The sequence below is a fragment of the Myotis davidii genome, unplaced genomic scaffold, assembly GCF_000327345.1.
Source record: "Myotis davidii unplaced genomic scaffold, ASM32734v1 scaffold815, whole genome shotgun sequence".
Taxonomy (NCBI): domain Eukaryota; kingdom Metazoa; phylum Chordata; class Mammalia; order Chiroptera; family Vespertilionidae; genus Myotis; species Myotis davidii.
The window spans coordinates 313,616-371,952 of NW_006288179.1; the positions used below are offsets into that span (position 1 = coordinate 313,616).

Below are 58,337 nucleotides of genomic sequence, written 5' to 3' on the forward strand. Positions count from 1 at the left end.
AGTGCCCTTTGGTGGTTGCAAAGGGTTACCCTAGGTCTGCTCTGAAGTGTGCTGGCTGAGGGTGGCCTTTGCTGAGGACACATGGCCCCTGGGAGCATAGCCGCACCAGGAGAACCGGACCCCATGGACTCCTCCCAGCTCCTCTGTGTGCTACAGGCTGGAGGCTTCTGGAAGCAGCTGACTGATTGGCCAGGATTCCTGGAACTTCAGGGTAGTTCAGATGGGGGAGGAGCCTGGCCCAGGATGCAGGAGAGTTGGGCTCTCAGGTCCCAGCTGAGTCCCTCCCAGGCTCTCTGGGATCTGTTTCTCTCTCTAACAAGAGAGAACGTGTGTGGGCTGGAGGTCTCTGGGACTCCCCTTGCTTCGAGCACCCTATGAGTCTCTGGTTTTTCTGAGATATCCCGACTCCGTCTCTTTCCCCTGCTTCTCCAGCCATGTCCTCTCCAGGCAGCTTCCCGCCTTCTCGTTAGAGGAGGGGGAGTGGAGTTGGATCCAGACCTGGGTGAGATGTGAGGAGGATTTGGGCAGCAGGAGCCTAGATGGCAGGTGGTCCAAGCCCAGGCCTTGAGGTTCCCATATGGGCCCTTCAGAAACCCAAGTTCTGTGTCAATCACCCCTTACCTCTGATTCAGGGTCACATAGGGTCAAGGGTCCAAGGGTTCTGCTCTGGGATGACCTATGTCTGTGTCCAGAAGTCCTTGGAGAAGCCTTTTCTATGCTGAGTGAACACATGTCATTATTTCTTCACAAGGATGCTGGCTCTTTTTTAAAAAAAAAAGTTTTAAAAATTTTTTATTGATTTTTAGAGAGGAAGAGAGAGGGAGAGAGAGAAACATCAATGTGAGAGAGTGAAACACTGGATAACTCCTGCACTCCCCCTACCAGGGACTGAGCCTGCAACCTGAGTATGTGCCCTGACCAGGAATCAAACAAGCAACATTTTGGTGCACAGGACGATGCCCAACCTACTAAGCCACACCAGCCAGGGCAGGATGCTGGCTCTTGGTATGCAGGGTCCCGAGTTTGAAATCTGGCCAGGGCACCTCCTCGTTTTGTGACCTTGGACATCTCACTTCACTTTTGGGTTTTCACTTAGTAACGGGGACCTCCACTTTGTGGCTAGATTTTCCTGAGAGCGTAGGATGTGGGCAAAGGCGAGGAGTGACTGCGGGAGAGGTTCCCAGCAAGGTGGTCGCCGTGAAGGAAGTTAAAATCATTTGCAAAGAAAACATCATAGCTTGTGAACAAGTAATGGAGGGTCAGCACAAGTTGGGGTCTAATTAAGAACTAACTCCTGTGACACAGGCATATGCTCTTTGGAACATTAGAGAGAGATGGGCTGGGAGCAACTGACAGTGTCCCAAGCCTTGGCCAGTCCCAGAGGGCATCGTGTTTTTCCCAAATGCCCCCTCAGGCCCTGTAGTTCACTTTATAATAAGCCCCTGAGAACGTGGTGCAGGCCATGGAGAATGGCTTCCTGGTTTCCTTATGCTCTTTAGGTGGGAGAGCCCATTGGTGCCTTCTGGAAGATTCCGGAACTTCTTAATAGCACAGTGGTTATTAAATGCTGGATAGTAGGATTTCTGAAGTTTCTAAACTGGAAGAAAGTTTTCCTTTCTGGAATGGCTCAAGTGTAGTTTTGTCTTGAGACCTTTCTCTACCCTTCCTAGTCCCGAGATTAGGTGAATTCACTCATTCATTCACTCATTCATTCATTCATTCATTCACACCTGTGAATTGTCCGCTATATGTCAGGTGCTGTGCTAGGGGTTAGGGAAATGAGAGGAAGTGAAACAGTCTTAGAGAGCGAAAATGCAAGTCTAGCAAAAGGCCTTCTGTGTCCTGCTGGAAAGAATGGATTTTCTGAAACTGGCTTGGGGCCCAGTCCTCTCCTGTTGGGCTTCTGGGATTCACACCAAGAGGAAATTCATCATATACTTAATTTCCAAGAAAAAGGAAATAGATCACCAAAGCAAAACAACACTGTGGACCTTATAAAGCAAACACAACAGGAAGACACTGGGGTTGGGCGGATGAAAGGCTCCTTCCAGGCTGCCCATCTGCTGGGGGACGGGGGATCTCTTCTTACAGGCGCCGAGTTTTGGGGCTTTTCCAAGGACCTTTAGGGATTTAGCTTCCTATTCAACTGGTTCAACCGTCTCCAGATGTTGGCCAGATGACCCCCGAGGTCTCCTTCTGCTTTAAAAGTCAGCAATTCAGGGATTTTCTGGATCTGAGCTCAAATTAGAGGATTGTATTAATGTTCAGCACAATTGGCAGAGGACAGTTTGTCCATAGTAGCAACCTGGAAGGGAAATGGGCTCCTACTTAGAGGAAAAGTGGCTCCCCGTTCCATGCATTGGTGCCAGCCTTGGACTGGCCCTCTTCGAGGCAGGGGAGAATTGGTCTTTGAATGACAGGTGGGTCTATTGGACCCATTGCCTGGTGTCCTCATAATCAGGCAGTTTCAGTGAAAAGGTAGCCCCCAACCTGGGCCTTAAACCCACTTTTCCCAAAGCATGGAGCAAGTTGTGTTAGCATAACCTCTGGCAACACACTTTACCAAATAGGCCTTAGTTTCCCCACCAGCCTTCTGTGACTGTGCTCAGTCAAGACCAGACTTCAGCTCCTGGAATATCAGGTTAGAGGTTTGGTTGTCAAGCCTTCTTAAGCGCTGGCATCACTTCAGTGCTTTAAGCAATTCAGACCACTGGGCTCTACTCCTTGATATTTGCCGGAGCTGGTCTGGGATGGGGGCAGGCATCTATATTTTTAATCACTTCCCTGTGGGATTTTGATGACTAGCTTGGATTGAGAGCCACCTGAGGCCTGTGTGGTCCCCTTGGCAGTGCCCTTACCTGGGGAGCTTAGTAAACATGAAGATTTCTGGGCCCCTCCCCAGATCTACTGAGTGAGAACCTACGTAGGTAATTGTGATACAGTCTGGGAGTGGAAAATGACTGCTAGGCCTTGTCTGTTTCCCTTGTCCTCCATGAGCCATGTGCTTGTGCAAAGAAATCCCTCCCCCAGAAAAGTTCATTGGTAGTTCACTAAGTGAGTTCCTCTTAAAGATGCAGGTTACACCTGCTTGATGTTGGCTGAGGTTGTCCTGGGGTGTAGGTCCAGAACAGGGAATAAAAGATGTTGGTTAAACCATTAACTCTTCCATCTCCTTTACCACCTGGTGCCCCACCCAATCACTATCATAAACTTGGGCCATGAGGTGGGAAGGTAAGACTGCAGGACAGGACCTAGTCATGGGGTAGAGGTGCAGAAAGAAGCCCATGAGTGCCCCAGCTTCCTCGTGGGCCCGGGGCACCCAGGTCACCATGTGAAGGTTTGCCATGAGTGTTGTCCTCATCGGCAGAAGCCAGCGGGCCCTCCTCCAGAGGTGTTCAGTTATGCAGTTGTCTTCAGGACAACTCCATGGAGTTCAGTCTTCTCAGTCACACAGTAGGTCCAGAAGCACTTACTTGCACCAGGTCCTGGCCGTGAATGAAGAAGTAGGGCGAGCTGTGCCAAGTCCAGCACGGTGGCTGGAATTACAGCCTGGAGCCAGAATGCTTACATTGACAACCTGCTCTGCCCGTCACTCCTGTGTGATGTTGGATAAGCCACTTAACCTTTAGAACCTCTATGTCCTTATGTTTGGCTACTCATATCCATTCAACCAACAGCTGTTTATTAAATTCTGATGCACAATGAGCTGGACTTGAGCACATGTCATTTCTGAGAGCTGGGTACAGAGTCCTGGATGGGCCATGTCAGGCATCCTGGGGACAAGGCAGAGTTCCTTGAAGGTGGAACAAAGGGACTGGTATCTACACAAGAGTGCACCACCAGGGCAGTGCTGGTGGCCTGTGGGTTGGCTGGCAGGCCCTTGAAGCCTGGACTGTGTGCCATGCTTCAGCAATGCCAAGTCCAGGGGCACTCGAGAAGCCACCAGTTCTCAATGGGGCCCTGATCAAGAGCTCTGATTGGACAGTGGGGGAGCTCATTGTAGTGTTGACCCCGCCATTCACTCACTGGGCATCCTTAGTCAAGCCACTTCATTTCTTTCTGCCTTGGTGCTGGGAGCCATAAACTTGTCCCTGCTCTGCTTGGAGGTCCAGTGCACAGCACAGCCTGGGCTCTGTGGCATCAGGACATCATTGTCACTCCATTATCCCCTGTGTGGGAACCTCAGGCTCACTCCCAGCTTACCCCACATTCTAGCTTGTTTCAGTCCTAGGAGAGAGGGCCACCATCTATAGAACTAGCTGATGTTACCCTGGTAACAGGCAGGTGTAGTCCTGGGAAGGGCTGGCCTGAAGGGTTAGAGTTCTCCTGTTAGGACGGTGGAGGGGAGGCAGGGCTAGGGACCCAGCCTTCTCTTGCTCTGGCGACAGGAACAAAGGTTCTGTTGCCTCTGCCGGGCTGTTTTATCCACCCTTGTTAAACCCTGCACATCAGGAGAGGGACAGAATCCACACGCGCCCTTTATCTGACCACACTGCAGTGCTGTTATGTAAGGGCTGCGTGCTGTCCAGGAGGCCTCCTGGGGCCCGGGGAAAATGAGATTTCTCACCCTGGTGCCGCTCCACTCTCCCTTCCCTTCCCACAGCCTCCCGATGGCACCATCAGCCCCACTGGGGGAAGAGGGCTTCCTGCTCTGAAAGGAAGCCGTGTGTGTGTGTGTGTGTGTGTGTGTGTGTGTGTGTGTGTGTGTGTAGGTAGGTAGGAGGGTGTGGACTTAAAAACTCCAAAAGTGATGAGTGGACAGAGGGCCCACTCATCATTACTTGCCCCAAGCTTCCTGCCCCACTCACCAGGCCCCTCCAGGGTGTGGCCTCCTGCAGAACGTGAGCTTCATACTGTGGTTCTTAGTCTAGCACGGCCAATGCTCGGCCTCTGGGGAAAGATGATGCCAGCTGAAGGCCAGGCCTAGTCACAACACACGTTCCCACAGAGCGTCATGCAGCTTTCTTACCTCCCAACAACCACTGTGAAGGCAGCTGGCCTGCCAGGCAAATGAGGAAAGCGAGGCCCAGGGCAGTGAGGGACTGGGCTGGACTGGCCCAGCGAATGGTGGGCTCTGTCTGGGCCTCCTGACTCCCGGTGGCCCACTGTGTCCTGCCTCGGAGGACTGGCCTGGTTGGTGCCTCCCGGAGAGTAGGTCACTGCGATGGTGTCTCTTGCCTTTGATGACCCAATCCCAGGTGATGCAGTGAACTGAGCGAGCAGTGTTGAGAGCTGGAGGGCTTGGTAAAACACTGTGACACCGAGGCTGGGGCCAAGCACCCCAACAGGCTCCACGGGCTCCATGACCGACTGCCAATCACCCCAGAGCAGACACGTGTGCGAACAGCCCTCTCTGGTTCTTGCCAGACTGGACCCTCTCCAGCACCCAAGGGGTGGGGGGGAATTGTCATCTGCATCAGGCCCTGGGGAAGCTCTGAGGCAGGCCTGCTCCTGCCGCCTCAGCCCCAGCCATCCAGCAGCTGCCTGCCTTCCCAGAGCAGATGGACAGTAGCTCCCACAAAGGGATATGGCCCCCGTGCTGCGGTTCCCATGGCAAACTCAAGCCCCTCGTGTTTCTAATTACTCCTGGTGTTCTTTTCTTCCCTGCGTGAGCAGGGTGAGCAGGCCAGGCAGGGCACTGTTGTCATCCTGGTCCCCCTGCCCCTCACCAAGGGGCCCCCTGAGGAGGCTTTCTCACATCAAGAAAACTGGGGCTCAGGCAGCTTACACACCAGGAAGTGGGCTTTCATTTCTTTTAAAATTATTTTATTTAATAAATAACTAAATTTCTCTGTACCTGCCATTGGGCCCCTGGCTTTTAAACAGCAAAACCATCACCCATCCTTCCTGTCCACTTTAAGTCCTTTCTAAAATCAACACACAAGAGGGAGGAAAGGACATTAGCTGGCTGGCTTCTCTGTGTCCAGAAGCTCTGTGAGGTAAGTGTTAGTATGCCCATTTTCTGGACAAGGAAACTGAGGTTCAGGGTGGCTAAGAAGCATGCCCAGGACAACACGGGTAGGATGTGGGAGAGGCCACAGCCCAGACCAGGCACTCCCGGCGTTGAACTTTGCTCCTGGTGAGAGAAGAGGTGGAGCAGAGGCACAGGGAGATAGTTTTTTTTTTCCTAGTTGGCAATCTCACCTCAGTATGCAGGTACTTGTACAGCCCAGCGGGCAGGCCTACCTTTTCACGTAGATGTCACTGGACATCTCTCCAGTGAGTGGGTTCACGTCATCCACAACAACATCCTCCGTGTTCCAGATGATGACTCTGAGCTCATAAGTGAGTGGTGTTTTTTGTTGGGGGGGGGGGGAGGGGGACGGAGAGGGAGGCGGCGTCTTCTGAAACTTCCCAGATGGGACCCCAGGGCTCACCTGTGCTCTGGAATATTAGACCAAAATTTGCAGGGTGTTGCAAAATTATGGCCTGTGACTTGGGAAGGAATTTCTTTGGGGGCCTCAGTTCAGTTCATTTGAAGTACATTCAGCGAACATCAGTTAAAGATTTTTTTATGTGGAGAGTGGGGAGGGTCTCAAAGATGCAAAAACCCAAACCAAGGCCCTGCCCTCGGGAGCGCCCAGGCCCCCGGGAGGAGGTGACAATGCACAAGATAAACCCTGGGTATGGCCACTGCAGTTTAGCCCCAAGTCAGCGCACGGACTGCCAACGGTTATTTTACATTGTGGACACATTTCTATGAAAGATCTTAAGGAGGTATAAATGCATCCCATTTAATTACATCTTTAGTAAACAGTCCTTAATGAAAAGAATAAAGTTTCATAAAACTGAGACTGGAAATTTGAGACTGAGTGCCATCCCTCCCTCCCTCCCCTCCAGCATTTATTGGAACCTGCTATGTGCTAGACTCACACTGAATAAGGAGCTTTCAGTGCGGTGAGGGAGGCAGACAAATAAAAGGCAATATCGAACCAAAAAGTGCTCTAAAAAAGAAGTCTATTTTTTAAGAGGCAGGCAGTATCAACAGTGCTCCAAAATGGCTGTGCATGGAGGTGTCACAGGAGCTCACAGGAGGGTTGCTCGCTCAGATCTGGGGCTAGGAAGCGATGTAGGAGCGGTGACTAGAAGGACAGAGGTATTTTGCCAGGGGGTTGAGGTGGGGAGTTGGGCGGAGGGTATTGAGTAGAGAGGAAAACATGTATGAAGGCTCTATGATCCAAATGTATGCCAGGTGAGGGGAGGGTGAAACTAATTTTGCTTTAGGCCAGATGGAAGGGGGATAGACAAAGGCTTTAGGGAGGGGCTGGCATTTGACTGGGGCATTGTGGGATGAGTAGGAGTTTAATAACGAAAAGTTGAGAGCACTCAGGGTCAAAGGAGTACCATGAGCCAATAAGTGCCTGGTACATTTAGGATGTTCAGGCCACCACCACATCTAGGGCAAAGAGGGTGGGCTGTGGCATGATCAGGCACCCGAGAGGAATATCTGGGGCGGAGGACTGCAGTAGGTGATGGTGGCTGCATGCGGGAGGCGGTGCAGGAATGGAGAGGTGGGATGTGGATCCCAGGGCCCACGTGGGGCTCACCTGCTCCTAGTAGGGGCTGGAGTAGGGCAGGCAGGCGGCGCCAAAGGACAGCAACTGCCTCTGCTCCCCAGGACTCATGGTCTGGGGGAGGTGGTGAAGGAAAAGAAAGGCTTTGGGGCTTCATTGTCCGCACTGAGAGCCCCCAGGTCCCCCCTCCCACCCTGTCCCCTGATTCTACCTTGGGATGAAAGCGAGCAGGTGGGAATGCTATGGTCCTGGCAAGTCCTTCAGTCAATCAAGTAAAAGAAAACCCTCTTTCCTCTTCTGGGGGAATCGAGTCCAGAGGTTTTTAAGCTTGTTGACCCCACTTTGACGAACATAGAACCCTCTCCTTCAAATGTAACTTGAAATTTTAAGAAAGCAAATCAATCTCATAGGTGAAGTGCTGGTCTCTGATTCTGAGACCCCCCTCCCCCCCCAAAAAAACAAACAAACAAACAAAAACAAAACGAACCCTGTCCATTTTACAGATGAAGGAATAGCCCAGAGAGGTTGAGTGACCTGTCTGAGGTCACACAGTGATCTGGACAACAGCACTGGTCCTCGTCTTTTCCTCCCGGCCCCGTCTCTTTCTACCAGGCCCCACGGAGCAAGGTTCCCCCTTTAGGCCACCTTTCAAGTTCTTGTCCCTGCCCAGGGCCCTCCCTGCTGATGGCAAAGGTACGGCCTCTCCAGAGGCAGCCACATGTTGCCAGCCACCCCGGGGAGCCAATGAGGTTTCCGAACCTAAAGGATGTGACTTCAGAACCACAGAGCACAGGCAGGAGGAGCTGAGGCAAAGGGTCTGTCTCAAGTTCCCTTCAAGAGAGGTTGCCTGTGAGTACTGGCTCTGAGCTTCTAATCTTCTAACCTTCCCCTTGGGGGCCTGGCCCACTGGGAAATTCCTGCCACCAGCCCCGCCCTCTGACCACCTCTCAAATGGAAGAGAGCAAGGTCCAAAGGGGAAGGTCACCCTGACCGTGAAATATCCCAACCCTTGGTCTTGAGTTCTCTCCATCAATGACCTGTACTGCTGGGCTAAAAGCTTTTTAAAAACAGCTCACTCTCCCTCCCACCTGCAAGGGGCAGGTGCATAGCCTTGGACCTCTGCCTCCCTCTCTTCCCCTGCCTCTGGGCCTCAGTTTCTGCATAAAGTAGGAGAGCTGGGCTGGAGGGGCTTCCCACTGCCTCTCAGCTCTGCCGTCTTTGATGTGGTGACCCCCAAGGAAAGGGAGAAGGGACCACAAAGGGAGCCTGAGTCACTGTGCGTGCACCTTTGGGAGGGGACGGGGTCTCAAGTGGCCAGTCCGGCGCTGTCCGGGCTGGAGGCCCAGAGCAGGGTGTCCCTGGGGCTGTCTCTCTTCCTCCCCCGTTGGCTTGGGTTGGGTGTGCAGAGGCATCGCCTGAAGGAGGCCCAAGGAACTTGCTCCAGGTTTTGCTGAGAAGCCAGTAAAAGTAACAGTGACTCGGACAACCACACCATCAAGGCCAGCACCAGCGGTGATAGTCATAGTGGCGCCGGTGTGGCGCTTGCATCCTGCCCCGGGGCCGGTCTTTCCTCAGTCCCCAGGCTTCTGAACCTGCTGCCTCAGGGCAATGCTGTGTGTGCTGCTGGTGCTGAGGCAGTGGGGGACCCTCAGCAGAGCTCAGAGCCCCTGCTGGGTTTGGGTTTCTGCAAACCTGTGGATTCCAAAGGTGACTTTTTTCCTTTTTAAAGGTGGGTGGGAGTCGGCCTGGTGACTTCTGAGGCCCCAACTCCCCGTCACTGGGAACCCATCCCGCATGCCCTGGCCTGGGTGCCCGTGAGTGGCCCCCACTAGATAACGGAAAAGAGGGGCCAGAAGGTGAGGCTGCCCTCCTGGGTCAGGTCCCGTCACACTCTCCTCCCAAAGTCTCAGCAAACCCCAAAGCCAGCTCCATGGGAGGGAAGGAAGGGAGGGGACGGAAGGAGACCTGCAAGGAAGGTGACCCCAGCTGGGCTTGGGTTTCTTTCCCTCAGAAATGAGTCCATTGTAGAAAATATCTTTGACCCTTAGGTTCCTCTGGCCACGTGTGAGAGTGGAGGTGTGAGTGTGGGGCAGCCTTGGGCTCTACAGTTTCCTGGGTCTCAGTCTCCCCATCTGTAAAATGGGACACTACTATCACCCTGTCCTCCCCTAAAGCGAGGAGGGACGCTGTTACTGCTAGCCCAGCTTGGGGACGAGCCAGGCACATCCTCTGTCATCCACACTGACGCCAACTTTCCACCAGACTTGTCTCTGAGGAGCCAGGCTCTCCCTCTTAGGTCCAAAGACAGGTCCAGCCCCAGGAAAAAGGGACCCGGGCCCAGGCAGTGCTGTGCTCTCTGCCCATCACTGGGCCCAGGCTACCCCTGGCCCAGTGCTCCTTGGGCTCCCAGCTGCATCAATGTTAGGCCCCTCTCAGGTTCCTCCTATTTCCAGAGAGGCTTCCTGGAGGAAAAGCATCCTTTAAGATTCCCAGGAACAAAACAAACACTGGTGGCAGGATTCCAGGGACCACCCATGAGAAGGTATTTTTGGAAAGATGCATTTCTCCCTGGCTCTCTGCCCCAGAACTCAGCGCCAGCACCTGTCATACCTGCGCGCCCGCCCCCCCTCCCGCCCCCATCTCCGCAGGCCTCGCAGGCAAGGTGCTCCTCAAGGCCCTGCCTGAGCTTCCAGAGGCGCTGGGAGAGAGCTGTGGCCGGGCAGGCAATCCTCAGCACCGCCTTACTCCGCAGAGCCAGGCGGCTTTGGGAGGATTGGTTTTTAAATGAGAGACTGCGAGGATTTCAAGCACAATTTTTGCAGCTGAGCAAGCAGCTGGGTCCCTGGTGGCACAGACCCCTCCTGGACCACTGTTTGCCCTTCTCCTGAGAAGGGCAGGCCCCATGGTGGCAGGGACCGTCAGGGCTGCAGCTGGGGAAGACAGGGGGCATGGCAGGAGGCCACCCTGGGCCGAGGCCGCCAGGGCCCCAGGGCCCCACTGCAGGCTCTGGCTTCAGACTGTCCTCAGAGCTCAGAGTCCCCGCGGAGTTTGGTTTCTGCAAACCTGTGGATTCCAGAGATGACATTTTTTAAAAGAATCCTTCCCCTTATATGTCATTTAATATTTGCAAATTAATTAACGATTACATTTATATGGTGTCAGTCTCTTGCTTTCCCATTGTTTATTTCACCTACCGCTGAAGGTAAAATTTCTCTCACCCCACGAATGCGGCAGGCTCTCTTGACACTTGCACGTCCTCCTCCATTTCCAGCTTTTCCAACCACCCTCCATCCATTGTCCACCTCCTTTGATGTCACCACAGCCCAGGCATGGCCCTGGTGTGACCTGTGACCTGTGACCTGTGACCTGTGACCACGGGGACAGAAAGCCTGAGGCTTCCTCCTGGTGAAGTGCAGAGCCTGAGGTGTCTCCATCTCCGGCCCCCAGATCTGGAACCTCATCCATGCCAGCGGTCCAGGCCAGCGTGGCCAGGTCATGGGACCCAGCTCGTGTCCTCCTTCCTTCCTCTCACCGAGCGAGGCAGGGTCCGGCCGAGGGCCCAGCCCAGGCAGGGACAGACAGTGGCTGCGGGAGACGGTCAGTTTTGGGGGCTGAAGACAGCATCCCATTTTCAAAATGTTAGAAACATAATTCTCCTACAAATATATAGTGAGCCTGAGTCAAATATTTATCTAAGTCATTAATGAGGGAACCAGCAGGATGTTAGTCAAGAGGAATTTCAAGATTATATATACACAGACACACTAATGGAGGAAAAAGAATGCTGAGCTAAGATTGCTACATTAGATTCAAAGCCAGTTAATGTGCAGCCGGTAATAAGGCCATACCCTTTGGTGTTATATTCTCCACTGGGCAAAAATCATTTGCGCCTTATCAATTTTCCAGGACAATGTCTAACTTTACAGAGACGGGGCTGTCCGTACCATAGTCAGGAGTAAGGCAGGCAGTCACGTTGCCCCGGAAAGCCAGATGGCTCTGCGGCAGGACTATCAGACGGTGCTCTAGTGTGGCTTTGAAAGGATGCCCAGGCTTCTTCGTGCCTTATGTCAAAGTTTTGGATTTTTCTCTTCACAGCAGCCAGAAGTAGTCAGGAGGTGAGACCGAGGGATTCCAGCCAGAGAGCCCAGGACCGATGGCACAGCAGGGTTTTAAGTCCAAGGCCACTGCCCACTCTGGGCCTGCCTTCACTTACTTGGTTGACCCCTCCCCCAAGCCAGAACCCCACTGTGGTTATTAGAACCACCTGGGCCGTTTATGATGGACATGAGTCCCAGAGGGTGGGGGTGCCCAAGACTCACCCGGGACTCCCTGCAGGCTGATGTGTGTGTGCATGTGTGTGGGATTCCGTTTCCTTTCCTCAGGGACTTTCCCTCAGGGCTCTGCCCAGAGCTGGGGCTCGAGAGCCTCTTCCTTCTTGAAACACCTGTGGCCCTATTTCCTATCCTCTCCCAAATCCACGGCTGTTTCCTTGCATTGTCCCCACCACACCACGCACATTATAACACCTCCATAAGCAAACCCACTCATGCAATGCTTCGTGAAGCAGCACGGCCACCGTGGAAAGGGGCCATCCTAACCTTCCACTCCTCACGTGGGACCAAAGCTAGCCCATTCCACACCTCTGCACGAATTAGAAAATGGCTCTGCTTACCCCTGGCAGACACAGCCAGAGCCAGGGCACACCCACAGTTGCTTCAGCCCCGGGGACATCTTTGTGCCCGGCACAGACAGCACATGCACAGGTAGGGACCCACTCCCTTCCGCTCTGAGATTCCCAGGGTGGCTTCCAGGGCTCTCTTCAACCTCTTGGTTGGCAAACCTTTTACAGTCCCAATGGGACGTAGTCCAACTGGCACTGGCATATGTTCTCCGGGGTCCTGCTCACCATGCTGGTGCCAGCTCTCATCTCTTGAGTTAGAGACTGCAGTTGCCAGGGCGATGTGATGTCAGGGGCCAGCAGAAGCCCCTTCTACCCCAGCAATTACAGGGTTGCTTCCTGGGCCTTAAATCAAATTGTACAGAAATGAGAGCTACATGGTGTCTTCTCTTGGGACGTGAAAGTGGGGGCACACCTTCCCAATTGGGTACAAATGACTATGACAGAGTGTCTTGGCTGGAGGCCCTGGACACGGGGAAGATACTGTGTGTGTGGGGGGTGGGGTTGGGGTGGGGGGGGGGTGTTCTGGAGCGGAAGGTGATGCACAGGGTGTTGAGGCTGAGACTGGAGCTTTCTGTTTTGGCTCTGCTGACCCTAGTGGGTAGAGAACTGCCCCTGGAGCCTCTAAACCCCCAGATTCAGCTCCTCTCTGCTGATGTGTGGAAGGAGAAACAAGCCTTGTTTAAAAATGCACAGAGAAAAATCTAAGTGCAAGCCCATGGCCCCTCATCTGAAGGTGTCAGCTCTCTCCCTCTGCAGTGTGAGCTGAGCACCCACCACCTCTTTCCAGAGCTCTCTGCCACTCATTCCCCACCCTCTTGATCCACTTTTGCAGTGTTGGCAGGGCCCGCTGGAGGTAATTAATTATTAAATCAGTGTTTTCCTTCTTGGAAGAGTGATTTTTATCCCCTCTGTAAGTGATAAGTATTTCAGCTGAGCCCGTGAGGTGTCTGGGCTGGAGGGCTTGCCTTGATAATACTTGCCAAGAAGACTGTAATATTGTCTCCATAAATGAGGGGGTGGGGCTAGATGACTCCTGGCAGTGTCTGCCAGCTCTGACATGGGCTTCTTGGACCCGTGTCCACAGGGGGAGCTGCCAGGTCATCAGGGCCTCCCTCTCAGTGGCTTTGCCTCATGGGGCCTTGGCAGCACATGCTTGACCCATCAGTTCAGCGGGAATGCTCTCATGGGTGAGAAGGAAGTGCTGCCAGGTACCCACAGTACCAGGGTCTCTCCTCCTTCTCCTGGCTGCCCCAGTGGCCACACTGGCGAGGCAGGTTGTGTGAAAGGCTTCCTCATCCATGTTCAAGGATCTGTAGGCTCTGACACCCCTGGGTCTCTTTACTCATCCTCGTTGTCATCATCATCACCATTGTCTCTGACATTTATACAATCTGATGGTTTACCAAGTGTACCATATGTATAGTCACCGTATTTGAGACACAAACTCCCGCTCTGATAGAGCTGGGGCAGGTATAACCATCATTGTTCGATAGGAAGCAGTGACTCAGAGGGATTAATATCAATCGTCTTCTAAGGTGAGTAAGTACTGAGTCCAGAACTGGAATTCAGGTCTGTTTCTATGGCATCTCATGTCTTGACCCTTAGATTCTTTTTTTAAAAAAATATATTTTTATTGATTTCAGAGAGGAAGGGAGAGGGAGAGGGAGATAGAAACATCAATGATGAGAAAGAATCATTGATCGGCTGCCTCCTGCACACCTCCTACTGGGAATCGAGTCTGCAACCCAGGCATGTGCCCTTGACTGGAATCAAACCTGGGACCCTTCAGTCTGCAGGCCAACACTCTATCCACTAAGCCAAACTAGCTAAGGTGACCCTTAGATTCTTCCTTCCTTCTTTCTTTCCTTCCTTCTTCTCGTCCTTCCATCCAACCAACCATCTTTTATTCTAACCAATAATTCATCCATCATCCATCCATCCATCCATCCCTCCAACAGACAATTACTGAGAATTCATTTCATGCCAAGCAAGTAGATAGGGGGTGAGTAGCAAACAAAAACGACCTGTTCCCTGCCCCCATTGCTGCCAGTTAAGTGGGGAGCAGATGGAAAGGGTGTGGATGGGAGCCTGGACACGGAGCTCTCAGAGGAACATGTAATTTCTCTTCCCACCTTTCCTCCCTTTCTGCCCCCAGAAGACTGGATTTAGGTCGTTTTGGGAGCCCTCCACCTTCTGATGAGTAGGATTTGGGTGGCAGAGGAGCAGCTGAATGCTAGCACATGAGAGGAAGGACACGGGTGTCTGGGGCGCTGCTGATGCTGGCGCTGACCAGCATGCTGCCACACTGCTCATCTAATTCATCCTCAACTTGCCGGAGGGGACAGGTGGTGAGGTGACCTGGGAGAGAAGGCAGGTCAGGGACATGGATTTCTGGCGGTCTCATGGCAGTGACATCTTGATATGCCGCGTGAGCACAGGGCCCTGGTCTGGCCAGTTCAACAGACAAGTTCCTTGATGACCTGTGATTCTCAGCTTCAGTATCCAGCCGAGGTCCCTGTGGAAAAAGACAGATAACCAGGCCCCACCTCTAGAAAGTCCCACAGAGGGTGGGGGTGGGGATCTGCATTAGAGCCAGCCCCTCCACCGAATCCCATGCAGTGCCTCAGGGCCCCCGGAAGTCAGGAGAGCAACTTGTTCTTGGGCAGTGGAGGCCTTGGGAGTGAATCCAGCATGAAAACGGCACTCAGCCCTGTCCACAGGGAGTTTGCACAGAACTCAGTATTCCAGGACTCGCAGGGGAGAGCCTATCCAAGTGCTGGTACCAACGTCCCCTTGAGGCTGGGCTTCCAATACCACCTGAGTGGAGGGCTGGAGGGTGGGGAGTGAGGAGGACATCACAAAATTGGAGGAGGTCCAGAGCAAGTAGGCCCACCAGGGAGAGGGTCTGGAGGGGCGGCCTAGGGCCTGAATGGGAACAGACAGAAACCCCTGGAACTGCCATTGTGGAGGCAAAGGCGGAGGGGAAGGGCTTCCAGTCTCCACCACCCAGGACTTCTGAAACCCCAGGGTCCAGTTGCCCCAAAGCGGACTCTGGAAACAGAAGGTGATTTCAGAGACAGCCAATGTAGGCTGTGCAGGCTGCCAGCCCAGCTCCTGGGACACAATTTGGAGAACTTGAAAGTATCTATTAGCAGCTCTTGCCCAGCTGGGCTCTGGAGTCAGACAGATCTGGGTTCAAAACCTGTCTCTGCCCTTGAATGTTGGCTGATGGGAGCCTTAGGAGTGCACTGCCTGGCTGGGCTCTGGTGGCTCCACTGGGGCTGGCTCCTGCCATCACAGAAAGCTCACGTAGGCTGCTCCAACCTTTCCCCTTAGCTTCCTGCTGCCCTGGAGGGTGCACACCTTGCTGCAAACCAGGCTCTCACTAATTTCCTAATTCCAGGAACTTCCTTTCACTTAGTGCACGGGATTAGGGATGGTGAGCATGGCCTCCTGCAGAGGGATAGGCTTGAGACAGGGAGAAAACAGGAACCCAACGTGGGCAGGTGTGTGCCTTGATTTCACCACAGAAGGTCCTCTTTCAGAGACACAAGCAAGAGCTCTGGCCAGGGCATCTGGAGTTGTGTCCTAACCCCTGCACCAGCTCACAACCAAGACCGAGACAGCTCCATTCTCACCTGCCAGGTGTTCCTGACTTTGGATTGTCCTCAATGAACCAAAGCTGGGGCATGATGGGTGGAGGCTGGGGAGCAGGGATCCTGACAGTGTGGCAGTACTGGCCTTGCAAACCACACCCATATTGTGACATCCTGGGCCATCCAAGGAAGGGCACAGCAGAGGCCTGAGCCTCTGGGAACTTCCCAAGTTCTTGGCACCAGGTGGGCTGGGTGGATTTTCTGCCGATTTTCCAATGGGCTTAACCAAATCCAGCAGGTGTCTCTGCAGCCGGCCAGCTTCCCTTTCCCTCTGAAAGCCCAAGAGCTCTGAGGGGAAATCTGAGACGGAGCTTGAGAGTCTCCACAATGCTCTCTGTGTAGGGCAGCCAGGATGGGAGAAGCCCTTCAAAGCCCCGGATTCTTAGAAACAGGAAGCTGCCTGCTGCCTGTTGCCAGGAGTCAGCGAGGTTCACCTCCCTGGGCCAGGCCTGGAGTCCAGGCTTTGAATTGGCTGAGGGGGCCAGGCATCCCTTCTTCCTGCCCTTCACCTTGGAGGAGGGGGGTAGGAGCCTTCATTAGATGTCATTCTCCTCTTACATCTTTCTTCAGCCTTTCCCAGGGTCAGCAGTAGGGCCCAGGGGTGGGTGGGAAAGCAGGATTCCTTCCAGATCAAGAAAATATCTGACAGTGTCCGTGGCTTCTCAGTGGTAAGGAGAGCAGGGATCACTATGTCAGTCACTGAGGGCAGGGTGGAGTGTGTGTGCTTGTTTGTGTGTGGTCAGGGAGGTGGCAGGTGGGAGGAAGGAGGCAGGTAGAAGGAACAACCAATACCAGGAGACTAGGTGTTAAATGTCAGGTGTGCATCACGTGGCCTGAACCCTTGCCAGGAGCCGTGGCAGGTCCAAGAGAAGAAACCCAGTCCCTTGCCCCCAAGGTGCCCACCACTGGTGGGGACAAGAATCTGGCACAGGTGAGACCACTGGCCAGTAACGCCAGACTGTAGCCTATGAAGGGTCAGGTGGGGTGGCCATGACTGCAAGGTCAGGGAAAGCTTAAAGAAAAGGAGAGTGAGCTGGGATGACGCCACGGGGTTGTGGGTCTTGAATTGCAGGGGACTCGGCATGGCTGCCTGCTGCTGACTGAGAGCATGAAGTCCACTCCCAGGGCCTCTATGGAGACTAGGCCTTAAAGTTGTTACCATCAAGGGATCTGGTCCCTGTGGCAGGAGGGGCCAAATATCCCAAATATCCCCTCGGCGCAGGTGGGATGGGTGCTCACTGTCCTTTTCTCCCTGGTTGATCTGATCTTAGGCCCTTGGGATGCTGGGAACTCTGACTTTTAGGGAACCTCCCAGCTCAGCTTGGGACCCCCATCTCTTAGCCTTCACTGGCTCCATTTCTGCTGGCCCCCCTCTTTCGCTCTGACTTCTAGGAATGGGATGGATGTTTCTGGCCTTCATCTTTGTACCCCCTATCCTCTGAGCCTTGTACTCTGACCATGTGGGCAGTCCCTGGTGCAGTCTTTGTACTTGGGCTTGGCCCGTTTTGCCCACGGGCAGGGACCTGAGTGCCCATGTCCCTGTGTCCCCCAGAAGAGGGACTAGGCAGCCAGAGGTCCCGGTGACTAGCTGTGGCTTTATTAAGGAGGCCGATGGCTTTTCCTGGCCCATGAGATGAGTGGTGTTGGGACCTCGTCTCCTCTCTGACAGACCAAACAGGGAGCCTCCGTCTGTTAATGAGCAGTTTGTAAGATCCCATGTCACATGCTTTGGGGGAACGAGGAAGAGGAGAGATGGGGAGCAGCATCACCTATATGGTGTCGCTGTGCAGGCCGAGAGTCCCAGGGCCATGGGTCATGGGCTGGGGACCTAAGGGGAGGCAAGGGCACAGGAAGGCTGGGCCCGGGTGCCCGGAGCCTTCTTGGTCCTGCTCGGAGGTGAGGACAAAGCTGCTCCATCAGGCCCTGCCTGAGAGTGAGGACCTGGGGACACGGTCCATTTCCCAGGGAGCCCTTCCCTGTTGCACCAGCCCAGGCTCAGAGCCGCCCAGGCTCTCAGGCATGTTGGCCACACCGGACTCTGCGGGTCAGCAGACCGAATTCCAGCCCAGATCACAGGGCATCACGCAGCACTTTGCCTCATGCTCTGTTTTGCCAATCACTGGTGCCACTGAGGACGTTTTTTCCTTATTGTGGAATTTTTCACGTGTCTCAGTGTCACTCAATTTAAGATGAAGTTTCCACGTATTTAAATTCTACAAGGGATACAAGAAGCGAGGGCACAAAAGGACCTGAGCAAAACTCGTGCTCTTCTGGACAGGCAGTGACTTGCCCCTGGCCACCCTGCTACTCAGGGCCGGGCTGCGCCGGGACCACACCCGAGTGAGAGGCCAGGGTGGGGGCACACATGAAGGGAGCTGGGGCTCATCCCACCAAACCTCTTCAACAACAAGCCACCTTCCGGGCTGCCCTTTAAGTGAGCACCAACCATCGCGGCAGCCTTGGTGCGCTCAAGTGTCTGTGGACCTCCTGGCGTCATGGGCCGATAGAGGTGAGGGGACCTCGAGGCATCTCTTCCTGTGGTTCCCAAACAGAGCAGGAAGGCACATCCTGTGTCCAGGAGTCCAGCTGACAACACGTACCTCCTGCCAGGGTGGGGGGCTGCCCACGTGGGAGGGCCACAGCGCTTAGCCCCTCTACGGTGGGGCTGTCAGTAAGACCTAGACACACAGAAGATAAATAGAAAACCACAGAGCTGATGCAAACTCAGAAAACCTCTCCTCGCTACCCCCAGAGGCCTTGCTTGGCCTGAACTGTTCCAGGGAGAGGCCTCACATGTTTCGAGCAATCCTCTCCTCCCTCCTCCTTCTAAAGAGACTTACTGAGATATAGCTGATGCACAATAAACTGCACCTATTTAAAGTGTACACTTCGATGAGTTTTTACAAATGTATATGTTCCTGTGACATGTTTATACTAAAAAGTATTCGGTATTTATCTGAAATTGAAATTTAGCTGGTATACTTTAGTTTTACTTTCTAACTGGCAACCCTGAGCTCCATCCCCCTGAGTTGTAGAGAACGCATGCGTCCCCCTGCCTAGGGACAGCCTTCTGGCATGTGAAGACACGTCCCAGTACTCCCACGGGCATGAGCCTTCCTGTGTTTCCCATGTTGGACAGCACCTCCTCTGGGCTCAATGCCATGAGCTTAATTAATGGTGTTAAGATTGTGTTGGTCTTTTCGAGTCTTGTCCCATGGCTCCTGTTGAGCTTGTCCCACTCAAAACCCATGGCTCACGTTCACCAAGGGGCCATCAGGCAGCCTCCCCTCCAGCCCTGAGGCAGCGGTTCTGAACTAAGTCTTCGCTCCTCCGTCTATGGCAGTGATATTTCATCTTGTTGGTTTGTCCATAAGTCTAGGCCAGTGGTCGGCAAGCTGTGGCTTGTGAGCCACATGCGGCTCTTTGGCCCCTTGAGTGTGGCTCTTCCTAAGCCTTAGGAGTACCCTAATTAAGTTAATAACAATGTACCTACCTATATAGTTTAAGTTTAAAAAATTTGTCTCTCAAAAGAAATTTCAATCGTTGTATTGTTGATATTTGGCTCTGTTGACTAATGAGTTTGTGACCACTGGTCTAGGCCATTGGAATCTCATGGCAGCCAGAATCTGTCACCTAGTCAAATGCCTGTTCTTCCCAGATTAGAATCTATTTAAATCTGATAAGCCCAACCGTAGATCTTCAGACAAGTAACTGGTGGAAATGTGGACCAGGCCAAAGCTAAGCAGATGCCATTAATGTGCCCTGGAGAAGGCCCTGCTCCCTCCCCACCTTCCTCCCTTCCCCTCTGTCCCCTCTCCCTTCCTCTCCCTCCTCCCCTTCTGTAGGTTGACATTAATCAACAGTCATTGGGTCAATTTACCTACATGTAGTATCTATTACCTCGACTACATTTCTCATTTTTATCTATAAACAGTTCATAACAGTCCTCTTCAATTTTCAGATTCATTTGTTTCAGTGGATATTTATTGAATGTGCCCCGGTGCAACGTGCCAGTCGCCTGTGAATATCAGCTCCCTTACACGCTGGCGTTCCTCATGTCCCCACCTGGGTCACCGGCCACCGAGCTCATTCTTCAGGGAACTCCACTGGCCCTGAGCGATGATCAGCCTCCTCTCGCTCCCCCTCCCCCTTAAGGGGTTACAGACCATTTTAAAAGCCATTAGAAATGTGTCAAGGTGTTTTATATTCCAATCTAAAATTCCCGGATGTCATCTTTTTTCTTCATGGGAAAATTTAAACACAGTGAGGTCTGAAGTGTCTGGCCTCTGCTGAGCTCCTTGGTTCCTCGAGACCTACCCCCCCCCCCCCCCCCCCCCCCCCCCCACTGTGGTCGTCCCCTGTGTGCACAGTGAGGTCACCTGGCTGGAAGAGGCAGGCTCAGTGAGTGTGCTGGGCGGCTCCCCTACTCTTTTTAACTTAATCTAATGGATTCTCACTGAGTAATTTGATGCTTGTAGGTCAAGGACTGGAGAGAGGGTGACAGAGGGAAACGAATAGGTACTAAGCACTTACGCTGTATCAGGCATGCAATGCATTTAGTACTCATCATATCCTTTCTCCCCCACCACACTTGGGTTGCCCTATTTTCAAGTTGGAGGAACTGAGGTTGAGAAGTTAAGTGAGAAGCTCAAGGTCACACAGCTGGTATGGCTCTGGGATCCATGCAGAATTCGAGTCCAGCTCTGTGCAGCTTCAAAATCTGTATTCTTTCTACTGTCCTCGGAGCTGAGCTGGACTAGAAGTATAATATGGCAAAGCCCATTTTGGAGGGAGAATGAGGTTCATCAGAGAATTCCTTTTAATGTAGGATCTGATTCATATAATGAGTCTACTGTTTTTGAACACCTCTATTGTGTACAGTATGGCAGACTGAGTTGCTGCTCTCAGGACCCAGAGAAATGGAATGACTTGTAGAGTGTTTGAGCTGAGAGTCAGCAGTTCTTCAGCTCTGAGGGCTGCCCGTGACAGCAGTACCTGTGGGAGGTGCCTGTGGCCAGAGGTAGTCAGCACAGCTGCTGGGAGCCATGGAGCTCTATAAGCCAATGGGCTGGCGCCTGGAAGGTGGTGGGCCAGAGTGTGCAGTGCAGTGTGGACCAGGAGGGAAGTGGGGCTGGTGAGGGGTTCAGCCGTGACCCAGGCTGGAACAGTGGGGGCTATAGACTCACCAAAGACAGTGGGATGCAGTGGTGGCAGCGAGGAGTGGTTGTAGGAAGTGGTAGAAACAACACAAGTGGGAGAAGGATTGAACAGAAAGGGTGGAAGATACAGACAGCAAGAGGGAAGTGCTAGGAAGGTTCCCAGGATCCTGCCTGGACCTGAGTTCAGGTGAACGCTGAACACCTAGGGGCAGGACTGGTGGAGAAGCAGGTGGGAGGGAAATGAATTTGATTTGGGTGGGTTGGGTCCGAAGTGTATGCGGGAGAGCCAGGCATAGAGCTTCCTAAGGTCTGGGCTGGCTGGAGAGATTTGGGGTTATAGCTGTGAGTGTAGTCAATGACAGGGCCTGACTTGCCCAGGGTCACCTGCCAGGCGGAGGCACATTAGGGACTAGAGCACCAGTATCTGGACCTTGTGCTCAGTGCCTAGAGCACAAGTGTGGCCACAGGGGGTCAGGCACAGGGCCCACCTACAGCAATGAGACCCCTTATGCTCCCGTCCTGTCCCCCATAGGGCTGCCTACCATGAGGCAGGGCCTGGCTGGCACCCGGGGTGGGCAGTGAGGGCAGGTGGCAGGCAGCTCCAGCACTGGCCCGTTTGTCCCCAATCCTGATTCTGGTGGGGACACCCTGGGACAGGAGAGGCAAAGGCAGCTGTCTTTCCTGACATCACCATCATTCTTTCCCTGAGCAGCCCAGCTCCCCTTTAAAAATGACTATTTACGGAGCTCTTATTTAAGTTTTCTAAAACCTTCTGAACCTGACTTTTGCCCCTATCTCTCCCGCCTCCCTGGTGAAATCGAGACTATAAATTGCATCCTACTGCATACAGTTGGGCTTCCTCTGAGTGGCCTTGAATTTCCTGTGTTTGTGACCTATTTGAGGTCCTGGGATCAGAGACAGGCCTCCTGCCTCCCTCCGAAGGGCGCAAGCAGCCTTCGCTCCAGAGGGTGGGTGGGAGAGCAGCTCTTGCCTAGGCGCCCACCGGGCTTCAGACCCTCCCAGCCCTTTGGAGAAAGCGCTTTCCCTTCCTCGCAGCCCCTGACCTTCCCTCTGGCACCTCAGCCACTGGCTGGTTCACTGCACTTCTCTCTTTGGTACCTACTGTCTTTATGAATCAGTCCTGCTCCCATCACCCAACAGGACCATGTAAACCCCTTGGTACTTCCTTCTAGATCAGTGGTTCTCAACCTTCCTAATGCCGCGACCCTTTAATACAGTTCCTCATGTTGTGGTGACCCCCAACCATAAAATTATTTTCTTTGCTACTTCATAACTGTAATTTTGCCATTGTGATGAATCGAAATGTAAATATCTGATATGCAGGATGTATTTAGGCGACCCCTGTGAAAGGGTCGTTCGACTTCCAAAGGGGTCGTGACCCACAGGTTGAGAACCGCTGGTCTCCCCAGGCAGATGAGGTCTTGTTTAGGTTAGTTTTTTTGAAGTGGAAGGTTAATCCTTTCTAATGCAGAGGCCTTTTCCAGACCTGTGGCTCCAGCAGAGACTGGCATGGAAACAAATGACTCACAGCTGCTCTTCATGGCTGGCTTTTAAAGGTCAAGGGCAGGCAAGCACTGGCTGGGAGCTGGCCTTGAGGCATATCGGGTAACTCCTGCCTGGGAGACGCATACATCCCGGTGGGGGTGACAGGGAAGAAGTTGGGTGACATCACAGGCGTTACGTCATCACAAATGTCACAGGCTCCCAGGGGAAGCCTTGCTTACAGAGAAGCACAGGGGCCGGTGGTATCTTCAGGAACTAAGGGAGGCAATGACTCAGTGAGGGGGCTCCAGAGGCCTTCCTGGGGGAGGTGGGATGGTGGCCGAGCTTTGAAGTCTTTGCCAGTGGATGTTGGGGTGTCGGGGGGGGATGTATCAGATTGGGGAACAGTGTGGGGAGACATTTGGAGGCAGAAAAGCTCCAGTATGTCTGGAGGTCTGGATGTGGCTCAGTGAGGCAGGGGTGGTGGGAGTCAGGCGTGAAAGGTGGGAGGGAGTGGAGAACCATGGAGGCAGCTGACAAAGGTGCTGCCAGGGAGGCTGCGGACTCAGGGGAAGGGGAGCAGGAGGCATCCCTGCTTTAGGGAAGAGTGAAGAGGGCACTGAGGAAACAGAGGGAGGGTCTGCCCCCTCCCTCCCTCCTACCCTGAGCCAGAGCTGGTCGAGGCTGATCTGACAGGCATGGGCTTGGCTCATGGCACCCACAATGCCAGCAGAGGTGAAGCACTCAGCACGCAGAGCAGACTGCCTGGATGCCTATCCCGTGAAAGCCCAACTGCCAAGGCCGCCAGGAACACACCTGCAGCCGAACACAGCAAGCGAGAACACGCATCGCGGGAAACTGCGGGCATGCCAGAGGGGTCATTAAAGGGGGCACTTAGGGCGTCTGGGGCTGGTGTTAACTACAGCGTGGTCTTAGTCGGAGTTGGTAAACTAGTGGTTGCTGGAACAGTGAAAAGTCATATCGTTAGAACGCACAAGCCTGTTTGGAATAATTGCTGTCAGACCAATTTGTCTGTGGTCTTATCTTGGAACCTATGGGTGTGAGTGAGCTGGTGTTAAAAGAATGTGAGTTTAGATAGTCTGCGCTGTGTCCTTCATCTGTTTTAGGAGTCACTGCACAGGCCTCTTTGCAAGTTGTGGTTTCTATTTCAAGTCTCAACTCTCGATCCACTGCCTAGTGGCCCTCAGGGCCATTTCCTACTTCAAGTTTGTCCGTGGGCAAGGTGCTTGCCCTCTCTCTGCCTTGGTTTCCTCATCGGTAAGTGGAGATGATAACCATAGCTACACCACTAGTCCGGAGGATTACAGGAGGTAACGTATGGGAAGCACCTAACTGTGCCAGGCACACAGTAGGTACAATATAAATGCCGGCCATCGTTATTACTACAAGCCTTTAAGACTGGGAGAAAGAATGCTGATGGCTCCACTGCCCCAAGAGAAAGTGTATTTCCCACTTACGGGGGAGAAAAGGAGGCAGTGTGATAGGAGAAACCGTGACCAGAGAGAACGGCAACGAATGAATGAGAGAGAGTCCCAGGTGTTCGGTGTCTTACCAGTGATGTGCCGGCAGCTGTCATCATTCCCACTTCTGGGTACACACACCTGGCTTCCCACAGTTAGAGTGGAAGAGGAGGAGGAGGAGGAGGAGGAGGAGGAGGAGGGGGATGTGGAAGAGGGGGAGGAGGGGGTGGGGGCAGAAAAAAAAGGGTGGGGAGGAGGAGGAGGAGGGTGGGGAGGAGGAGGAGGAAGAAGTAGAAGAGGAGGAGGGGCCAGCCAATTGTGTGTATTGTGGCAAAGGTCAAAGCTGCTCAGGCAGTGAAACTGAAGGGCAAGCTCACCATTGAGGGCTCTGCTATGGCCTTCAGTTGAAGGATCCTCATGCTTAGCCTAACAAGGCTCCCGATACTCATGGCAGTTTCACTCCAGGAAGGTGCTGGTAGAGCTTACATCTTGGCTGAGGGCTGGAGCCATGCCTGGAAACACTCAGAGCTATCACCAGGAACCATCCATGGGCTTTGCTGCGGGGAGGGCCTCCCGGGCAAGCGAATGGAAATCTGTCACAAAGGAATTGTAAACAGAGCCCAGTGAATGGAAGCGCTGCTGCTCGTTCCTCCCACTCTCGTCATTGGCATGGCACATGGTGAACTCACTTTATGCCTCATTTCCTCAATTGTCCAGGTTAATGGAAGTGGTCAGCGAGTAATCCCTGGATTCTTTACACGTGTCTTTGTAATGTTTACAGGACCTTGCACACACACACACTCATTAATCAAACAGCGCCTGGGCACCAGGGTGTGCCAGGTGTGGGCTGTGTGTGGGTGGCAAATGACCAAGACCCTGCCTCCACCCTGGGGAAGTGGCTAAGTCAAGGCTCCTGGTGACAAAGCATTGAGTGGAACGTGGAAAGTGTCATAGACAAGACAGACAAAACGTGCCCAGTGGTTTCAGGCACCCCTGCTCCCTGACCCTCCCCCACCCCATGACAGCTCTTAGTTTGTGTTCCCTGAGCATCCAGTCATTGTGAGAGTTCCAGAAAGGGACGGACAGCTGCATGGAGCAGGTGGGCTGAGGCCGTGCAGGAGAGAGCTTCAGCCCTAGCATTTGCTGGTTTAACGGGGTCACTGGCAAGTCGTTTTGGGTTGGGCGAGTTTGTGGAAAAATAACCTCCGTGGCATTGGGTGGAGAAAGGAAAGAGACAAGGGCCTCTGAGCTTGGCCTTTGTTGATGAGATGATGCCATGTGCCACCACCAATAGGACGGTGCTTCTGGGTCAGCTGCTTATTTCTCACCCTGGCCATTGAGAGGGGGTTGCATGGTGCCATGGGCGCCTTCTTGCCAAGTCCCCTTTATTACGGATCCATTCATCTCAGAGCACATTGGGTAAGCACCTACTGTGTGTCGGCAGCGAGCCAGACAGCAGAGGGCCTGCCTCATGGAGATGGCATTCTATTGTGTTCCCAACTGTGATTAAGTATCATCCCAGGGAGGGTCACTTGCATGTTAGTGGGGAATCTTGAGAAGGTGTTTACATTCCAAAGGGGTGAAGCTCTACGGGCGGAATCTCAGGCATGGGTCAGATATGCGGGGCTGTGCACCCAATGTGAACAAAAGGGGTGGGGGTGTTGTTCAAGAAAACCAGTTTCAGCCAAGTAGCTAGACATGTCTGAATTATGGCCTGGGCTGGGCCATGGTCTTTCTGTTCCTTTCTCCCAGGCCCTTGGATGCCCACTGGGAGAAGAAGGGGTTGGGGGACCACAGTGCCCAGCCCCCTGGAATGACATCTGGGATGCCAGCCTCCCTGGGCTCAGAGCCTCTTGTCAGCAGAGTAATTGGATATGACTTGCAGCAGGCTGGGAGCAGAGATATTCAAGCCAGTTATGCTATTTTTAAACGCCCTCTCTTCCCCAAGTGCAGATCTTGAGCTCAGCGGGAGAGAATGGCTCATCTCTGAGTCTGGGGAATCAAAAAGCAGCCCCCCACCCCCACCCCCCAGGGTTTAAATCTCCCCACTCCCATCCTTCAAAATCAGATTTCACATTGGACAGCTGCCCATGAGTCTTGCCACAACCACAGGACCTGGTGTGGGGAAGGGTAGACTCCAGGGGCTGTGGGGTCGAAGGGACATATGCTGGTTTGTGCTGGCTAGAACTGAGTCCATAGCCCTGGTCCCTTGGTTGCCTGGTAGTGCCAGAGGCTCACCACTAAGCCTGCAGGCAAACATGTCCCTGCCTGTATGCTGTCTGCCACAGTCTCTGACTCTTCGTAGCCGCTCACAGCTGCCTGTCAGGCTCTGAAGACAGCGGGAGTCCAGGCAGAGAGCAGGCTCCCTCCTGTCATATGTCTCTCTGGGAGTTGAGCCCCAGGCTAAGTGCAGCCTGGGAGGGTGGGGAGGGTGGGGAGGGCGCCCAAGAGGCCAGCGCTCTGTCACTGCTGATGAGGCCGCCTCCTTGTTTCCTCTCACTTGCTGGGCTTCCTCGTCCCAGGTCCCCCGGTGGCTGTAGCCTCTGGTTGAGGGTCCTCTAAGCCACAGATTGGCTGTGAAATAGTCCCCCTCTAAGGGACCCTGGGAAGACAGGAAGGGCAATTGCTGCTGGTGCTGACTACCCCCCACTCTTGGAGAAGGGCAAGGCTACCTCGGGCTGGAGCTGGCATGGAAATGGAGGTGCTATGAGCCGCCAGTGCAGAGTGAACCCCTCTGGCTCTAGATGGCACACCTGTGGGCTAATCACTGTGCTCTGTCATAGAAGAGCATGCAGAGGCTCAAAGGGGAGCTTCTGGCCAAGTTCCCTGGCAGATCCTCCCAGTCTCCCCGACGAGGATCCTCAACACACCCCAGAAGTCCCAAGGCCTTGGATGTAAAGAATGGGAGATGCTTCAACTGCAAGCAACACAGCCCCCCCTCTCCCTGCCCCCGAGAAGCTGGAGGGGTGCGGGTGTCTTCCCGCCTTAGCCAGAAGAGCTGGGCTCTGCGGCATGCTCTTATGTTTGTTGCTTCTGATGACGGGTCTTGAACTCAGTTTTCAAAATTGTTTGGTTCAAACATTGCCAGCTGGGCACCCTGCCAGGACCTCTTCTCTCTGGAGTGGGATTAGAATAAGGTGGCTGCCCGACCCTTTCCAAGGGCACTGTTGCTCAAGTTCAACCCAGAGCATCTTCTATAAAAGCAGCATCACTCAAGCCCAGCCTTAGCCAGATGTGGTGACATCTGAGGGTCCCTGGGGAGACCCTCTTCACCCCAAAGTATGCCTGTCCCATGGAGCCCGAGCTCCCTCCACATCAGGGGCCTTCCTCTGGCCTTCTCAGCAGTGCTGAGTGATGGGTTCTAAGTGGAGCAGAGGCCACACTTGAGCTTTAGACTCTACAGAGCTCTGGAGCTGACCCCAGATTCACCTGGTGTCTGCCCGAGCCCTGGGATGGGTGACAGCAGGTTGTTTGCTTTCTTTGCATTTCAGGTTACTTACCTTTTAATGGGGAAAGAAGGGGAGTTGAAATTTGGGGAGAGGAGATGGAGACAGCTGCGGGGGACCCTGGGAACCTGAGGAAGGGACAGATACTGGAGACTGACCAGTTTCCACTTTGCTATACTTACATTTTTTATTATTTTATTTTTTAAGCTACTAAATATATTTTAAAAAAACATAATATGTGCACATGGTACAAAAAGATGTATATATGTGGAGAAAACCATATTCCCCTTCCTCCGCTGCCCCAGCCACCAGGTTCCCTCCTTAAGGGGAGCTGTTGTCAGATCTCAGGGAACCATCCAGAAATCATCTGCATATTTACTTTTGCTGCACATGCACTATAATCGAAACCACACTGTTTAATTCCAGCTATTGCACTTCTGCAGGTTCCTCTTATGCGAATGTTTGTTGCAACATCTTTAATATGGGGCCTCATATGTATAAGTCACTGTACAATATTCAAAGCATTTTACCCCCGGGTATCTCACCTGAATCCATGACAATCCTGGAGATAAACATGGCTATATCCTTAAGCCCACTTTTCAGGTCAGGAAGCTGAAATTCAGAGAGGGGAGGCTACTTGTCTAAGACCACACAGCAAGTGAGTGATTAAGACTGGAATTGAATGCAATTTCCCTGACTCCCCAGGTAGATGTACCCCACAGCTTCCCTGAGGGAAAATACCTCCCTCCCCCTGTATGGTGTTGGATATAGAGCAGGTATTCAATAAGAAATAATTGTCTTGGCAAACCAGGTCTGTGTGTCGGCTGGCCTGACTACTCCCAGCAGGTCATGGGACAGGTTGTGGATGCTCAGGTATGTGTGCATGCACACACACAACCCCGAACTCGGGGGGACATGCAGGCTCACACACACACCCACACATACCGCTCCAGAAGGGCAAGCACAGCACGTGGAGCCCCTTGCTCCTCGTGGCTGCGTTGCCCTAGTGGTAGCTGGGAAGGGCTATGTGAGAGGCCATAGTAAGCTAATCAGGGGCCATTTTGGCCCCAATAAACATCTTCATTTTGTGCCTCCACAGTATTGCAAAGGGGAGCATACATTCCCACCAGGGCTGCAGGAGAATGTGTGTGGCACCAGGGCCTGATCTAAGCCACAAGTCCTCCAGGGCCTCTAAAGAACCTTTATTCTTGGCTCATGGACACCCACTGGCTTCAGATGACACCTGGAGCCCAGGAGATGGGGGCAGGGGCAGTTTCAGGGCCTGAGAGAGCCCCTGTGTCCCTTCAAAGTGTCCTCTCTCCTGGACCTTGGCCAGATTTAACTGACACCAGTTAGATCCCCATGTGAGACCCAACACTATAACCTTACTAGCAATTTGCATAAGAGGCCCCTCCTCCTCAGTGTACTTGGCCCTTTATTGGGAACATATTTTGATGGTGTTGACAGTGCAAGAAAGACAAGCTTGGAATCAGAAAACCAGGCTACAAGTTCCTGGCCCTGGGCCAGGTGCTATTAGGTAAGTCTGTCTAACTCTCTGAGCCTCCGTTTCTTCATCTCTAAAATGGGAATTGTTTCCATAACTCACTGTGCTGGACAGTTGTGGGGCTGAATTTGGGAAATGCTTTGTAAGAGGTGACGTGATGCACTGATATTACTGCCAGCATCAGAGAAAGGCGAAAGTGAAGACCCGGAGGGATCTGGAGCACCTGGGGCGGAGGAAAGACAAGCAGGGAGGCAGACACCGTTTCCTAAGCCCTGGACATGGACTTCAACCTTGGATGGAAGAGTCAGGTGCCCAGGGTGACACCAGCTGGCCTGGGGAGTGTCCTCAGCCCTTCTGACTTTGCTGTTGGCATTTTCTCTGCTCATTAACATGTCATGAGGGTGGAGAGGAGGAAAAGCTCAAAACAATAGATTTGTCTATTTGCCAGCACATCTGGGGAAAGGCTGGGTGTGCAAGGGCAAAATAGGCCAAAAATCAGTGCTTCACTTTCTCAAGGAAACACCTAACTGTGGGTTTAAATTCTCTGTAGCTGTTGCTGATGAAAGCTCTGGGAAATTGAGGTTCAACGGCAAACCCTCATGGGTTAACAGGCAAAGAGAGAGAGAGAAGAAGCATTTAAAGCTCTCTGGCTTTGTGGGGGGATGGGTGACTAAAGGACAAGGCTGTGCTTAGGGAGTCATCCATCCATCTGCCTGGTAAGTGTGCAGTGAGCATCCCGATCCCATCCAGCCCTCTCCTGAGGGTGCTATGGATGCTGCAGGGAGAAAAAAAACAAGGATTTTGCTCTCTAGACATCCAGACTCACATTCAAAACAATAAGAGCATGACTCAAAATTGAGTCTGTACCTCAGTAAATGGCAGTTAGCTTTTCCATATAACAATCACTCCAAAGCTTGGCTTTAAGACAACCACCATTTATTCAGCTCACAATTCAGTGGTTGATAATTTGAGTTGGGCTCAAAGAATTCAGTTGGGAAGTTGGTCTTATCTGGACTCATACATCTACATCCTTGATGATCATCTAGGACAGTTCATCTCTGTTGCACATGATCTCAATCTCCAGCAGGTTAATACATGTGATCAATACATGAGAAAAGGACTACGTTGGGCTATCTTCATTCTCAGGTGCTGGAGCAGAGCTGTGAAGGGGTCACATTTAGTTTTTCTCTCCTAGCCTGGCCACCTCACTCAACATCTCCATGGTTTTCCATTCTCTCTGGACAGACAGAAAGCCTTGCAGGTTCATCCACAATGAACATTATGGATTTAACATGTGTTACTCTCTTGAAGGCATTTGCATCTTAAGCATGAATGAGAGAGAGAGAGAGAGAGAGAGAGAGAGAGAGAGAGAGAGAGAAGTGCTTAATCCAAACCACTGACTCCCTCCTGAAGAATGTTTGGCTCTGGAATGCTATTACTGGACCATGTATCTCTGTGGTCCATCCCAGGAGGAGGAAGCCAGCCAGGGTGCTTCTGCTGGCAAGGAGCCCTGGGTGGCTCATTGCTGAGTGTCCTGGGCACTCTCCCCTGCCTGGCATTTCACTCCAAACCATGTTGGGCTTGGTGGGGACAGAGGGGACATGTGAGGACTGGGTGTTTGCTGAGCCCCATCTCTGCAGCCAGCCCTGGGCTGGGCCCCGGGGAGGATTAGAAGCATCTGTCCTCTGTGAGGGTGCCTTACAATGTCCGCTACAGGTGGGCAGAGGAGGCCAGTTCTGAGACACCTCTAGCTCTGCCTTTCTCAGGCAACTTCTCTCCCCTCTCTTCCTCTTGGTATCTCCTTCCTGCTCTCTTTTCTCTCTCCTGCCTTTCTATCTCCTCAGTATTTCATCTGATGTCCTCCCTCACTCCCTTCTCTGTCACACACACACACACACACACACACACACACACACACACACACACACACACGCCAGGGTGTTAGACTGAGGTGCCCATGAGCAATAACGGTTGGGAATCTAATCTAATTGCCTCTGGCTTCCTCTGAGAGCAATGGATACCCTCCCACCGATGTGATTTGATTTCAGGGGCCCGGGGAGGCCGGAACTCCCACAGTGCCCAGACTCACTGACTGCTGTCTGAAATCCCACCATCAGAACTTCATGATGTCTTCTTGCCAAATCGTAACTGCTCCTGAGAAAAACCACCATCTAAATGCTTTTCCATGGCAGTTCAGAGTGGCCCTGAGAGCCAGGCTGGCAGGGCAGAGGCGCAGACGAGAACTTGTAGGTCTCCTGGGGAAACGGGAGGCGGACGATGATGTTACCCTCGGTCCTGTCCACAGTGCTCACAGGGCCTTTGCATAAGTGGAATGTGTCTTGCAAACCTCAGGAGCAAGAGGCCCAGTCCAAGTGGCTTTCTGGACTCGGTCTGCCCTTTTGGGGCACCAAGCAATGTTATTGTGAGCGCCCCACCACTTTGTGAAAGCTGTTGGGGTTTGGGGATTGGCTTTTTTTAAAAACGCACTTGAGTTTTTATAGAGAATATTAGGAGAATGTCTGACTCATGAGCTGGGAGGAACTATGCGTGGTTTACAACCAAGGCCGTCAGTGAGGCAGACCACCCCCACCCTTCCTTGGTCAGGGGGTTCTGTTCTGGCTCTGAAACAGCTTTAACTTCTGGGGTAGTGGGTTGTGATTCGCACTGACCATCTCGTGGGCTCGGCCACCCCAGTCCATGTTGGACTTGCAACTGGGCCCCGACACTCATTGAAAGAATTCCCGTCTTTCTGTCAGCAGTGTTTCCAGCTCCTTTGGTTGTATTTGCTCCTCACGCAAACCAGTGCTGATCGCTGGGGGGCAGCTGTTTTGCATACTGCCAAAGCTTTAGCAAGATGCTCCTTCCTACATGTCCAACTGTTCATTCCATTCACTCATCCATCCATCCATCCACTCAGCCAGCACGTTTTTGCTATGTCTTAAGGTCTGTGCCGGACACCAGGGTTATAGGTGAATGAGACAGAGCCAGGTCTCGCCTTCACCGAGTGAGGTCTTCTGACCATAGAGCCCGCCATAAAATGTGCTTTTTGACTGCAGTGCGAATGCTTTTATAAACCTCATTGGCATTAGATGGAGAAAGGTATCTTCTAGGATGGATAATGCCTGGATGACTGTCTTATTACTCACGGGGGTTTCCTAGAGGACACCACCTCCTCCCTTCCCTGGACCCTGACAGCAACTGGAGCCAAATACTGGCCCTGTGTTGCTTGCTGGAGGTTTGCTGTTTAATTGTCTCAGGCCCATGGGCAAGGAGGCTTCCTTAGGATGGAACATCAGTATCATGAGAGTCTGGAATTCAGTTCCTTGAAGAAGTGGAGGTGCTCATTTAGATCAAAGGCTGGCCCTGGGGAAGCATTCACAAAGCTGCTCTGGATAGGAGGGGTCCCTTTGGGCATATCACTTCCTTTCCGCCTGTGTGTCCTCTATCAGTCAGGGAACCACACTATGGGGAGAGAGGACAGCAGACCCCAGGCAGCCCAGGAGCCAAGCCAGGGAATAGGCCTCTGGGGTTGATCAGACTGTAGCAAATGAGGTTAAACAGATTTACCTGGAGTAGGTAAGGAAGCAAGGAAGGACAGCCTAGGAATCTGGGCTCTGGGCAAATGGCCCACTCCCCATAGTCATCATCTCTGATATGTCTGGGTTGTAGTTAAGCAGTTAACTTATGAAGTGTACCCAGGCTCCTGGTCCTGCCATTCAAGACTCCCCACGATATGCCCCTCCCCCACCTTTCCTGTATTACCTCCCCGAGCAGCCTGCCTCAGGATGGATCACAAAGGAGGGTTATCTAGCCACATGGAGCTTGCATGTGTCCCAGGCTGGCAGCGTGGGCCCCTGGGAGGCTCAGGAGATGCAGGAAACGGAATTCTGAGCTGTGTTAGTGCAGCGGACAGAGGAAGCTCCTGGGGCCACACTGAGTGGAGCAGGGAGTCTGCCTCCAGACACCTGCCTGTGGTTTGGATCTCCTCCTTGCACCTGTGCTCAGGCCTCCAGACATGGGCCCTGAGTACTCGGGCTTGCTCTCTCATTGCTACCTTGCTCCTTCCTCCTTCCTCCATCACCCAGGCCAGCGTTTCTGTGCCTTCATAGACCAGTTTGGCCTAACCATGATCAGGCAGAAGGTGGCTGTTGCAGTGAATCTGTATCATTTCATGGTGAGCTTAGAAGGGGACCTGGAGGTGTTGGAGCCCAGCCACACTCCTCTGCTGGGAAGTTAGTTGGCCTTGCATGGGCATCCCCAGTGATAAAGAACTTTGGGGAACACAGTGACATTCTAAGAAATGTCTTCGTTACGTTGATCCAAATCTACCAAAATGAGCTGAATCCCTTTGCCTGCAGCTATTACCTGACTGGAGCCTCCTCTTCCCTGAGCACACCCGTTCTCATATCAGACACTGAGTCCTCTAACAAGCCTGGTCTCCATCACCAGAGTGCAGCTCACCATGTCCGTGTTAATTCGAGGTGCTGGGAATTGGGGCCAGGACCCCAGAAGTTTCTTCCATCCTCTCTCATCAGTTAAACCCTGGGAAATATAGGGCCTAAACACAGCCTTTTGCGTGAGGACTTCTAGGGGCCCCATAGGATTGCCTTGCAACAGAAACACCCAATGGGCTAGAAACACCTTGGCCTCCTCCATAAAACTGGGGCTTGACCTGGGAGGGAACCTGGGGCCACTGGCCAAGGTGGAGCGGGCCGAGCCTATGCGTTCTTCCTCACCACGGCCATTCCTTGGCATCTCCCACAGAAGAGATCCAACCCCTTCCCCATGGGCCGCAGCAGCTGGTCTCTTGCCAGTTCATGGTAACTTCTTTCTGCAGGAATGAGCTTCCTCCTGGGGGTGCTTGGGAGGGGAACGAGGAGGCGGGTGGGACCACCAGGGCCTTGGCATGCCGTTTCTGGGCAGGAGGACTTCTCTTTGAGAGTACCACGTGTACATGGTGTGGGCCTATGAGGGTCTGGGTGCTTGGAGGAAGGGAGGCCTGAAATGGCAGGGGAGGGGAGAGCACTGGGACCTAGGGGGCCTGAACTCCAGCCCCAACTCAGGCATAACGACCTGAGAGCACTGGGCAAGCCACCTACCTTTCCCAGCCCCCGGGTCCTCATCGTAGAGTGAAGGCTGCACGATCTCTGAGCCTTGTTCGGCTGGAATATTTGATGATCCCATGAAGAACCATATTTCCGGAGGAGCTAATAATCTGATACTTAACATTTTAAAGATAATGGAGGTCTTTCTTCCTTTTCTTTCCTTCCTGCCCATTTTCCTCCCCCCGCCCCCCTTTTCCTTCTCCCCTCTTCCATTCTCTCATGTCCCCCTCCCTCCCCTCTGGGAAGATTCCTAAGCCCCTCTAAGAACAAAGGACATCTCCTGAAAGCACCCCCTTAACCTCTTATTATTGGAGATAAAATGTGTCCACAAATAAAATGCCAAATATCACAGGCAAACGCCACCAGTCCAGCGGAGAGGGCAGTCTATCTGACTGGGAGATTACACCCGAGTTAAGATCTGTCCTGGGGAGTCAAGGTTGGACTGGATGCAACTGTCCAGTGAGGTAGGGTAGCAGGACCAGGGGGCAGAGAATGGCCATTATGGGCCTGGAGGCAGGCGAGGCCCTGGGGTCTGGGAGAGGCGAAAGGAAAAGTGAATTCAACAGGCAGGAGATCTGGGTCCGGGCTGCCCAGCTGTGGGAGCCGGGGGCTGTCCTAGCATTCAGTTCACAAACACCTTCCCGGGAAGATGAGGGGCCTGGCCTGAAGGTGTTCGTGGCCCCAGGCAGCAGAGCAATGTTAGTGCGTGTATGACCCGGTGCCATCAATGTGGGTCCCATGCCTAGAAAACGGGGCCTGGAGAGTGAGATGTCCCGTCCAGGGCTGACGGTGAGGGGGGCCCCTTGACCTTGAGGCAGAGCCCTCACATAGGCCACTCTGCCTGCCTCTGAACGCCGCTTGTGGGCAGATATTTGCTTTTCAAAAGGCTGGTTTTCTTCGAAACTTGGGAGCTGGAGTTCAGAAAGGAGCAACATCTGCCTCCAGCCCTCGCTTCGAGGAAGTGCTTAGCAGTGACAAGCCTGCACCTTCGGTCCCAGGTCCCTGCCAGCTAGCTGCCCCCCACCATCCTCCCTCCCACACCATCCTGGGGCCGTTGCTTTCCACCCAGCCCCTCTCCCCTTCCCAAGGCCTGCTCTGCCTCCACCTGTGAGGGAGAGTGATGCTGGGTCAGTGAGCTGAGTGACCACGGGGAACCTGACACCCTGAGAACCGGCCTGGGGAGGATGGGACACGCCAGACTGGCTTCCCTGAAGACCGAGGGTTTGGTTCCCACCCTCCTCTCCCAGGGTCCCACATCCCTTGGAGGAGGGCGGCGATTTGGCCCTGGTTGACCTGCCATAGAGACTCTGGGCCGGCCTTTTGCTGGAGGCACCCACCCTTTTCCTTGCCCCACAGTGCGTCCTGTTCTTCCCTTTTCTCTTCACCCGAGTGCTCAGAGGTGGTTGCTCTCAGCCCTGGAGTCTTGAGAAGGAAGCCCCTTTACTTGGGGGTGACCGCACTGGTTCAGATGAGAAGACAGCCAGAATATTCCCGCTGCTGAGGAGGCTCTCTGCTCTGGAGAGGCCTCAGTTAAGCCTCATGGCTCTGCCTGGGCCACCGTCTCTGACATTCTGACTTCTTAGCCTGGCTCCTCTCGGCTCCTGCCCAGGCCCCCTTGGGGCTCCTCTGCACCCCTTGACTCCATTCCCCTCATCCCCAGGCCAGAGGAAACCCCAGATGGGCCTGTGTGTCTTCTGGGTGTCCTGCACCGCCCTCCTCCTTGGGAGGTCCCCTTGCTTCATTAAACGCCCTAGTTCCCTGGCTCTGCCCTCTCCCTCCCATTGACAGTTGGCCTTTAAGGAAGACCTAGACTCAAATCTCCCCTCTGTCAGCGAACCTTCCAGAGACTCGGGACCTCGTCTCTGTCATCTCCACCACCTGCCCAAGGCCTGGGCCCGAGCCTCTGCTCCTCCCTTTCCTTCCCTGCAGCGAAGCCCTGTGGTTTCTTCCCACCCCTGACCCCTCACCCTCCAGCTGTCAGTCTGCTAGGCTCCCTGCCCATGAGTCACGAACCAACCACCAGCGCCCGGGCACTGGTGGAGCACCTCTTAACGTCCCGTGTGCTAGGTGGGCATCAGGTGAGGCTCGTCCTGTGGGTTTCCCTGCCCCAGCTGCACGAGGCTTGACCTGGACCTCCCCAGCCTGCCCCACCTCCCTCAGGCCCCCGGCCTGAAGGTGCTGCTCCCAGCCAGCGCTGAGGGGGAGGTTCACCATCCACTTCCTGAATTCTAAGATGCATGTGTTTTTCTTCATGGCGCTGAAATGGATTTGGGTCTTACACTTGATGTGTTACTTTCGTGCTTTGTGTATCTGTTTCTGGGAGACCCTTCCTTCTCCCCACTCCCTAAAAATGTCACTTGGCTCCTGGTGAACCTTGCAATCGATGGCATTTGAGCCCTGGGGAAATATAAATGGTTAGTACTAGTATAATCGGGGACATCTGCAGATTATTTTTTAACCCAAAGGAGTAACTCTAATGGGAAAAATTGTAGGTGTCTATTGAAGGGGCATTTGGGGATGTGAGTGTTGTTCAGACGTCACTGATCATTGGCTTGTCATGGGCCAGAGATCCCACCCTTAGGACTTCACTCCTCTGGGCTTGGAGACCAAATAGAACAGCGATTATCTGCTACTTTTGCAGACCCCACGTGACACAGGGCTGAGGAGAGACGGGGGTCCCTGAATGAGTGTCTCCCGGCTTCATTATAGAGTGGCCAGTTGGGGACCCAGCCATTTTATTGGAGTGCTCCCAACCAGAGGCATCTCCAAAGCTTTTTCTGGGACCAGTTTCTAGTCGAAGGCTCTGGAGGGTGCAAGGGAGGGGCCCTAGGTGACAGCTCTCAGAACCCAGTGGCAGAAGAGGCAGGGTTTCCAAAGATCCGTTCATAGGCGTTCGCCTAACCCTCCAGTTTGAGCCTGTGCCTTGCCCTGCCCTCCTCTATTGGAGCCTCTCTGGCGCAGCTTCCCCACAGAGTGACAGGCTGAGAGCCCCAGACTGCTTTCATATGACTAGTCATCCCGTTCTCAGCTCCACCCTCTCTCCTGCCTTCCACAGTAGCCACCGCCTCCAATTCCTGACCTTCCAGCACGCGTGCCAAGATCCTGCCCCCGCTTCTTGCTGACCATCCCTTTGGTTAGAACTTGGTTTCTGGTTTCTCATCTCTGCTAACTCCCCATCTGCTTTCCAGCTTCCAAAAATCTGCTGACACCTGTTGCCTGCTCCTGTCACCTCTCCTGTTCCCTCTGTCCTTGTCTGTTCGTCTGCTCTTTGCCCCTTTGCTCTCATTTCCGCGGGGTTTGGGGAGGAGCTGCACCTGCCGTGTTTAGCAGGAAGCCTCCGCAAACCTTCCTGACTGCAGTGGTGGGAGCGACAGCTTTGCTCCTGGGGAGTTTGTAAGGCCTGCTTGTCATCGAGCTTAATTTTATTTAGCAAAGTAACGGAGGCCTGGATAGATGTTGCCTGAGCCCAGCTTATTCCTAGAAATGGTTGCTTTTAAATAAATTATAATATTAGAACATATTGCTTAATTATATTGGGGTGGTTAGTTTTTCTCTTAAAACTGCATGGAAAACACCTTCTGGTTGTCTTCTCTCTGGAAATGAGGGTTCCCATGGGCTGGGTCCTGGCCAGCCAAGGCTTCAGGGAGCTCAGAGCTTGGCTAGGCCAGACGCAGTGTTCTCTATGTGGCATCTATTAGAAAAGGTGGTGAGGTCAGAGGTTGCAAGGGAGGAGTCTAATTCAAGAAAGCCAATCTGCCTCAGGGACCTCAAAACCCCTTTTACAAGTGTGTTAATTTTTTAAAGGATGCTTATCTATTCATTAAAGAAAGCATCCCTCTCTCCTCCAACATGTAAGGCACGGGCCTTTCCTTGGCATATTAAAGATGACCAAATGGACATAAAAGCAATGACCTGGCTGTGTCCTCATGAAGGTCCGGAGTTTCAGCAGCTGCAGGAGGTGCCCCGGGTGATGGCGGCGTCTGCGGGGGAGGGACGCAGCGCTGGTCCTCACGGGGTCTTCTCTCTGTCCTTGCCTCTCCAGGTGCCCCCTTTCAAAGGTCTCAGCATCCGCACGCTACCTCCTGCCGCCACTTCCACCTGGGCCCCCTGCAGCCGCAGCAGCTTGCGCCCGACTTCCCCCTGGCCCACCCCGTGCAGTCACAGCCGGGCCTCAGCGCCCACATGGCCCCGGCCCACCAGCACAGCGGCGCCCTGCACCAGTCCCTGACCCCGCTGCCCACCCTCCAGTTCCAGGATGTCACAGGTCCCTCCTTCCTACCTCAGGCCCTGCACCAGCAATACCTCCTGCAGCAGCAGCTCCTGGAAGCCCAGCACCGCAGGCTCGTCTCGCACCCCAGGTGGGTGCTTCCTGGTGGCCGGTGGGGCTGGGGTGGGACCCAGGGCAGTCACTACGCAGCCCCTAAGTGGGTCTGTGCCAAGGCCGCTTTTGCTCAGTTAGACGAGAGGGATTCATTCAGGCAGGGGAAGCTGCCTGGACTCCACAGGGCTCCCTCGGTAGCCAGTGTGCATCCCTGTCACATTGCCCAGGTAAGGGACGGGAGCTGGGCAGCTGGTGGTCACTGATGCCTACAGTGGGAGTTTGCACCTTGTGGGAGATTTGACTGGGCACCCTCCATGTCCCCACTAGCTTCCTGGTCACCTGGTCTAAGACCCAAGATCCCTAAGGAATAACCAAAGGACATGCTGGTTCGGCCTTGCCTTCAAAGAGCCCCTGGTCTGTTGAAGAGACCGGCTATAAACCAGATGGAGAGTAAAGTCACACATCTCTAGCCTAAAGGTCTGAAGGCGCCGGGGAATCCTGGGCAAATCGTTTCCCTCACGAGCCTCAACTGTCATGAGAAAGAGTTGGATTAGCTCAGTGGTCCTCAAGCTTCTGTGTTTATGGTTAGGACTATTGATACTTATTAGAAATTAAAACAGAAATTTAAAAAATACTTATTAATTCATTTAAAAATAACCACAAACTCATTATATGTTAACACCAATAATACATTTTTGAAAACTAGTTATATATTAATGCGGTAAGAAGATTGACCCCTTTTCTTTTTTAGAACATATTTGCAAATCTCTTCAAAGCCTGGCTTAATAGGAGACAACTGTGTTCTCACGCTGGCTTCTGTTGCAAATCACATGTCACACAGTTACTAGAAATCTCCAGTGCTCATTTGTGAGAGAATGAAAAAGGAAATAACCTCATAGAAGGATCAGGAACATAGTTTTGAGCTCCTAACCCCTATAGAGGATTCCCAGGGGCGCTGCAGCACACTTTGATAACCTCTTGGCTAGATGATCTCTAAGGCCATAAGCATCCCTAACTGAAGGAGTGAGTGCTGTATGGGGTCAGAGGGAGGAGGGGTCACCATGACTGGGTTATTCAGGGGGGCCTTCCTGTAGGAGGTGGCTGTGACCTGGGCTGTCAAAGCTGGGAAGAGTGTGAAGAAGGGTCAAGGGGAGAAGAACATGGGGGGAACAGAGGGTGCACAGAGGTGGGAACGCCTGCAGGAGGCAGATCTTAGTGTCCTGAAGACAGCCCACCAAGGACAACGAAAGTAGGAGAGGGAGCAGAAGAGACAGGGAGCTGGGAGAGGCAGGTGACCTGCAGCAGACAAACCCAGGAAGAGGCCTCAGTACAGTGGGCAGCCCGACAGAACAGGAATGTCTGAGTTCCTGGCTGCTGTCCAGCTGGGACGCTTCCTCAGAGTTTGGGCCGAGGGGCCGAGCTCCTGCTCTGTAGGCTGGCTGGGACTGCTCAGAGCTGCTGGGAGCTGGGCTGGCCTGGGCAGCCCTGACGCCATGGGCCTCCTTCCCTTCTGGTGCAGGCGGAGTCAGGAGCGCGTGTCTGTCCACCCCCACCGACTCTACCCCAGCTTCGACTTTGGCCACCAACTCCAGACACCTCAGCCCAGGTATTTGGCTGAGGGCACTGACTGGTGAGTCTTTCCGGTCCCTGGGAGAGGGATGGAGGGTGAATGGTCTTGCCCAACCCATGGAGTTTCTGTTTCCTTCCCTTGAGTAGTGCAGGAGGCCTGGTCCTCACGCCCCAGACTGTGGCCCTGTCCCCAGCCACCCTCAGGACCAAATGGTCCTCACCAGGTTAACTGACAGTTAACTCGGATGTGGTTGGGTGCCCATGTTCCCAGATGAGGCTCAGGGCTCCTGCTCCTGCAGGGGAGGTGGGGGCAGAGATACAAAACATTTGCTAAGCTCAATGAGGGCTAGGAAGCAGTGGTGCTTGGGAGGAGGGCAGAAAGAAGAGTCAGGGAAGGCTTCCTGGAGAGGGTGAACCTCAAGGAGCCCACAGAGAAGACCCAGGGCATGCCAGCAAGGAGACAGCCAGCCAGATTGGAGGCAAGGACTTCGGGGAGAACCTGGGGAGAGGGGTTGAGGTGGTGTAGGTGCTGGGCCACTGTGAAGGCTTCCTGTCATCTCCTGCACATGGGACGGAGGTCTTTGTTGCCCTGGGATGTAGTGTTGCTTGGTTTTGGACCCTGGGTCCCACCAAACTCTCTGTTCTAGCTCAGGAGAGGGCTGATCTAAACTCAGGTTGGATCTGAACTCCCAAACACTTGAAAAACTCATGCAGTTCCCTAAAGTAGTTAGAGGTAAAGGGCATCATGCCTGAAACTTATTTTTAAATTAGATCAGAAAAAAATTTCATAGAGAAGTATATGTGTGTGTTGGGGTGGGGGTGGGGGTAGGAAGGGAGGGAGAGAGAGAGAGAGTAAAATAGTAAACTGTTACCACTTGGGGAATCTGGGTGAAGGAATTTTTTGTGCTATTCTTACTTTGAGGCAAAAAGCTTCTTTTTAAAGAATGTAGAAACATATATACAAAATAACAGAAAAACCTCAACGGGAAGGATAGACTAAACAAAAAGATGTGCAGTGGTGTCATTTCTCAGCCAGTCAGTCAAGCAGACTGGCTCAGTCCAGGGCTGCTCTGGGAGCAACCTAGGCCTGGGCACCGAGGAGTGATTCCAAAGGATAGCGCTGCTTGATTGACGGCCAATGGTGCTCCCAAGACAGGAAATGGTTGTTTCAGTCTGCTCTGCTGTCCCCGGCCCCTGCTGGTTCTCAGGTACATTCTGTCAAATTGAACACTCCCCGTAAAGGCAGATTGCAGACGGCCGACTTCAGCGCAGCCTTTTCTAATTAGCAGATTCAAACCAGGGAGATTTAATTGCAGTTTGGATTGAATTCTGTCCCTCAGCATCCCGTCAACCCAATCTATTTCAATCCGGCCCACATGGGCACCCAGAGCCCTTGCACACCCTGAGTGATCCGAGCAAACACAGGGGGTCCTGCGTGGTGAGTGGGACTGGACAGGTGACACAGGTGAGAGTCGTGGAGAGAAGTCGGGAGGAGCAGCTGGGCACTGCCCTTGGCCACTTTGATTATTTAGCAAATCACCTCCCTTCCTCCCTCCTTTCAATCCCTCTGCATTCCTGACCCCTGCTGGTCTGGGGAAGCATAAAGACTGAGGCCCAGAGGCTAGTCCGTGCCCCAGCAGGGGCAGCTGGGAGGCCCTGTCCTGAGCCCACCTGAGCCCATGCCTGGGCCCTTTCTCCTTGTTCAGTCCCTACTTCCCAAGTAGGAAGCGCTTTCCAGAGGAGGAGGCGACCCTTTCTCCTCCCTTGTAATTAGCTCTGCTCCACAAGGGCCAGCTTCCTGTGAGTGACAGAGGCCCTTTTGTGATCGTGCTGATGGCATCCTGCCCCTCTTTTCCAGGGAGGCCTCTCCTGCCAGGAGAAGCGCGGTCTGGAAATGAAATGGCAGGAAATGAATTCTAGGAGGGCTACTCCTACCTCCACGAGGAGCCCTGGAGGGGAGGTGGGGAGAATGTGTCTGCAACCCCTCCCCACCCCCTTTTCCGTTAGAGAAGCATCAGAAACCACTGAATTCTGCCCTAAATTATTTCAGGAATTAAGACACCTCACCTGTCCTTGTCTAGCTCCGGCCTTTTCCTCTTCCTTGAGGATATTTTAGTTCTACTCAAGCAGCTTCTCTCAACCAGGATGCACGCTCCCTTTCTGGCTGTGGCCTGGTAGCCTGACCTTGACCTCGAGCCACCACTCCAGCATCTCCATCCTTATCATGTTCCCTCTATGACTTAATCCTGGCTCTGTGGTTCCAACTCTGGCCCCCGGTGCAGACAGCACCCGGCTCTACCACCCGCCCCTGGCCCTGCCCAGCGGAGACATCCAGGCACCTGGACCTGAGAAGGAGGGTGGGCGAGGACAAGAGCCTCCTCCTATCCTGCTGCAGGCAGCTCTGCCTCAGCACCCTCCCGGCTCACACTTTCTGAGCAAGCTCCGTGCAAAGGACATAAGGTTCAGTGGGGCAACCAGACTGCTCCACGCTCCAAGGCCACTGATAGCGGAAGACAAAGTTGAGGCTGATGTTTAGACGCAGCTGATAAAGCTGGTGCTTTGAGACAATGTCCATGGAAATCTCCAGGGCACCGTTCTGAGCAACCCGGTGGCTCAGGCTTTGGGGTGTTTCTATGACCCCTTTCAAAACTCAGCCGTGTTCTCACAGGCCAGTGGCAACAGCAGGGAAGGCGGCAGGCACCGCTTCTCCAAGGGCTGACGTCTCCTGGGCCGAAGTCCCGACCCAGGCTCTTTTGGGGTCCGAGCAGCAGCCGCTGTTCAGGGATCCTGGGGTTAGGAAGGCATTTTCTGATGAGATGAGAAGAGGGAATCCCAGAGCCTGTCCAGGCCCAACCCGGGCAGATCATCCCTCTCACCCGAAGGCCGAGGTGCTTCTCCACTCAGCATTTTTGGATTTGGAGCAACTCTGCTCCGAGTTCCTTGCGACTTTGCTTTCGCAGAATTCTCTGGATGTGTCTTCGCTGCTTTGACTAGGCTGGGTCCCCTGAGACTGCAAAGAGTCAGAGTTTCAGCCACATGAGGGTGCCCTGTGGAACTCCCTCACCGATGCAGGTCAGGGGATAAGCTCGGGCAAGGGTCAGAAACCCTGGTGACGCTAAGTGGCTAGCCAAGGAACATGGGAAAGGCCAATTTTCAGCCCAACGATAGGTCTGAAGAAACAGGGGCCAGCCCTGGCTGGTCGCTCAGTGGTCAGAGCGCTGGCCTGCCGACTGAAGAGTTTCGGGTTTGATTCCTGGTCAAGGGCACATATCTCAGTTGCATGCTCAATCACTGGCCCCAGTTGGGGCTCATGCAGGAGACAACTAATCGATATGTCTCTCACACATCAATGTTTCTTTCTCTCTCTCTCTTTCTCTCCCCAAACTCCTTCCCCTCCACTCTCTCGGAAAAAAAAAATCAATGGAATAATATCCTCAGAAGTTTAAAAGAAAAGGAAAGAAAGAAACAAGGGCTGGACTACTAAATTTCTCAGTTTGTTTCTGACTGGCTCTAAGAATTTAACTTTTGAGGGGTGAAGGGTGATGGAAGAAGATTTGACTTTGGATGGCGGGCATACAGTGCAATGTACAGATCTGATATGATAGAAATCTACAGCTAAAATCTATATGATCAATGTCACCCCACATATTTAAGGGGAAAACAAAGAGTTTAACTTATTTCCCAAAGGATTTATTTATCAGGAGTTGTTTCATGGATCCGGGCTAATATATATAGAAAATCTAGGAATATATACATTATACATGTATCATGGCTGGAAGCAGAAATCAGGTATTTTTTTCTGTAGTTCCCTTGATCTGGATTCTGCTGGTCACACTCTGGTGGTATCGCTTACAATGTTCCTCGGTGTCCTATTTCCCCACAGGTCAAGGTTTGAGCAGATTTTGGTGCAGCTCTTACTTTTTGGCAAAAATACTTTAAAGGTGGTGTTTTTTCCAGCAGAAGCTGGTCGTCTCTCCTTCTGAGATGTTAGTAGCCATTGACGATCCTTTATTTCTTTAGGATATATAAAAAGGGGTTCAATCATTCTTTACTCATTTATTAGCCAGAAAAATTTTATGAGAAATTTCCCTTCATCAACTACTTGGTTACCCTGAAGTACAGTTAATAGAAGAAAGACAAGATAAATGGTTGTCCGCCCCCCACTCCCACCCCACCCCCCACCACTTTATTTACTAGTTTTCAAAATGCAGAGTTGGTTCCTTAGCATTCTTCAAAGGGACCAGTCTTCTTTAGGGTCAGTTCACCTTGTGGATTTGTACCTGTCTGATGTGTTTCAATCTATTGCATTTATGCTCATTGACATGCAAATTGTCCAAACTCTGGCCAGTGTCCACCTCTTCTGGATGGTTTTGACATGACCCCAGAGAGTGTTTTCAGTTACGATAAAATGTTTCACTCAGTCTCATTAGGCACATTTTATGCTCCAGACCTGAAACTAGCCACTTCCCCAAGGAGCCCTGGTTCCTTTTCAGTTGCATTAATGGATCAATTTTTTAGTAAAATAAATTTTTCTATACTTTTAGGAGTGGGTGGGGGTGGGGTCCAGGGTAACAGGTCCCGACTCACAGAAGCTGAGGTCCTCTTCTCTTGTTTGCTCCAAGCGGTTGAAGTATGGCCTCCACCCCCTCCACTATATTTGGACCTTGTCTTTGCTCCGCATCCTTGACCAGCTCTATCTGGATTTTTCTTTTAGCATTTCTCTCTGGGGGCGGGCTGTGTCCTGGAAGGGTGCTTAGGTGCACTCTTTTCAAAAGTTTATATGAGGTCTTGACTGTTCTAGTCCCTTCAGACCTTGCAGAGCTCTTACTTCTCTGAGTCTCATTTCCGTCTGTAAAGAGAGGGGACCAGTGACTGAGCTCCAGCTTCTTGCAGCCCTGGCTGTTTGTGACTCTGGTTCTTCACCATGGGCTTGATGTCTGAGGTCCCTTCTGTAACCCCATGGCTGAGTAACCCCCCACCCCCCCGTGGCTCACTGTGGCCGTGTCCCCGCAGGGATCTCAGTGTGGACGCCAGCTTGAGCCCTGCTCAGTTCCAGGTGCGGCCCATCCTTCAGCACTATCAGCATTACCTAGCGACGCCTCGAATGCACCACTTTCCCAGAAACTCCTCCTCCACGCAGATGGTGAGTGAGGGACAGACTCCTGTTGCCTGTTGGGGGACATGGCGGGCTGAGGCCTGCAGCTCCCTTGTGTCCTACTCCCTGTGCCCTGTTCCTCTGTGTGTCTCGCTCCCAGGCAGGCCAACTGCTCCCCTCCCCTCCCAACTCTTACTCCCTCTCTGACTTGAGAGCACCTGTAGAAGCTCGTACTGCTGAAAGGACTGGGTGGGCAATGGAGGGTGGAAGCGGGTAGTTGCAGGTGTGGGGAAAGGCTCAGGGCTAAGAGCAAGCAGGGTGGGCTCTGGACCCTGTATGTCTGCGCTTAGTTCATTTCTCAGCGTCAGTGCCTGCCTGGGTGTTAGTTCACTTATCTGTGAAATGGGATGAAATGGGGTGAAGACACCTGCCTGGCCCATCTCACAGGACTGGTGTGAGGAACATAAGAGACCCAAGGGGTGGCCTGGTTGCTGATGCAGCCAGCTTCCTGCAGGGGCTGGGCTTCTCTTCACTGCAGGGTGCTGAGTCCGCAAAGGATCAGGTTCCGTTTGGGGGCATTGCGAGCTGCACGGAATGAAGGTGAAGATGTTTCATTAAACTAACAACAACAATAATAATGTAGCAAAAGACTGAAAATCTTCTTATTCCCAAGCAGCTTCTTCACGTTGCTGCCCCGAAGCACAATTCCAGCCTGCCAGTACTTGCCTCTGCCTTTAAGCACTCAGCACCTCAGTCTCCTTATCTGTAAAATGAGGGGCGTGGGCCAGTAATCCCAGCAGTCTTTCAGCCCTGAGGTCCTATGGTTCCTGTTATAAAGCACCATTTACTGAGAATAAAAGTGAACACTTATTGAGCACTTACTGCATACCAGGCACTGTTCTACGCAATTTAAATGGATTATTTAAGCCTCTCGATAACTCCACAAGAAGAGGTAATATCCCTATTTTACAGATTAGCAAACTGAGGCATAGAGAGGTTAGGTAGCAGGCCAGGGCCATGCAGTGACTAAGACGAGGAGCTACTAGTATGCGGGACACCCGACCCTCTGACTCACACTGGGTCAGGGCCAGGCGAGTGAGGCAGCACCAAACAAGTACAGGGGCAGATCCTCTCTGTATTGAAAAATTTGACATTTTGTTCATTACAGATATTTTATATTAATTTTGATTTTTTTAAAAATGTTGCAGTAAAATATTATTTGTCTCGATCACAGTGCCCTCTTAAATGTTGTGCCCTCACTTTCCCCACCTGGGTCAGACAATGTGCAGTCAAGGGGGAGGGAATTGACTCTGCCCCCACTTCCCCACAACTGCCTGGGTTTGAAATGGTGGTTCTGCCCCTTGGTTGCATAAGTTGGGCCACTTACTAAATGTGCCTGAGTCTCATTTACCCTATCAGTAAAACGGGGATGGAATTGCCTCCTCATTACAAATCCTATGAGATCATTAAATTAGTTAACTATCCGAAGGGCTTAGAACAGTACCTGGCATGAAATAAATGCCCCATCAGGCCAGGTGTTACCTATTGATTTTGCTATTCGTTCTGGGGCTGGCCCAGCATAGGCTTGGTTCTTGCAGGGGTGAGGGAGACCAGGAGCAGGAAAAAGGACACTTCTGCCCACAGTTTCTCAGGGTATGCAGATTGGTGGTTATGGGAGGAGGAGTCGGGCACTGGGATCATGAAGGCTTGAATCCTATCTGAGGCATTTTCTCCCCAACAGGTTGTCCATGAAATCCGAAACTACCCTTACCCTCAGCTTCACTTCCTTGCTCTCCAGGGACTGAACCCCAGCAGACACATCTCTGCTGTGCGGGAGAGCTATGAGGTACGCCTGCCCCTCGGTCTGGGAATCCTCTGGCCAGCTTGGCTCCAGTGGGGTTGGTGGAGAAGCTATTGTCATTCATCACTGCCTTTTATCATGTCCTCTCTCCTTTCCCCCTTCTGGTGGGTAGGGAGTCAGTGGGGCAGGAGGAGCCTTGGGGTTGAGAGGAAGAGAAAGAAAATGAGAGCAAGTAAAGATATTTTGTTCTTTCAGACAAGTTCTTCTGCATGGCTGTGTGAATGCTTCCTGCTAACGTCTGTCAGTGCCTCTCCTTCTCATCACATGTGTACATGTGCCTTTGCACATGAGTGCACACGTCCACATTTTTCTCTTTGCAGGAGCTGCTGCAGCTTGAGGACAGGTTGGGAAATGTGACTCGAGGAGCTGTACAGAACACTATTGAGAGGTTCACCTTCCCCCACAAGTACAAGAAGGTGAGTCAGCCAGCAGGCCAGCATGTATAGTAGGGGTGAGGGTGGGGAGGATATAGGTTGACTTTGGCCTGGTTGTCCACAGAGGGGCACAGTCCAAAATCTAGAAGCCTTTGCTCTGATTAAATGCTCTGAAGCAGCAATACTTTCCCAGGTTTTCTCCTTTGCCTCTGTCAGGTGTAACTAGGAGAGGATATGGTGGCCTCTCATTAAAAAGGGAGGAGGCTGGGTATGTGTGTGCATGTGGACTTGTGAGTTGGTATATTAGGAAGGTGTGCAGGGAAATGAATGTTAGTATCTGAGTGGGGTGAGCAAGGGGAGTGCCTACACAGAAGGCTAAGACTTGCCTTAGAAAAGAATCCCAACTCCAGTCTCACGTGTAGACAAATGGGCAACTAAGGCTTCAGAGCAGCATTTCTTTTTCTTTCTTTTTTTTAAAATATATTTTATTGATTTTTTTACAGAGAGGAAGGGAGAGAGATAGAGAGTTAGAAACATCGATGAGAGAGAAACATCGATCAGCTGCCTCCTGCACATCTCCTACTGGGGATGTGCCCACAACCCAGGTACATGCCCTTGACCGGAATCGAACCTGGGACCTTTCAGTCCGCAGGCTGACGCTCTATCCACTGAGCCAAACCGGTTTCGGCTAGAGCAGCATTTCTAATTCTCATTGAGCATCAAGATCATCTGTGGAGCTTTTAAAGCCACATATTCACAGGCTCTACCCTAACCCTACAGATGTAGATTCTCCAGAATTGTTGCCAGGAATCTAAGTTTAAAAATTTTTAGATTAAATTAAAAAATTTAAAAGCAACTAAGATGTCCCTCAATAAATTAATGGACAAACTATGGTTCATTCATACAATGGAATATTATTTCATGATAACAAGAAATGAACTATTAAGCCATAAAAAGACATGAAGGACTGGAAGTGCATATTACAAAGTGGAAGAAGCCAGCATAAAAAGGCTGCATACTGTATGATTCCAACTACATATCATTCCAGAAAAGGCAAAACTAAAGACAATAAAAAGATCAGTTATTGCCAGGGGCCTCAGGAGAGGGAGGAAAGAATGAATAGGTGATTCACAGGGGAATCACCTATTTTTAAGGCAGTGACACTATTTTGTGTGTAATACAAATGGTGGACACATGACAATATGCATTTGTCAAAACACAAAAGGCTGTTTAACACAAAGAGTAAACCCTAATGTAAACCAGAAGACTTCAGTTAATAGTAGTGTATCACTATTGGTTCATCAGTTGCAACAAATGCATCACACTAAGGCGAGATGCAAATAATAGGGCAAACTGCATATGTTGAGAGGCAGAGGGAAGTGGGAACACACTATATTTTCTGTTCAATTTTTATGTAAATTAAAACTCTAAAAATATAGTCTGGTATGATGACAAATAAATAAAAATTTAAAAATCTAAGAATTAAAAGCTTGACAAGCATTGAGAATCTTAGAGCAGGAACATACTCATTGTGGTTAAGCCAGAGCCCATCTTCAGCTCCTCACAATAGACATTTGTAAGTAGAAGGAATAAAGGAAGGAAGAAAGGGAGAGAGGGAGGAAGGAAGGAAGGCAAGGAGGGGGAAAGGAGTCAAGGAGGGAGGAAGGAAGGAAAATTGAATGAATGCATGGATGGATGGATGAATGAAGCATGCTGGACCTGAAAGTGGAGGAGAAGGCTGGAGACAGGGATCTAGGCTGGAAAGGGTGTAAGGAAGAGTAAACAGGATAAGGGAAAGCAGAAAAGGTGAAGCTGTTTATGCACAGCCAACATTTTGCAAAGGATTGATTCATTGGTATCCAATTCCTTTCCAAACTCTATGCTCCTAGGGCAGTGTAAAGTTTATGCCTGGGACATGAATTGTCTGGAACAACAATAATAAAGTTCATTTGGCTTTAACCCTCTATATTCTGCAGCAAGGAGGAGGGTTGGAGATTAAGCAGGGAGAAAGGCCTGGGAAGAGCATAGAAGTCTGGGTATAACTTAGGAGCTTAAAAAGAGACTGCCTCACTGGAGGAGGAAGGTGGGGGAAGAGCCTGCAAGGGCCAGGACCACCAGGTGACTCTGCTCTAGGTAACATGCTCCTTCTTTGTTTCTCCCAGAGAAGACCCCAGAATGGCAAGGGCAAGAAGGAAGAGGGGGAGGAGTCAGACACTGACGAGAAATGCACAATTTGTCTGTCTATGCTGGAGGATGGAGAAGATGTGAGGTAGGAGGCGAACCTCTTGGATTCCATCTCCTTTTCCTCGTGGGTATTGGTGATCAGTCATGTGCTGTATGTCGGGTGGAGCTTGCTTGTGTGTGCGAGTGTGAGCGAGTGAGTGTGTATGTTGTGTGTGTGTGTGTGTGTGTGTGTGTGTATGCGCGCATGCACGCGTGCACCAAGTGTGTTTCATGGTTGTTCTAGGATGATGGGGTGTGGAACATTTGAGATGTGTGGTGCCTATGGGTATGGACTTATAGATGCTAAGTTTCAGAGAACAACCTGATATTCGGCCAGGATGGGTCTAAGACAAAGCCATGGCTTTGTTTCAGGCTACACTGAAAGGCTGCATGCAGAAGGAGAATTTGGGTGTTCTCCTTCCTGTCGTGATTTCCCATCCCAGCCACAGCCTCACTCCATGGCAGAGCTCCCATGACCCTCTTTGGCCTGTCCCCCAGTAGCCCTGGGTTTGAGTCTCCTGGTCCCTTGAGTAGCCATTATCCCTCAACTCCTGGCACAGCCTTGGGGTTCTTCCCCTCAGCCATTCCTCTGACTCTCCCCCTCTCTTCCAGGCGCCTACCCTGTATGCACCTTTTTCACCAACTCTGCGTGGACCAGTGGCTCGCCATGAGCAAGAAATGCCCCATCTGCCGGGTGGACATTGAGACACAACTGGGAGCTGACAGCTGAGGAAGGAATTAGCCAGTGGATGCCCCATTTTCCTTCACCAGGTCCCCCCACGGCCATAGCCCTTGCAGCCAAACTTTGCCTTCTGAGCCATTTGACGTAGAGGAAAAGCCTGCAAGCACATTTTGTGGAAAGAAGAGTTGGTGGTATCTGTGTCCGAGGGAAAGGAAGGGTGGGGGAGGACCCACCCATCCAGAATGGTGACTGTCCCCATCTGCCTCGCTGCGCGGGAGGGAGGGAGCTGGCCGTGCCCAGAGCAGGGGTGGGAAGGGGGGGCCCATGCTGCTGAGAATCTAGACGCGATCCTGAAGGTCCTAGCTGATAGACCGGCCCCTCAATCCTGCCCTTTGAAGGATTGTATATATACCTCTCGACCACGTAGAAACCATGTAGGGGTCTCTAGCTATTTCTGTGGATGGCAGCCAGAGCATGTTAGCTTAAGAAAAATGTTGTGTGTGGTGCTCTAGTCATCTTGTGGTGGACATGTCGCTATTACCGAATTTGCACCAAATATTTCTCATTGAGTTTCTTGTGTTGGTGCCTGACCGAAGCAACCAACGACAGCCCAAATCTTCCCATCTTTAAGAGAGAAATGGGAAAAGGAATCAGAAATGAAAAAAAAGCCAAATCCTGTTTACGATGAAAAAAGGATAATTTTTTTCACCCAGGTTGGGAAGCAGGGAGGGGGATGGGGGTGCCCTTGTTTTGTTTTCCGTTTTGGTTTTTCCCTTTGCTTTTTCTCATGTTTACAATGCATGGAGCATGGAAGGGGGCATCTGGGAATGGGTAGGACTGGAGAAGGAGCAGATGGGGGTCTTAGATGGGCCTTTGAGGGGCTCAGCCGGGGCTGGGAAGGCAGAGTAGGTAAGAGAAGAATTCTGTCTTGAAGGAGGGATCCCCAGCTCCAGAGCCCATCCACTGAGCTCCAGCCATCTCCCCAGTTCCACACTGAACCAGGGAGGGGCCAGCCTTCAACTAAAGTAGCCACCAGGTTCCTCAGAGCCAGGATACCCCTTACCAGGCCAACTTCTTCCTTTCAGCCTGCGTATGCCCTGTCACAAAGAGGCAATTTGGCCACTGCCTCCCTATGCAAAAAATTAACCAGATGACGAAGCTAAGATAGCATAGGTGATGGATACTTGGTCCTGGCCAAAGTGCTCTCAGCTAGCACTCAAGGGCTGAGGCCAAATACTGTGGACCTTGAGGAGAACTTTGACCTTCCTTAGGGATGGCTCAAATCTTGATGGAGACCCTTGGAGAAGGCCCTGGGCTGAGACCCTGCTGGCTGGGTTTGGGAGGCACTGTGTCCCTAGCCTCTGGCTATTTCTCTGACTCTTTGATAACGTTGGACAAGCCCCTTTCTTTCTCTGTGCCTCAGTTTCCTTCTCCTTAGAGTGGGGAAAACAACAGTGCATCTCCATTTCCACTCCTCTACCTCACCTAGCTGTTGTGAGGATCCATACTATCTGCCCACACATTGGCGCTCTCTCTTGGGAACCTCCTCGGGGTGTAGGGATGGGGGCGGTAGGAGAGGCAGACCTGCAGTTCCAGGTGACATCATATTGTGTGTCTTTCTGCACCACCCTGCAGTTTTTCTGAATCTCAAGGAGAGCAGAGACATGGGAGAACAGAGGGCTGGAGATAGGAAAATCTACCAAATTCCACCAAATCCACCAATCCCAACCCAACTTTCTTTATCTATAAGAGGAAACCCCCAGCTCAGCTGGGCTTCTGCCCTCTTCCTTTACCCCTCCCCTCCTCCTACCCCTCATTTGCACTGCCCCCAAAGGCCTGCCCCCCACCCAAGTCTCAACGCCCTCATATCAATAAGAGAAGACTAGGGGGTCCAGGATATTTATCACATATATGAAGGAATTCCATAAGGTTAAGGAAATTGAGTCTGCATTGCTGCTACAAAGGGTAAAACCAGGACCAATGGGTAAAAATGACTGGAAGGCAGATTTTGGCTTGAGGTGGAACCTTCTAGCACAATGGGAACTGTCAGGTGGAGGGATGGCTACTCTGGACACCTACAGGCAGAGTGGGGGAGGTGGCTTCTGGTGGGAGGTTGCACAAGGATGTTCCGCAGGCTATGCCATCTTTCCTGAGCGCCTGCCAGTGCAGGTGTTGGGACAGGCGATAGCAAAGAAGATGATGAGCTCCTCTGGGAGCTTACACTGTAGCTGAGGAGCTAAGACACAAAGAATAGTGCAAAAATGGTTAATAGTCTGATTCTGGGTTAATGGCAATGAGCATGACCTTGTCCTCTTCACTGATTCCAGTGTGTGAACAGTGTCTCTAGGGCTAAAGGTGGAGACCCTGACAAAGTGGAAAGTACTTCCGAGGCAGAATCTGGGGGAAAGCTAGTTACTAGTTCCCCCTGGAAGCTGGGAATTCTCCCCACCCTGCTTTGACCCCCAGGTAGCCAGGGTGGTCTAGGGAAGGTCACTCCCCTCATAGTCTTGGGCTCTTATTCTCTCTAAGGCCAGTTTGAAAGGCCAGTAGGTAGAGGGAGTCAGTGGGGAGGCCAGATGGAGTGAGAGCTGGAGTCCTGGTTCCTTCTTGGCTCTTCACTGACAAAGTGGGTAGTGCTAGAAACCGACCTTCCTCTCTCTGGGCCTCAGTTTTCTCTGCTGCCACACGAGGAGGTTGGATTAGATGCTTGCTAAATTTCCTTCCAACACTCACATTCTCTGATCCTCCCTGACATTAATACATCATTCAAGTCATTAGAGCTGTGCGCTAACTGAGCTGTTGAAATGACTTGCTGTGGGCACCGATGTCTGTTTCAGAGGCTGAGAGTGGGATGTAGTCTCCTCCCCCTCCCAGTTGTCTGCAGGCTCCCGAGTGCCCCAGGCTAACTTTAGGCATTGCCTGGGGTGGGTGGGGATCACCTGGAGGGGAAAGGTCAGCACTAGCTTTGGGGATAGAGCCTAAAGCTTCTGTCCCCTCATCTCTTTGGGGCCCTCTTACCCCGCAGGTGGGCACAGGAGGTGACAGGGTCCCAGGCACCACTGAGCTCCTTTATCGGGGCAGCTGTCTGGCCAACAAGGGAGGACAGGGTGTCTGTGCTTCTCCTCCCTCGAGGCCCCGTCCCCCTTGGTCCAGGAGCCAGGAAAAGTGGAGAAGAGGCAGGCTCAGGCATCAGCATCTCACACCCACCACCTCCAGGAGGAGACCTCCTGTCCTCCTCCTTCTGCTCAACTCAAGGGACTCAGACCCTTTCTTGACTGAGACGCATGAGTGCCTTCTGGGGCAAGAGCTGCCCCAGGATCAAGTTGGGCCTCCTGGCCACAGGGCAGCCCTGGCCGCAGTGGGTCCACCGAGGACACCCATCTCGAAACCAACACCACAGCCTGGCCTGTGCGGACAGAGGATGGGCCATGGGGCTCCTCCACTTGCCGGGACCCCCTTGGGCCCTGCAGCCCTCCCCTACCACCTGTGATGGGACACTAGCTCCTCTTCTGCACATGTTCCCAGCCTCCGTGCAAGTATTCTTAACCCTTTACGCCTAATGAACAAGCACAGTTTTTTCAATGGTGAAGAAAAAGCACCAGATTTTTTTTTCCTGAAGAAATCCCCCAAACCGCCCCCCGCCCTCCGCCGGCCGGCGGGACACACACTCCCTGAGTGGGGCTGTAGCAACGTCTGTCAGGTCGCCCCCCACCCTCGTGTTTCATCTCCTGCGCGCGCGTAGAGCAAATGCTAGAGCGATTTCAGCTGATAGAAAAACAAAAATGAAAAACAAAAAACAAAAAACATGGCACGTTGCTAGTTTACAGGGTTTTGTGAGTTTAAATGCCTTATATTTAACAATCATAATTTATGACTAACTTGTAGATATCGTGGGTTCTTATTTAATTATTTTTATAGTTGTTTTGCATTTTTAATTATAATTTATTTATTTAGAAAGGATACTAATTTTTTTTATTACTCCTATTACCTCATTTTGCCGTTGTTTCTGGGAGTGGAATGCTTTGCATGCATTGGTACGATGACAAACAACTACGAATACAAAAAAAATTTTAAATAAAATTCCGCGAACTTTATTTCGTCCAAATATCAGGGTGTGTGATTGCAAGCTGTCCTACTGTGGTGCTGGCCTCTTTGGATACATTCCATATGAAATGCAAACCTTTGATTCTGTATGCTGTGATCTAGTGAAAAACTCCAATATAGTGACTGTATTTAGCACATATATTAATATAATTTGCACTTGTCAGCAGACTGGGATAATCCTTTCACTTGCTACCCTTGTCCCCCTGACTCCTCATCACTAGCCTGTCTTCCCTTCTTCCCTTGCCCTTCCCACGCCTCAGCTCACCCTGCCTCCCTCTTCTGAGGTAGCTCTGGGGGCACTGGAGGTCAGTCTCTCCACCTGGGCTACAAATCCCTCTGGTTCCAGAATGTTCCCTTTGGACATGGCCAGCAGGAGCCTGGTTTATTAGAATGAACCCTGGCCTGGAGATCAGGAGGCTTGGGTTTTCAGACCAGCTCTATTGTAACCTTCTCTGTGACCTTGAACAAATCCCTTGGCCTCTCTGTGTCTCAGTTTTCTGGGTTTGGGGGTGGGAGGGCTGGAGGTGAGCAGGAGGGTCTCCAGGGTCCCTGGGATCCAGAGAGAATAACACGGATCCGGTGGGAGACTCCCATGCTGTGTTAAGTCACCCTCTCAGGAGAGAAGAAAGGAAAGAAGGAAAGAAGAGGAGAGGAACAGAGCAGACAGAGAATGTATCCAGTGGATTTGCTCAAAGGAGATACCCAGAGGGTTTCGGTCCTTTTATATGCAGCGTCCTGGAGTGACGGGGAGACAAGACACTGGATACGGGGCATGTGCTTTCACAAGGCTGGGCGGTCACTTAGAAAGTGAGCTGAAATCCATGTCTTGTTAGTTACGGGGATGGGGTGAACCCCAAACTATGGTGTTTAGAATTGGCACCCCATCCCAGCATCTCTTGGAGGCTTTATTGTTGAGGCATCACCCTTGACAACAGATTGGGGTGCAGATTTTAGACTCATGGTTCCTCCTCCCTAGTATCTCCCCTTTACTCTCTGCCATTGGTCCAGGGGGCTGTGGGCAGGGGCGCTGCTGTGGATGGGGGTGGGCTCCAGTCTCACTGCCCCAGGAGGAGTGTAGGGGAGGGTTTGGGGAAGAGGTGGCCTCAGAGCCTGGCACAGCTGTGAGCTGAGATGCCTTTGAGCTAACGGAGCGAGGAGGTCCGTGCCCCCAGAAGAAGCCTGGCCCGGAGTGGGAGATCCACTCCTGTGCCTCCCGCATGCCTGCCTCTTCCCTCCTCTCCTCCTTCCCCTCCTTTCCAGCCCATCTTGCCTCTTGACATCACTGCCTTTGCCTAATGGAGCAGCCCACCCTCCACGTGAGGCCCCCTGGGATGGTGCTGATGGGGGAGGAAGTGGATGCCCAATTCGCCACACTGCCTGGCCAGGCTTGGAGAAGTGTCTGGGCCGTGCATGGTCCCTAAGCCCCAGCTTTGCTCCGGCTGGACTATGGGTCTCGTTCCCTGGGCTTCCTGCCTGCTGCCTGCCAGCTTCCCTTTCTGCCTCCGCCTGGAGCCTTGTTCTCCTGCTTTCCTTGGAGAGGGCCTGTGGAGTCCCCCACCGGGCGCAGACCACCACTGCTGGGCCTGGCAGACACTGCCCTCTTGGCAAGGCTCCTGGACGGACATGCCTTACGCTGCTCTGCAGGGTCAGAGTGGGAAGGGGCCCTTTGCCCTGGCTGGCCTGTGCCCCCCACTCCTCACTGCAGCCTTCCTCTCCCCCAGCCCTACCCCTGGCCTTGGCTGCAGCTCATTTCTCAGCTGTGGAGCTAGCCTCACTGGGCCCTCCAGGGGGTAATTTGGTTGCCCCTGGTAAGTGAAAGGATTATCTTCAGCGTTGATTGTCCTTTTTTGTAATCCTCCTGCTGTTCTGTTCTGTTGTGCTGTGCAACATTTTGCTACATAGACTATTTTATAGCAGAAAGCTAGAAGAATATTTATTATGAATATTAAAGCAATAGTGCATCAATGAAAAGGCGGAGACATTAGGAATCGTGTAAATGCTTAGATTCACTTTTGGTGGATTTTTTGTACTTTATTTATAACTAATAAAAATGACCTGCATTGCTAACTACACCTCATTGGTGCAGGGTGCTTATTTCTGTGCAGACCTGGTGTGTCTGGAGAAAGCCCCTCACAGACCTGGTCTCTGTCCATTATCGGAGGCCCAGCAGGTATGTTTCCCCACGTCTACTCCTCCTCCTCCCTCCCTCTCACCTGCTTCCCTTTCCCCTCCCCTCCCACCATTTCTTCTTCCTCTGCTTCCTCCTCCACCTCCTCCTTCCTCTCCTGTCTCATGCATTCTTTTCTTCAACCTCTTTATCTCTCAAAGAATCTGTTCCATGCTGTGAACCAAACATCTATTTAACCTGTTTCCTAAACTTTGGGTTATGGTTTTTAAAGGGGAAAGTTCCCATTCTTGATCAATCCTCAAATGTAACCTCTTGTGTTTTGACTTGGAGGGCACATCTGTTTCTCTGTAGGGGAGAAGGAATGTGATTTTGATGGTTGGCACGAATTCTTATTCCTTTGGAAGAGCCCAATTCAGACACTCAGCATCTAGAGCCTGGTCTCCTTGTGTGGGTCAGTGAACCGGAAGATGGCTTTCTTTCATCAACTGCAAATAGAACCCATATTAAGGAACTATTTGTAAAAGTAATAGGCTTCACTTTTTAGAGCGGTTTTGGGCTTACAGAAAACTGAGCAGAGCATGCAGAGTTCTGATATAGTCTCTTCTCCACCACCACCCAGTTACTTCTATCACTCACATCTTGCCTTAATGTGGTACATGGTTACAGTTGATGAGCCAACATCCATACATTATTATTAACTAAAGTCCATAGTTTACATTAGGTTAATGAATGTTTAAATCCCTCGTTTTTGTTAGGTAAGATGACCCCAGATGCTGTCTGTCGCTTTCCCCATTTTCCATCTACGTCTCTCGATCCACAAATCAGGGCTCGCTAGTCGTAGCCCCATCGCTCACCTGCATGTGGATGGGAAAGACACGGCCCTTCTCCGGTTTCCAGCTGTAAAAATGTGGACGGGTAGACTAGGCTCCTTCCGGCTTCCACATGCCACAGGTCTTTATTTATGGACGCCACCTCCTCCATTATCCTTGTCTAGGTAATCTCTATTTACACAGCAGAGGTTCCCCTAGGGCCTGAGCAATTTTGGGAGAAATGGTTCTCTTTCCTTGGATTTTGTCCTAACCGGTTACATGGGCAAATGTACCCTTCCTAGTCGCTACTCCCTTCTGGCACTTTCCATTGCAGTGCCCGGGAGGAAAGGGACTTCTCAGAAAACATGCAGCTCATCCTCCATGCAGGCCATGACTCTCATCACCATGAAGTTCCTCCGGAGGTTTAGGAGGAAGGACATCTGTCTGTATTAGTCAGGACTCTCAGGGAAACAGATAGGAGATGATAGGTAGGTAGGTAGGTAGGTAGATAGATGAATAGATAGATAGATGAATGATGGATGAATGGATGGATGGATGGATAGATAGGTGGATAAGATATCTCTGTATATCTGGAGATTTATCAGGAGAAAGAATTAGCTCCTGTGATTATGGAGGCGGAAGAGTCCCACGACCTGCTGTCTGCCAGCTGGGACCAGAGAAAAGCCGGAGCTGCCATTCAGTTTGAGTCTGAAAGCCTGAGGACCGGGAGAGCTGATGGTGTAAGTCTCAGTGCATGGGCAGAAGAAGACCGGTGTCCCATGCAAGCAGGCAGGCAGAAGGCAGACAGTCTCCCTTCCCCTCCATTTTCTTCTATTCAGGCCTCAGTGGATGAGATGAGGCTCCCCCACTCCCACGCCCAGGTCAGGGAGGGTGATCCACTTGACCGAGTCCACTGATTCAAATGCTATTCTCACCTGGAAACACTCTCACAGACACACCTAGAAATAATATTTAACCTGGGCTCCCAGGGGCCAAAGTGACACATAAAATTAACCATCTCTCTCTTCCTCTCTCTCTCTCTCTCTCTCTCTCTCTCTCTCTCTCTCTCACACACACACACACACACACACACACACACACACACACACACACACACACACA

At 52.2% G+C, this 58,337-nt stretch overlaps 1 protein-coding gene across 1 annotated transcript; it reads left to right on the top strand.

The window, feature by feature from the left end:
• The first annotated feature begins 33,070 nt into the window (after nt 1-33,070).
• Nucleotides 33,071-56,350, top strand: RNF165 (ring finger protein 165). Its single transcript, XM_006759948.2, has 8 exons — nt 33,071-33,176; nt 38,092-38,407; nt 39,890-40,000; nt 44,953-45,082; nt 46,776-46,880; nt 47,216-47,311; nt 49,432-49,538; nt 50,105-56,350. Exons 1-8 carry the CDS (start codon nt 33,071-33,073, stop codon nt 50,220-50,222), a joined length of 1,089 nt encoding a protein of 362 aa, XP_006760011.2. The 3' UTR covers nt 50,223-56,350.
• Nucleotides 56,351-58,337: the final 1,987 nt, after the last annotated feature.

Coding starts and splice junctions, on each gene's coding strand:
- RNF165 (XM_006759948.2), top strand. CDS start 33,071: ATGATCAGGCAGAAGGTGGCTGTTGCAGTGAATCTGTATCATTTCATG. Junction 33,177..38,091: donor CCACACTCCTCTGCTGGGAA/GTTAGTTGGCCT, acceptor TTGCCTCTCCAG/GTGCCCCCTTTCAAAGGTCT. Junction 49,539..50,104: donor GAGGATGGAGAAGATGTGAG/GTAGGAGGCGAA, acceptor CCTCTCTTCCAG/GCGCCTACCCTGTATGCACC.